At 37.8% G+C, this 72,089-nt stretch overlaps 3 protein-coding genes across 3 annotated transcripts; 2 read left to right on the top strand and 1 right to left on the bottom strand.

Annotated features, from left to right (window-relative positions):
• Nucleotides 1-18,551: 18,551 nt before the first annotated feature.
• LOC126607344 (protein DOWN-REGULATED IN DIF1 11-like) lies at nt 18,552-19,292 on the top strand. The gene has a single exon (XM_050274895.1). It carries the CDS (start codon nt 18,652-18,654, stop codon nt 19,192-19,194), a length of 543 nt encoding a protein of 180 aa, XP_050130852.1. The 5' UTR covers nt 18,552-18,651; the 3' UTR covers nt 19,195-19,292.
• A 915-nt stretch (nt 19,293-20,207) lies between these two features.
• LOC126607343 (autophagy-related protein 18b) lies at nt 20,208-26,412 on the bottom strand. The gene is made up of 11 exons (XM_050274893.1): nt 26,221-26,412; nt 26,053-26,126; nt 25,869-25,942; nt 25,684-25,793; nt 25,300-25,391; nt 25,084-25,196; nt 24,436-24,555; nt 23,096-23,241; nt 22,000-22,113; nt 21,008-21,073; nt 20,208-20,585 (listed from the first exon to the last, which is right to left on the bottom strand). The coding sequence occupies exons 1-11, from the start codon at nt 26,268-26,270 to the stop codon at nt 20,444-20,446; spliced, it is 1,101 nt and encodes a 366-aa protein (XP_050130850.1). The 5' UTR covers nt 26,271-26,412; the 3' UTR covers nt 20,208-20,443.
• Nucleotides 26,413-31,396: 4,984 nt separating this feature from the next.
• LOC126609270 (uncharacterized) lies at nt 31,397-31,945 on the top strand. The gene has a single exon (XM_050277230.1). It carries the CDS (start codon nt 31,397-31,399, stop codon nt 31,943-31,945), a length of 549 nt encoding a protein of 182 aa, XP_050133187.1.
• Nucleotides 31,946-72,089: the final 40,144 nt, after the last annotated feature.

Here is a 72,089-nt window from a genome sequence, read left to right as displayed (position 1 = left end):
TTTATGGAACCACCATCTGAAAACCCAAAAGAAAAATAATAAAAATATAAAGGTTTCTGATGGTGCACGACACCATGTAGAAAGAAATATATATATATATATATCATGTTATTGTTATTTATGCGAATGGTGTTAGATTAAAACACTTTCACAAGTTCTATTTACTTTAAAGTAATTTATTTACCATGGATGGTATTACCGTTTACTGTTTTCAGTTTTGATTTATGTGAATGATGCTGAATTAAAGCCCTTGTCACAAGCTTTATTTACTTAAATGCAATTTATTTACTATGACTGGAATTACCGCCTATTGCTTTAATTTATTTATTGTACTTATCTTTTGTTATGATGAGTATATAACATGGGCCCAAATTCCTTGAACATATCAGAACCTGCAGTTTCTTGATCCTCATCATATAAAATGATTGGACCCGAAGTTTCATCATACAAAAAGATTAAGCATAACATCCCTTGATCCTGAAGATCAGGACATGAAGTTCCTAGATGAGTACCGTAAATTTGAAGTGTCGTAGTGCCTCAACTTAATTGTAATAAAAGCCATAAGAGTCTCAGTCTACAGACTATTAAATAAGGACCAGAAGTTCCTTATATCCATACTCAAAATGGTTTAGCAGAAGCATTTATTAAGCGAATGAAATTGATTACCTGCGCTCTGCTCATGAAAACGAAATTGCCAGTTTTCTAGATGGGGACATGTAAACCTTACATGATGCATTATTAATTCGGTTGAGACATGTTACCAACCATCAATACTTCTCAGTACAACTCGTGTTTGGGAACTAGTCAAACATTATACTTTTACAAGTTTTTGGTTGTGTTATCTATGTGCCTATTGCACTACCACAACATACTGAAATGAGGCATCATCACAGATTAGGCATTGATGCTGAACATCATCTATCATTCAATATTTAGAACCCTTGACTGGGGATATATTTACCGTGTGCTTTGCGGACTGTCATTTTGATAAGACAATTTTCCCCCCGTTAGGGGGAGAAAACATCATTCCAGAAGAACAATGAGAAAATATCATTCCAAAAGAATGATGAGAAAAGACCGTTCCAGAAGAACGAAGAGAATTTGTCTTATTTTGATTCACAAAGCAATCAATATGAAAATGAAATAAGAATAATTGAATGATGCAACGAAAGTGATGAAATCATATATATTTGCTGCAAATGTGCCTACAAGAATTGATGTCCTTATTGAAAAAAAATAATAATAATGAGGTAGCAAATGATTTCTCTGTTGCATGCCTAAAGTGTGGCAAACCTTTAGACTCAAAAGTTTTAGTCATTTGAAAGAAGAAGAATATGGCACTACTAAACTATTGCATTCCCGAAGTATAACTGTTGCATGCCAGAAGTATGGCAGTCGCCGCATGGATATACGTCCCAGAAATGACAATCCGCAGACATGGGAATGTTGATGTCTCATGCATAAAGCATGATAGACATATAGGTTCCAATGACTCAACTCCCAAAAGTGGAGATTAAAATCCAAGCTCTATAACGCTCAAGATGAGGTTATGATCCGTATTCTCTAAATTATGACTATCCTGGAAGAGATAGTGTAATGCCCTTGAAGAGGCAATGGATATCCAAAAGAAATGAAAAGCTTTTATGCATGCGCATGCACATGAGAAAATGGGATCACGGATTGATGATAACCAATGGTAATTTTGATTTTTATAAGTAGCTACTAAATTCATCAATGAGCTATGTTAATATTGAGTCCTGTTTTTTTTTTTTTTTGTCAACAAAATTTATTGGCCAAAATGGAGAAAGGCAATTCCATTACAATTTTGTAAGAACGTGGAAAAATGGACCTATATACTTGAATACAATACAAATAGCCAAAAGAAGTTGAACCAAGGAGGTTACATTGGGCATTTGTAATACAGTGAAATACACTCACATGTTATGACACAAGGTTGTAAACAAGTTCATATGAATGGAGAATTATATACGAAGGGTTGTGAGTCACCCACATCATATCTCCATAAGTAAATCCCTCAAGTATACATGGGAGCAAATTGCTCTGTATAAATTCCAAAGGAAAATGTGTCATGAAGTGTAGGAAATACCTGAAGGATTCAAATTGCTTGAAGTAAGCCCCCGAACGGTAAAGCATAAAATATGTACTCAATACGAATAGATGGTATAAATTACCTTAGAGAGTACTATCATTATGATATTGTTGCAACATACTAAAATCTCTTGCAAGAGTCAATGATATTAAATTCAGACTCCTGAAGAGTCAAAAAAGATTTAAAGTGTTGAGAGAAATATTGTCTCGAGCTGCAGATCGAACAATCTACCAACACGAATCTTATCCATAGTGTTTATGATATTAAAAGAATCAATGGATTGAAGATTATGAGTTAAACACTCAAATAATGTCGACACTAAGAATGATCATTTATCTTCGTGAGGGTAAAGATAAATTGATATTTGGTCCAGAAGTACCACATCTTAGTGAAGTATATGCTTTATTGTATTTAGCACAATACATTGGATGAAATAAAGCTTATCTATTAATATCTCCGAGAAATTACAGATATGTGCATACACATGAATTAAAACAAACTAACAGGATGGAGCATTCACAAAGGTTGCTCATGTGAAGCCTCAGTGCTCGGCAGTACCCTAACAGGATGGAGCATTCACAAAGGTTGCTCATGTGAAGCCTCAATGCTTGGCAGTACCCTAGAAGGAGGAGGCACTGGACATTGATCATGTGGCACTCTAGTACTTGGCAAAACCCCAGAAGGGGAAGGCATCAGTTGCGTTTGGAATCTAGCAACGAACCTCTGGTGATCACTTTGAATCCGACTTTCAGATTCTTGCAACTGGTCAAGCTTTCTTTTCATGCCCGTCGAGTAATTATTTGCAAGCACGTGTAACACTCTATTCTCATGCTTAAGCCTTGTGATCTCTTGTTTAAGATTTGCCACCTCAACCATCAATGATTCAACTTGGTGAGTTTGAGCAAGTAGGTGTTAGCCCATATTGGATACATAACCCGCACATTGAACATTGAGAGCCAAGGAGTCTTGAATGACCGACTCATAAGATCATTTTGAAAGGATTCTGTTATCTTTTGGAGTGAGAAGATTCCTAGCTATCATAGTAACGGTTATGTTATTCTTCATCACAGAGTTCCCAACCGTAAGAGGACCATTAGAAGATAAAAAGGATAGGCGCCATATATTATCCTGACGCTGCTTGTCTGTATCACTCCTAAGACTCAAATCTAAGCAAATATTAGATGGGCAAGCCATTTCAGAAATGATGAAGAAAAAAAGAGGTCAAATAAAATTTCAGAAGTGAAAGAAGGGGAAAATTTCTACTGGCACCGCTCTTCGAATTTTAAAAGCCAGATTTTCCTGAATAAAGTTTGTTGGCATTTTTCAGACGCAATCTTAGCTTTTTCTGATATCGCGTGCAACTTTGTCAAAGATCTCTGACAAAGTTGAAAACGCGTAAATCTTACTATTCCAACTACAACACTGTTGCCGACAAGTGTGGATGACAAAGCCACATCCACACCACTACTTGCTATTGGGGAAATCTCTATATATGTCGACCTCCGTTCTCCATAACAAGGCAAACCTGCAAGAATACCTAACTCTTCCTTATCTCCGAGAATGCATCTTCAACAAAGCATCGCAAAATACTCAGTTTTCTTCCCCTCCGAGAATACCTTTTCAAAACAAGTTACACCAGAGCAAGAGTATCTCAGATCATCATGGATGAGAGCAAAAGTATCTCATATCATGCAATCTCCCTGCCCTTTCCTTTGTCGTTGTTCTTACCTGCGAAGAAAAGGATAAAGAAAGCAATATGTCGGAACCTCCACTCAAACTCCTGGCAAGTAACCGACTGCATGGAACCTTTCCTGATTGCTTACCTAGTATTGCTCTCAAGTAGCCCTCTTTAATTATTGTTGGAGCTAGGTCTTCAGTCACCAAGAAGTGATGAACCATCCAAATGCAAGGGTTGCATTCCACTCCTGCATCAGTGGACAAATCCTAGAAGAGAAGATGCCACACATGCATGGGGGAAAACCAGGGAAAATACCACTGATGCAAGGGGAACAAGTAAGGCAAGTGAAAATGATATATTGAAGCATGTGGAGACAAGCGAAACGAACACGTGCTAATTCATCCCTGACGAAGCCGAAGATCACTTGCCACGTGAAGCTCCTCATAGTCCAATTCCAATTTCAAGATCAAGCCTCGAAGGCCTTTGAAGAAATCACAAGTCTGATTCAAGATCAAGTGTCCACCACCCTTGAATCAAATTCTGCTCCAGATAAAAGGAGTAAATTCAAACCTTTGATGCAAGTCTAGCAGAAAGCCCTTCAGCCCAGTTCAAGAACAAGCTTGTGGAAAGTTAACAACAAGTAAAGCACCTTTTTTGGCAATTTTTTTTGCTAAGAGACTGAAGCAGAATGATCAACGATCATCCTAAATGATTTGAGACTAGGGGGAGATACTCATTAGAGGGAGCATCCAAAATAGATCAAGATTTAAATGAGTCAATCGAAGACTTGTGGCCATCCAAGGGGAGTGTTGTGAATAATATGTGGATGGCCCACATGAATAGTCTGTTACTATTTATGCACAGTATTTTCACTATTCATTTGTGGAAATTTTGTAAAGTGAATAGTGTTGCTACAATAACCTTTCCTATAAAATGAAAGCATGTGAAGAAGAGAGGAAGAGGTGAGAGACTTACGAAAGAGGAAGAAAGAAAAGAGAGGAAGATGAAGAGAGAAAAGAGAGGAAGAGGAGAAGAAGAGAGAGTTATCTTTGTACTCTTATTATTTCAGATTATAATGAAAGCATCATTACTGCCCCTAGGATGTACTCCAGTTACATTGACTGTAGAGGAACCTCATAAATTTTGTGTCTTGTTTATTTATTCCACTACACACACTGTCGATTTTACAACACTTTATAGGATTTAGGTTTGGTGTGATTTTTAAAAGGCTTAATTTTAGTTATGATCCCCGCTCGATTGTGATTATACTTTGTTCACTAAAACTCAAAAGTTTACTCCTTGTAACTCAATATTCGTTACACTTTGTCTTGCTTCTATTTATTCCGTCTAAAACTATTAAACATGGAGTAAATAAACTTTATAATAAATTTTTTTGTTGGTTAAACATCGAGTTTATTGGAGTAAATTGGCGACTTTTGAGTTTCACGGAGCAAAGTGAGACCAAAACCGAGCTCCAATGGCCGTGGAATAAATAAGCTTTTTAAAATGAGCTATGAAGTTTCAATTTTTCATATTCAAACTAAGGTGTTAAAATTGTATCAATTTGTGCTTTTGATTTGATCGGTTGTAAGATAATTCATTACTTTGGTGACTTGGTGAGCTTGAGTCCTTTATACGGTCTAATGTGTAAGTCACGTTTGCACCACATAGACAAAAAAACTCAACAAATAGATGATTAGAAATTCAAAGAGACAAGATATGTATATGGATACAATTCATAGCCTACGGGTGCAATGTGAGAAAATTAGAACATGGTGACCCATTTTGAAAGTTATATCAACCATGAAGGGTGTAAATGTAGTTAGCCCCTTGGTTTTTGAGGAATGCTATCTATCTTTTCCTTTTGCCTTTCCCTAACAACATTTCCCACTCATCGTTTGACATGTGTATTCCATTAATAAGTTAGGAAAGTAGCTAGCATTCCTCTTGGTTTATGTCAATGTTTTTTAAACATAAATTGAACCCTAAACAAAAAACATGAATGTTAAAGGAAAAAACAATAGATGAACAAGTATATATTAAATGTCATGGTCATATAACTCAAATCCCTACGACCATAACCGTACCAATAATAATTAAGGCAGAATCAAGAAACTGTTATCCTTAATTTTCTAAATGATCAATAAAGAAATTCAAACTGATTCAAACATACATATTAACCCAATATTTTACCAGAAGAAAATACCTCAAATCGCAACCGGAATATCTGACCACCTCGACCAACAACATGGAAAGTTTTGGAAGCATGTTTATGATGGCGGGGTTGGTGTTATCGGCAATCATCGTCATGTCATTGGAGGGGCTTTCATCTCCATTTAGAGATATTGATATAAATTATGATGATCGTTATGACTTATAACACTGCCACGAAGGGATCAAGTGAGGGTAATTACCCTCTAATGGCCAAAGCAAAGAAACATAACACCACCGCGATATTTAATGTACCCATGATTAAATCTGGATTATTCTGGGCATCTTACAGTGACATGTTGTGGATACGCCCCTGATTCTGTTGTCGTTCACCACGACCTCTGTTGGCATGAACACCACGTCTCTGCCTTTCTTGACCCGACTGCCTCGAAGATCCTGCATTATTAGCAGCAATCTCTCCCTGCTGAGGTTGTCCTCCTTGGTACCACTAAAATCCTCCGGCTAAATATGGCTAATAAGGCATAGATCATCCCTGATACTGAGGGTATCCACTTTGATACTGAGGATCCTGGGAGTACTGCTGCTGTCCTGAGGTGTAAGGAGCGGTGTCTCCTTGATAATGATAAGCACCTTCTCGCTCAGTCTGAGTACAACCACCAGATCCTGAAGCTTGCTGGGTCGGTGTAGGTGGTGGGAAGGAAGGCTGCTAGGGTCTCTGCTGACTCTGAGGGCATTGAGCAGCCCTATGACCCATCTAACCACAAGTGAAGCATCCACTGCTGCCTCTCCTACACTCCCCAAAATGCCTAATATTATATCTGTGGCATAAGGGAGGACCAGATCCACCTGAACCACCAAAATCTCTTTACCTCTGGAACCTAGGGCCTCCAGTAAATCTTCCACCTCTCCTTTGCATATTAGTACTCAATCCCCCGCTAGAAGAGTTGGAACTGTCACCATTCCTTATAAAATTCTGAGTCTTGCGGGGTCCCTAAAATGCTTGCCCTTTTCCTTTGTCGTCTCGTCTTTGGCCCCCATTCTTTCCTTCCTCATCCTCACTTCAATTCTCAGTAGAATCTCATAAAACTCCTGGTAAGTGGCACAGTGAGTCGATGTCGCTATGGAACGCCATTTCTTCTTAGCACCTAATCTGAAACGGCAGAGCATATCAACCAGGTTAGCAGCAACCTTCAGATCATATCTCGAGCGATCAGTAAACATCCTGTAATACTTATTAGCTGACATCTTTCCTTGCTTCAAATGAGTAAACTCATGTTTCTTACGATCAATATACTCAGGAGGAATGAACCTTTTTCGAAACAGCTTTTTAAATACTCCCAGTTTGCAATCTCTGATAGGGTCAGCTAGTAAGACTCCTGTCTCCACCAGGATGCAGGCTGCTCTCCCAAAAACCAAGTAGTCGTCTCGACCCACCTATCAGGAGGAAGATTCCCCTGACTCTGCATCACTAGAAAGGTATTCTCAATATGATTAAGCCATTTTTCGGCCCCCTCATGACCTTCATTTCCAATGAAGTGAGTCAACTTCAGGTTATAAACTGTCTCAAGAGTGTCCTCTGGGGAGTACGGAATGCAGACTGAATGGCAGATACTATAGCTTCCCCTAATTGAGCAATATCGGGGAAACTAGGTTCAACTGATTGATGGGGCTCTCTACGAGGCGGCATAGTTCTGACATAAGACATCACAAGGATTATAATATTCAAGAATTATACAAGACTGCTAAACCTAAGCTCTGATACCAAACTGACGCACCCCGACCGAGTTCAAGGTATGCTGGCCATCACGTGAGAGTGACGTAGCCATGTGCACAGTGCGGAAGCAATAAAGAAAGGAAATATACAAATAATTAAAAACCGAATTACTAGAGTGCATTACTAAATAGGAAGTGATAGGAGTTAGTTACAAAAGTAAACACTCCCAATCAGAGCATAATAAGTCTAGGTGCAGTCCAGTAGGACAAGCACTAGTTATACAGTACCAAGAATGTCCTACTATTATTTAGATAGGTCAGAACTGCCGACGTCTTCAAGCCACCAACAACAAGCTTACTTAAAACCTGGAGGGGCGCAAAACATGTATAATTTTTCCCAGAATGAAGATATAAGATTATACATAAATATATATATATATATATATATATATATATATATATATATGAAATCATATCAATTCAATTCATATAATCATTTTCATATATATACCATGCCAAGATATAATAGAATAAGTAATTCAGGTAAGAATAATTTCATAGAAATATAACATGTGAGCCAGAACCCCTACGGTAGTCTGTACGATTGAATTCATAGCTCAACAGTCACTCTAGCCGGAGTCACTACTATGACCTCTACGGAAATATACTGCACAAGAGTCGGAACCAAACAAAAAGGTCTATACAACAATAATGGGTGTAATATAATCATGCTCAGTACTACTCTCACATAATAGCTGGGCGATAAATAGCTAGTTACCTACGAGTCGGAACCATAGTAAAGGTCTGTACGACAAGACTGTGCACCTAAATTAGATCCAATATGAGCATATGGTGCGGGAGGTGACATAATAAACAGGCCTGTACCATAACTCTGACTAAATCACAATCACCCTAAGTGCAGTTTTATGAGCTCAACATTAATCAGTCACATATTACCTCATCGATGATTCACATAACCAAACACAACTTACATGAGCTTACCTGAGCGTCCATAGCACCATATTTATATATATAAAGCATCACATACCAATTCATGTATGAATTATAACTTATATGCATGGCATTAAGGCATACTATCATTTAAACACATTTTTCTGGGAAAATATCAAGTATATAATATTTACTGAAAACTAAAAGTCCACTCACTGATATGTCGAAGGGTCGTAGCCCCCGAGTTGCCCTTGGATACGCTCGTCCTAGGGATAAGTCTCACCTATACGCGAATTACCTATAAAAACGTTATTTTAAAGAACATAGACAAAACTAGCTAATAACTTCTCATACATAGCTCAAAATGGGTATATGAATATACCACAATGACCTACACAACTTCAGGAACATCCCTATATTTTTAGATTAATTTTTGGAAGCCTCACACGCCCCCACACGCCAACAATGACACGGCCAGACGCGCCCCCCACGCGCGGCCATGTGCCAGGCATACTGACGGCATCAATTAATGCCGTCAGGAATATTTTGAGAATATTCTGCTTGTTCCATAATAAAACTTAACAGCGTGACTTAATGCCATTAGAATATTCTGTTTACTTAATGGAATATTTGGTCTTCTTCTTCCTTCGAACTTCGGCGACCTTCGTCGTCGTCGTCGGAAAATTGGGAATTTTTCAACACCTTATATCTCGGCCATTTTTAACCCAAAATGATGGAAACTTGAACCAAATGAAAGCTCTCAAAGAGTAGAATAACGTTATACTTGAGTTGGGTCCTAAAACCCACGAGATTTCGTCGGAGAAAGCTCGAATTTCCGGCCACCTCTGCAACTCTTTGTATTACGGCTTTCCAACGTCCAAATTTATCCAACAAACCACTCCGAGCCTCCTTAGGACCTCCTAAAGCTCCCTATGAGCTTAAAAACTCCTAAAAACCACGCATTAATTAGTGCATGCACAGTACTCAAGATTGGGGTTATGGTTTCTCGGGTTCTCAACGTCCAAATCACCTCAAAACTTCTCAAAAACTTAAATAAAGTTGTTTTTTAAGCATTAAAACAGGTTAAAACAACCACGATCAAAGTCAAGGTACTGTACCTCACACCGGAGCTTCTAGTTCCTCGAGTTCCTGTGAACTTCTCCTCGAACTAAAGGTACCATTCGACTTGTGGAGTTACCAGGAAGACGATGGTGACTTTAAATCCCTCGATCTGTGAATGGTAGCTGGTGTTTGGGAGTTGTCCGTACGAAAAAGGGAGAGAGAGAGAGAGTCTGCGAGAGAAAGAGAGAGGGCACGGGAAGGAGAGAGAAGGTAGGTGTGTGTGTGTGTGTGGGGTCCAAAAGCCACCAATCAAAACTATGAAAAGTCTTAGTTCTAATTGGGTCACCAATCTAAAACAATTTAACCCAATAATAACTCACACACATTATTTAATGTCCGAGGGCAATTCCGTCATTCCACATCGTCAAAAATTATATATTTGGGACGAGCTGTGACACTATGGAGCTACAAAGAGGATCCTTATATACATACAAGGTACCATTGACTTTGGTATTATGTATGAAAGAAATGTCGAGCCAAAATTGTTTAGGTTCTGTCATAGACTCATAGTGATTGGGGAGTAGTAGTGTTGATGACTTATTACTTTTGAATGTACGAATTCTGTAGAAAAGCTAGTACCGCACTCCCTGCAGGTAATATAAAGAGAGTGAAGAACAAATGATCATCCAAACAAACAAATGACTTAGTCCGACTCAAGGAACATCAAAATTTTGGTGAAATAAATGTTCACCATCACATTAAAATTTTGACATGTCATGGCTTACATGACATGCCCCGTGTGTCTTACAAATCATATACATGACATTTGACTCATCAAGGCCGAACAAGTCATCATGAGTGACATGCATTGACATTTGGCGAAAATTAATCAAGGAATTATTTTTAATTAATTTTAAATTAATTTATTTAAATTTAAAATAAATGATTCCTACTTCAAGCATTGGATCCCTGTCTCAGTTAAGAGGAGTCATGGAAAGAATAGGTTCAAAATGCCACATCAGAGGAGATTGGCCAAATTAAGGATGAAATGTGATTGATTTATTTGATTTTATCAAATGAGATTATTTGATTAGGTCATGGATAATGTGATGAAGTCAAACCACGAACCAAGCCCAAATCAAGTCTTGGTTCTTTCGTCAATTAATCAAGTCCAAAATCAAGATCAAATCAAGCCTCAAAAAAGACTTGAAGAGTATAAATACAAGACTCCAAGATAAAGAAAGACTTTTCTTGAAGAACCTTCAACCACCACTACAGTACCAGTTTCTCCATCGCCACAAACCAAATCCTTATGGTATTGGTGGATTCGAGATAAGTCATTATGACCCTCAGATCAACACCTCTACACATACATTATACACCTTAACCTTCGGATCAAATCTTTGTACACGTGTTTTGTTTTATTTGTTGCAGGGAATTCGTGTTTACAAATGGATTCATCTACTTAAGAGAGCTTCTCAGTGTGCAGCAGTAAAGTGTTAAGTGGGAAGGGTTGATGTTAATACTTTGCTATATTAACTAAATGAGGATCCTTTCTAGATCCTCTTTGTAAGGATCCCAGGAATCCTTTAATTGTGTTCATTCATTGTACATCGTGCAGTCAGAAATTATTTTAATTTTTTTAATTTAAAATTGAACACAAACAGTACGTGATGAAAACTGACTGCACGATGTACAATGAGGGGACACGATTAAAGAATTCCTGGAATTCTCACAAAAAGAATTTGGAGATGATCCTTATCTGTATTAACTAAGTCCTATTTGGTAATTTGCTTTTCTTTACCTTGAGATCTATGGCCACATGTATGACTCAAATTATTTGTAAATTGTTGCTCAATGGTCTTACGGAGTCGTCCTAAGTACTAGAAAAATATTTCAAAAGTGAATTAATTAATTAGAAAAGCATCTTTTGCGTTTAGGCTCTCTCTTTGCTCTCTGTTTTTATTCTTCTCTGTCGTAAGTTGCTTCTTTGACACCTTCATTATTTCTCAACCTTTATGTCTAGATTGATTAGGATGAAAGATAGGCTGAATACCAATATCTAATAGTGGTCACTGACAGAAAATTAAAACTTTATGACACATTTTTTAATCATCTCAAACTTGAAGAGTGTAAAGTGTAGTTTGTAACTTTTTTTAACAAACGATATTATCTACATTCATGGGGTGAGAGAGTGAGCTAAGCCTCATAATGGATGAGTAATAATTTGGTTCAAATTTTCCTTTGACGAGAATTGAACCTAATACCTCTCACTTACAAACGAAGAGTGTAAATTGTAGTTAGCCTTTTTGTTTTATATCAATTTTATTTAGTCTTAAACAGAAACATGAATATTAAAAGGAAAAGAAATACTAAATGAACAACTTGTTATAAAATAAACCAAAAACCAATCAAGCAATAAACAAAACACAACGATTTCAAAGTTCCTCCAATATGGGAGTACCTCTCTAACAACGGAAGCTTTATTGATTACCAACAAATACAAGAGGACTCACAAACACTAAGTGTTCTTAAGCATACAAACTTATGCCTCTCAAAAACTCTCACACACAAAACTCTATCCCACATCCATCTATTTATACTAATAGATGTCATAGGTATACACAAAGTCCCTAGAATATAGGAAACCAAATCCTATACTAAAACCAAATACCAAACCAACTAGGAAACACAAATCCAAATATCTTGTGTCCAAGATATCATAATCCATTTTAGTTTGGGCATGTTTATTTAATGCCAAATCCAACAATCTCCACCTTGGCATGAAATCCATAACGAGGCATCAAACAACTTCCGTTGCTCCACCATATTGCAAGATCAAACTTGTTTCAACTGCACCAAATCCAAACAGTACTCAAACTTTGCTGCATTAACCATTTTGTCAACATATTAGTTGAATTATCTTTTGTAGCAACCCTTTTTAAATGAATCTCACCTTCAGCTACCACTTCTTTTACAAAATGATATCGTACATCAATGTGCTTAGTCCTAGTATGATATACTTGATATCTGGCCAAATAAATGGCACTTTGGCTGTCACGATATACATCCAACTTGTGTTGTTCTACACCTAAATCTCTTAACAACCTCAGAGTCCACATTGCTTATTTGATAGCTTCAGCGATTGCCATGTATTCTGCTTCTGTGGTTGATAGTGCCACTGTTGGTTGTAATATTGATCTCAAACATATAGGACCCTTTGCCACAGTAAACACATACCCATTCATCGATATTCTCTTGTCTAAGTCTCCAGCAAAGTCTGAGTCCACATATCCAACTGAGAACTTATCAATTCCTTCATCACATCTTTCAAAACAAATACCTTTGTCCCTTTATTCCATGTAAATACCTTAGTATCCACTTGGCAGCATTCCAATGCTCTCTTCCAAGATTATGTATGAATCTACTACCAATTCCAACTGCGTGTGCAATATCAGGATGAGTACACACCATAGCATACATTAATCCTCCAACCAAATTAGCATATGGAACACCATCCATCTTCATCTTTTCTTCATTAGTTTTGGGACATTGTTGACTGCTCAACTTGAAGTGAGCACCTAATGGAGTTCCTACAAGCTTAGTGTCTTTTGTTACTCCAAACTTTTGTAACAACTTCTCAAGATATTGTTTTTGAGAGAAACACACCAAACCTTTTTGTTTATCCCTTGTGATCTCCATTCCCAATATTTTCTTGGCTTCACCGAAATCCTTCATTCCAAACTCCTTTCTCATTTGCTCCTTTAACTTTTCAATCCTGAAATATTGCTTGAGGCTATGAGCATGTCATCCACATAGATTAACAAGTACACGAATGAACCATCTTTCAACTTCTTATGATAAACACAGTGATCATAGTGACTTCTTGTATAGTCTTGACCCTTCATAAACTTGTCAAATCTTAAATACCGCTGCCTGGGCGACTGCTTCAAACCATAAAGAGATTTTCTAAGCTTACAAACCAATCTTTCTCTGCCCTTCACTTGTTACCCCTCGGGTTGTCTCATATAAATCTTTCTTTGCCCTTCACTTGTTACCATGAAGGAATGCAGTCTTCACGTCTAGTTGTACCAATTCAAGGTTGAATTGTGCAACTAGGGCAGGCAATCGCCCCTTCTGAGCATATCCCCTTAACCACAAGAGAAAAAATCTCATTATAATCTATTCCCTCCTTCTGAGCATATCCTTTAGCCACTAGCCTAGCTTTAAATCTTACCAAGCTCTTGTCATCCACTTCATCCTTCTTTGCATAAACCTATTTGCAGCCAATTGCTTTCCTTCCTCTAGGCAGCTCCACCAATTCCCAAGTCTTATTCTTGTGAAGAGAGAACATCTCATCGTCCATTGCATCATGTCATTTATACTATTCTTCACAATTTACTGCTTCTTCAAAATTAGTGGGAATTTCAGCCTCAATTACTGGCAATGCATATACCATGTAAGCCATGCAATCTTTATATCCCGCAGGTAAGGATATGTCTCTTTTTCCCTTCCTCTTGGCCATGAAATCATCTTGTATCTTTAGTTCTTCTAATGGTGTTTCTTCTTCGTGATCACTTTCTTCATGTTCAAGTTAATAACCTTGTCTTTCTTCTTCCACAGCTTCCTTACTTGGCTGTGAATTCATAATTACTTGTTCCCCAAGCTCCACCATTTGAACATTTTTCGTCAATTTCATATGACTTTCATCAAATATCACATCTCTACTTACTATAATCTTGTTCAACACACCAAAGTCTAAAGCCTTTCACACCATTATTGAATCCCATAAAGATGACTTTCCTGGCTTATGGATCCACTTTGTTTTCCTTCACGTGAAAATAGGCATTGCATCCAAACACTTGTAGCTTATTGTAGTCTTGAGTCGGTTCTCCAAAACACACTTCAATGGGTGTTCTACCCTCTAATGTTGTTGATGGTAGTCGATTAAGCACATGACATGCATAGCTTAAAGCTTTTGCCCAAAATCTTTTTGGAAGCTTAGCTTGAGATAGCATGCAACAAACTTTCTCGAGCAAGGTCCTATTTAGTCTCTTTGCAATCCCATTCTACTGTGGAGGTATGTCTAACACCGAAATGCCGAGTAATCCCTTCCTTTTTACACACTTTGAAGAAAGGATCAGAGGTATATTCCCCTCCATTGTCACTTCTTAGTATCTTAATCTTCTTTCCAGCCTTGTTCTCCACCATGTTCTTCCATTCTAGGAAGATTTCAAGAACCTCGTCCTTTCGTTTCATCATATATATATCCATGAACTGTGAGTAGTCATCAATAAAAGTTACAAACCATCTTTTTCCACCTAAAGAAGCATTCCTTGCAAGCCCCCAAACATCAGAGTGAACATAGTCCAAAATCCCCTTCGTTTGATTAACAACTAAGCCAAATTTCACCTTTGTTTGTTTGCTAAGAACACATGTGCTCACATAACTCTATCCTTCCAGTTTTTTTCTCCTTTTAAACACCCTTACTTGATCAATCCTTGCAATGCTTTTTATCCTACATGTCCCAACCTCATGCGCCATAATGCAGACAAGTCACTTTTATCACTTTGCACTTCATCAGCTACCATAGCCACTCCATTTTCAATATAAAGTAAGCCAATCCGAGGCCTTTTCATTATGACAAGTGCTCCATTAGCAACTTTGAGCACGTTGTCATCGGAGTAAAACTTGTAGCCTTGTGACTCAAAAGTGCTTAGTGAGATCAAAATTTTCTTTGGATTTGGGGCGTACCTTACACCATGCATTTCTCGAATCACACCAACATAATGCTTGATCCTGATGCTTCAAATTCCTTGAGTTGTACATGGGTTATCATCTCCCATATACATAGTTCCATTTATAACTTTGAAGCTTGAAAACCAATGCCTTTGAGAAGTCATGTGATGGGTACAACCTGTGTCGAGCACCCACTCTTTCATATAATCCACAGTGCTCGATGCAGTTTGGGCATAGACAAATTCCTCATCCTCGACTTTAACCCTATTTGCTTCTGAGTTATCCTTATTCTTTCTAGTCTTTTCTTTGATTTTAGGGCAGTCCTTCTTCCAGTGTCTTTTTCATGACAAAAATCACACTCATCTTTGTCCAAAAACTTCCTATTCTTTTGAGACTCCTCTAGTACGAGACTTACTATTTTTCCTGTACGAACCTTTCTTTTCTTTCGATCTCCCTCTCACCATCAAAGCTTTAGAGTTATTCCTTTCTTGCTTGTCAAGGTGTCTCACCTCATGTTTCATAAGAGCACTTGAGATTTCATCATACTTAATTGTCTCCCTGCCATAAATCCAAGTAGTCATGAAAGGCTTGTAGGATTCAAGCAATGGGTTCATCAGGATCAAGGCCTTGTCTTCATGTTTGATTATGTTTTCAAGATTTGCCAGTTCAGCTAGAAGCTTGTGAAACTCTTATAGATGGCCAATCATCTTCATGCCCTCTTTGTACTGGAACCTGTACAACTTGCTCTTGAGAGGCAGTCGATTCTCTGCACTCTTCTTCATATATTTTGTTTCCAATGCAGCCCACAATTCTTTCACAGAAGTTATGTTCATCACACCATACTTTTGTTGCTTTCCCACGCTTAATCGAATTGTAGAACATGCATAAGCATTCAATCTTTCCCATTCTTCTTTTTTTCATCAAAAACGACATGTCTCCTAACACAACAACCAAACCTTGTTGTATCAAGACATCTCAAACCTCACATTGCCACATAGCAAAGTTGTTCGTTCCATCAAATTTCTCAATTTCAAACCTAGCACTTTGAACCGTCAACTTGGTTCCACTAGTGCCATAATTTTCTTTGACATCATCACCACTGGTAGAATCACCAGTCTTCATCATTGCTGATAACTCATATATTTCAGACATTTAAACCATCCATTTTTAGTCTCCTTGTGATATTTTTGAGTTGAACTTGTTGCATTTTACCCTCTTTTGTGTTAGTGTGCACCTAATCGTATTTTGGAGCTCAGTTGAGGATAGATAAGGCAAAATAGTACTAAGAGTGGAGAATTGAATAAGGATGTTGATGTAGACAAAGAATTAAAAGTGGAAACTGAATATGGTGATGAATATGGCTCTTTATAAGACTAATAACAACAAAAAAATGTAGGAATTAAATGCCCAATTACTGGGATGTATTGGCAATCTGTAACAGCTCTTTAACATTATAAAACCGAGCCTTCCAGCCATTTTCACGTACACCTTTCATTCTGAGCGAATTTCACAACTCCAGTCACTATTTTTCTCTCTTTTCATCCACACTCAAAACTCCACCCATTATATACACTCCAACATCACCAAAGACTCATCTCGACAAGCTGTTCTTGGAAAAGTTCAACATTAGAATTGCTTTAAGGGTTTCCTCTCTCTTTGATTTATTTTCACTCATGTTGTGTATTTCCAATTTCATCTATGTGAACATGATGTGTAACTAAATTCATAGCTAGGGATTTTGATGTAGCATTGCACAATTGATCCATGTTTTTATGTTAAAATATTCAATTCATCAATCTATCTCTTGTTTCATTCACTGAATCTTTTGTTAAATTTGTTTGTTAACTTTAATGATTGATCACCATTAGGATTTCTTACAGATCATTTGATCACGATTATAGTGAACATATACTTAATCTTGGTAGACATGTGAATGAATGAAGAGAATGCTATGTAAACATCCTGCCATGTATTTTCATTGGTTCTTTAACGTTTTCTTCCATGATTAAGACTCTTAATTTGGAACCAAAGTTGAACATCCCAATTAGGTTGTAGATTAGGAGAATTTGATCAAAACCACACATCGTGATCAAAATCCTTGGACCCATCCTGGAAACTGGTTGGTAATTGAATACTGTTTAACTTTATAAACATGGAATTGGTTTTGTAATGGTGAACTCAAAATCCTTGGACCCATCCTCATCGTTTCTCAATTAATATATAATTTGCTATTACATTTTTCTTGCATTTTTAGTTATTCTCATTAACAACACAAAACCTACATTCAATTTGTTATTTTCATTGTTTAGTTAGGGTTCTTTCAAGGCTAGTAATTTATAGAGGTCTAATCAGTCTTTGTGGTTCGACATCCTTATTTGTGCCACTATACTAACCATATATTGCGCTCGGAAGGAACACAACAATTGCTTGATGGTCACAACCCATGTAAGAACCTAAGCTCTAATACCACTTGTTATAAACTAAACCAAAACCCAATCATGCAATAAACAAAACACAACGATTTCAGAGTTAGGAGTACAGTGTACCTCTCTAACAACAGAAGCTTTATTGATTACCAACAAATACAAAAGAACTCACAAACACAAAGTGTTCTCAAGTATACAAACTTATGCCTCTCAAAAACTCTCACACAAAACTCTATCCTACATCCATCTATTTATACTAATAGATGTCATAGGTTTACACAAAGTCCCTAGAATATAGGAAACCAAATCCTATACTAAAACCAAATCCCAAACCAACTAGGAAACACAAATCCAAATATTTTGCGTCCAAAATATCATAATCCTTTTTAGTTTAGGCATGTTGATTTAATGCCAAATCCAACACTAGTATAAATTAAAAGGAAAACTAACGAAAAGTTCTAAAAAAATTTAGTTTTAATTAAAAAAAAAAAGACAAATAAAGTTATAAGTGAATAGTAACAGGAAAGGTAAAATTTTGGTTTTTCGTTAAAAATAAACAGTACCATAAGTGTTTCGTTAAAATTCTCAGAGTCATAACTCAAAATCCCTACAACCATAACCGTACCAAGAATAATTAAGGCAGAATAAGAAAACTATTATCATTAATTTGTCAATTAATCAATAAAGAAACACAAACCGATTCAAACATTATATATATATATATATATATTGGTCCAGTATTTCCAAGAAGAAAATACATTGAATCAGAATCGGAATATCTGACCACCTCAACCAACAGCATGGCAAGCTTTGGAAACGCGTTTGTGATGCCGGGGTTGGTGTTAGCAGCAATCATCGTCGTGTCATCGGCGAGACTTTCATCTGCATCTGAAGACGTTTATGGAAATTATGCTGATCGTGATGAACCATCATCAGTAGGCCCTAGCCCTAATCCTAGCCCTAGCCCTAGCCCTAGCACCACAGAAGATATCAGCAGCAGCAGCAGCAGCAATTTCCCAGATGTGCTGCCGCCGGAGCCCTCCCAGGGATACTACAGGCATTTGAGGAAATGGGCAGACGAAATAAGCCCTCTGTGCGCTGAACAGATCTTTGAGGGTATGTTCTACAGCAACGAAGAACTGACTGAGGATTGTTGCGCAAACCTTTTGCATGTGGGATACGAATGTCACCGGGTGTTGGTTAAGCTAATCCTCCTAGAACCGACGTTCAAAGGCAAAGCTTCCGAGGCATTGCACAAGAGTTTCCAAATATGGAGCAAGTGTGTCGTAGTCGTTCATCAAGCCGACTCACCTTCCCCTACTGCTGCCGCTGTTTCTAATTAAATTTCTTGTTTTCTTGCACTTGAATCTACATGAACATGACGATGATTTAGTCAGCTAATATAGGACTTATCTGAATTCAAAAAAGTAAGCTATACTAAAATAATTAATTAATTACATTATCTTTTACTTCTTAAGGAATAATAAGGACTTGTCTATGAATAAGGAATAATATCGCTTGTTAAAAAAAATAAGGACATGTCTTTGAATGTCATGGATGGTTTCCTAGAGAAATCCTTATATAAGAAGTTGTTCATTCATTGCCTATTGAGAAATAGACATAGAGATGGAATAAAGGACATATGGAGAAGGATGGGACCTTTTCTCGAAAAACTTTGGATCCAGAGAAGAGTTGAAGATGGTGCAACATCAAATCCCATTTCTCGTGTTTTTTGGCTTAACAAGTGCGAGATTTGTTTTGCGTTTGCCTCTTCAAAAGTTCATTTAGAAGTAAAACAAAGAAACTAAATTTCACACTTGTTTTCTCTTTCTGCATAGGCACATGTTAATGGAGAGGAGTATACTAGGGAATCAAGTAGGGGTGTGAAAACCGTTTCCCTCCCGTTCTATAGGAGATTAATAAAGTTCAACCCCTTTTATCCTCCTCTCTCCAATGCTCCACATTACCGTTCCATCCGTCCACCCATGTCATAAGAAAGACCAACCCAAGTCAAAAATCAACGTCGGTTCGATCTCAGACTCAACGTACTCTAAATTTTAATGTTAACACTCTTAACCAAATCAGTTGAAAGTTCAAGGGTTGAGCAGTTCTTCGATCTGGCCTTCCAAACCCTCAGGTAGGACGAACTGGTAGAGGTTGAGACTGAAGGACCACCAGAGGCGGTCTTTGAGGGACTTTGGTTATTTCTGATGGCTCTGGCACCTGCTTCCGTTTATCTTTGCTAACATTTTGTACTTTACATTTAGCTTACTAGATGTATTTTTAAGTCTTTGGATTGCGTAGGTCGTCTCTTTCTATGTTCCGTTGATTATTCGCCACATGTTAAGTCATACAATTTGTGAGCCAAATAATTTTCTTGTATTGGAAAGCTGTTCCACTCACTCGAGCTATTCACATATACACAAGTTGCCATGTACTCATGTTATTGGGGTCAACAAGAATCAAACACGACTATGATTTGCCATATACTAACCTACTAATTCCGTGTCGGAATTAATTTGTGTTACCGAGTTGTATTACATGATCCTTCAAGGCTAGTCAACTAGGCCTTGAAGCATACTAACTTTTTCATCATGAGCTGGTGGAATCATCTGTGATGACAGCAAGTAGCTTGAACTCGCGCTCCAAGCTCCACACGAACTCATTCTGACTGTTGACACTTAAGTTGTACTCCTGGAAGTACCCATTGTAGCTTATGATGGAAATAGTTGCCCTGAAAATTAAAATCCAATAGAAAGGCATTCAAACCTAAACAACGAAACGATTACACGAGAGAACTACCTTAACTAGTATTCAAAACTCGACTGGACGAAGGTGCCAACAATTTTGTTCCCCATGAGTGAATATTGGCAGAGTTTTTACTTGAAACTCTCAGGGAAATGGCACCTCAAATTTCTAAATCATTCGTGGAAATCTGGTAGTAATTCATGGCCCAATGATAATGTTTTGCAATACCATCCTCTGCATTGGGTACGTGAAATACTTTGTACATTTATTTACTAAGAACTCTATTCAACTGGCTAATTCAGTACCCAAAGTAGTAGAAAAGTATAGAAAGGAGAGGGAGACGACTGAATCACAAATAAAAGACTTCAAATATATAAGACTACATACAGACAAGAACCAGTAACTAACCTACAAGCCACAATTTCTGAAGTTGATGTATCAGCAACCTTATCTACCTTTCGTATCACTGCATAGCTGTTAAAAAGTTGATGAAATAAGTAAAACTAAACTGATTTTGTAAATTATTACTACAGTGAAGACAATTCGCCAAAGGTTATGGGCTTTCTTAGAGAAGGCGGGATAATATCATACTAGATATCTGGGTTACCAAATGTCCAAATCTGATGTACGGTCTACAATGTAAATTGAATCCATGGGAAATTGAAGAGCAAGGAAACATAAATGGAATCTAAAAGAAATCGATTCCATCGCTTAGCTGGAAATTTATAAGTCCATAGCAATACCACAATATTCACAATGTAATACGGATTCTTACAAAAAGAAAATTCTCTTGATTAGATGGGCAGTTGATAATTCTATATCAATCACACATATCGCTGCTTCTTAAATCTCTATATGTAAATTTTGGTGTCCCTTATACCCGAAAATTTTGAGGCTCACGTTGTGCATCACAAAGTCTATGTTTTTTAAAATTTACCCTCAAAAATAAAAGAATCACCATTAACAAAACTATTAAGGTTCACATAGTGCAACACACCCTCTATATCCAACTCTGGAGTTGAAATATTTGATATAACAAATTAATCGTCTACAGAATTCAAAATAATGAATAAAAGACAAGGCTGGACAGAGACCAAGGTGTATTGCACCAGACTCAGTTCGGGGCCTTCGGGCAAGGTCTGATGGGAGCACCTTTATCATATTTTATAGTTATGCTTTAGTTTCTTAGATTTAGGCTGCACTTAGCTTTATGCCAATTTGGGAAACTAGAAATGCAAAATACTTTCCCTACAAGTGGAATAAAGAAAATTTCAATTGACTATTTTAAATCTAAGCAACAATGCTGGTGCCATGCTGTTAGCAGACTTGCGGTAAAAATATACTATGGATACAGTATAAAACATAATATGGATTCAGTGTGTAAGTTACAAGTGGTCCACCTTTTGACTCCTGCCGGTGCAGCATTATGAAGTACATCATGATGTGCCGGATCTAATGCATCAGTCACAGAGTCAGGTATAATTGATCCAAGAAAACTCCCTGATCTTTTGCTTCTGTGAAGAGAGTGAAAATACGATCATATAACTTTGCACATGTAAATGAAAAGGATCGGCAAGTAATCTCTAATATTGGAAAAGTAATTAGACATGTATTTCATGAAAGAATTTTGTACGTCTACAAATTTATAGAGCTTACCTTTTCAAGGTTCTTACCAATAAAAGAAAAAGTCGCTGTGATATTTAATGCATAGTTTACATCTACAAGGAATTACATTTGGTTGATATGTGATGCTGAAAGTTGATGACAGATTAATCAATACCATGAAGCAGGATAGGCATCTTTAGATACAAAATTTTGAATTTCAAGTACATATTCCTCTTTTTTTAATAACTTTTCTGTCTAGTTTTTCTTTCCTCCTTTTTTTAATAAGTTTTTTGCACTCTTTTTTATTCAATTCAATATGAAGATTGAACAGCAAGAATAATACATCAAATCAAATAAGCATTAAAGGATTTGGCAGAACATGATTATAGTAATACAGCTTTTCCTTTCCCTTTTATGTCAATTGCACAACGTAGCAGAAAATAAATACCATTGAGAAAAAAAAAATAATAAGCAAATGTTACTGAAGACCCATCAAGCTTTAGTTGTCTTCAGACATGAGAAAAGTGAAATCACATAAATTAGACAAAGAACAAAGGAAAGAAATCTGCTACAAATGATGAGGTAAAGAGAAAGAAAAGACAACAAATAAGTGGAAAATGAAAGATAAAAGGACTGGAAATATAAATAACAAAAAGAGAGACTTTTTAGGATATATATACAAGATTATGGCTGTGTAATATCATAGGAAAAAAGTAACTTATATTCAAAACCCATAAGCTATAAGGAACCAATACTTAGCATGCTATAACATTAGCCATTCACATCTATTAAGACTTAATAAAGCACGTGCACAATCAGCACAATCAGTTTGGTAGTATTATTAGCAGTTTGTGTTGTCTCCAAACGGGAAAGTTCAGTTGTCGTTCTCACCTTTGATAAATGGAGAACCCCAGAGAAAAGGCATGAACAGAACCTGAAGAACTTGTTCCCACAAGAATATCTGGCAGTTGCATAGATGGCCCAAATGACAAAGAAAATATAGTTGATGGATATGTCCCTCTTCGAAAGCTATACGACTGCCAAAGAAGGATCGGTTAGACGTGCATTTTACTTGTAAGAAATTACAGGCAATTAGAGGTACTGCCACGACTTGGCTCAGTGGCTGTAGCTTATTACGAGTTAGGGAAAAAGATGATGCCTATCACGACAATTCTTATGCACTACATAAATATAGATATGCGTGTGGGTGTAAGCTGATCGCATTGTTCTGAAAAGCCAAGAGCAAGTGATTCTGACCTCAAGAGACAGCAGACTTTCCTTTTCTCTTAAATTATGCAAGGGTTGTTGAAATCAAAGTTCTTAGTAGGATTCAAAATCACACACTTTTTAAAGTTCGATGTTTCTATAAACAAATGGGAAAAGGAAACTACCAAAACTATGGTTTATGCAAAAAGAAAAAAAAAATCCATCAAACTAAAATGGTACTGTACCCTCAAGCAAAGGTTCTCCACCTGCCTTTGCAGCTGGTAATACTTTCTAGCATTCTAGAATTGACAAAGCCCTGAAGCGAATTCCCTCTACTTAAAAAACAAAAAATAAAAATAAAAAAACAAAAACAAAAAGGAAAGGAAGCTTAATGGAAATTTTGTTTTTGGGCGTAAATCCTAAGGGACTTCACCACAAGGGTTTAAATCTGAATTTTTTTTTTTTACCACAGGGCCTCCCTTCCGAATACCCTATCACCACAAGGACCATTTATCCAATTAGGCCAAATAGGAAATACATTATTTTCCTATTTCCTTATAGAATAGGAAACTTAATTAGAAAATAGGCATGTAAACCGCACCCTATTCTTATAAATTGGGTGCGGCAAGACCAGAAAAAAGGGAGAAAAAGGCCAAAGACAGCCAAGAGAAAGAAGAGGGATTAGATTTAGGGTTTGCAAAAGTACTGTATGCTCTATCATTAATTAAGAAGCCGTGATTTCTCTACCCAGAGAAATTAGAACTGGGCGTAGGCAAAAGTTCTGTCGAACTAGTATAAATCTTGTGTCTTTCCAGTCATTCTCTAATTTGCTAAGTTTAGTCTATTGCCAGATACATCAAAGAGCAACATCTAGAGAAGAGTGCAATTTTGAGGCTGACTACAGAAAGAAAGTTTGCCAAACTTGAATTTGTTGAAGCACAATACATATGATCCATATAATCATATTAACTAAGCCCGAATGGCGGTGCCAATAACAATCCTCTTCATATTTTGCTATTCTTTACCTTAGTTGCTTCTGAGACTAGATGGACTCTGATAATGGTTCCCTGTTCAGATGCTGTTGCTATGTACATTCCATTGGAAGAAAGGGCAATTGCAGCAAGTGGGGATCGATGCGCATCTATCTGTAAATAAGTTCCAAGGATACAAATAATATGAATTAGGAAATGGAAAGAGAAAAAACATTTTCAGCATATATAATAATAAACTTATTAAAGGCAAAATTGTTCGTTAATGTTTGATATGTAAATTCCAATTCACAAAAGTGGTTTTTAAATATGCCCACAAGTTTTCAAAATGAAGCTGCAAAACATCCTGATTTGAGGATTTCAACAAAGCATAAATGCATTTAAATAATCATACTGCATGCAATTTGCATGAATAAGTTTTTAAATTCTTCGGGATTAAAAGAGAAATATTTTGATCTTGAGTGTGCTGATGAAACAGAACCATGAAAATGACCAGCAAGATAGAAGAAAAGACAAAGTCATTCAATCTTTCTCATTACTCGAAAAAAAAAAAGAATACTCACAATTCATGCTGGAAATCATTATTCCGCGAGTATAATTAAGTTAGGTAACAAAATGAAGTGTTGTGATATAAACTTTATCATCTTTCTGTTATGTACGAGAGAGAATATCTTATGCCATAACCTCACAATGTAAATGCAGGTCCATGACATTGTACAACAACACAGATCCCTTCGAGATGCTAGCAGGAAGAGCCAAAAAGCACCCTTCCAAACTTGGTGAGAATGCACAAAGCCCTGATAAAAACACAATGATGTTATAACAATAAGCACAATGATTGTTGGTAGAACAGAATATAAACCGAGTACAGGTACAAAAAGAAATATGACCCAATTTCACCTTTTATATTTGGTATAGTATCAATAGTGTCCAAGATTGCGAGACTATTTATGTCATATACGTATGTTTTGTCCTGTAAAATGACAACAAGTCTGCACTTTCCAAGAAGGCATACAAAATTCATCAACAACAAAGGAGAAAGAATTGGAGTCCAATTAATGTATTAACATGATACTCCTGAAAAAACATGATACTTATGAAAAAACCACCTCACATAATACAGAACCCCGATGCCAAATATGCCAATTGTCTTTGTTATCATATCTAGACTAAAAACTTATGGTTTTTTTTAACAAATAAAAGGATACAATTCGCTGAAAACGAAGATTACGATAGCAAAGCCAAATTGATGGATCACTCATCATTATACAATGTGCAGGTTACCTCTTCTTATTCATGCGAACAGCAAGTATGGAAGTTAAGAAATTTAATTCTCGAAGAGCAGTTGCAGTTGTGGTATTGAACAAACAGAGGCGGCGGGGCGATAGGGATGGCTGGGGGCAGTCATACTGTGAGCAAATATTTGATGGTCGAATGGAAAGAGTAAATAACTAGATTGTGCAGCGTACCTCTTCACCAGCTCCAACAATGGCAAGAAGACTAGAGCTAAAAAGCATTTCTACTATAACGAAAGCTCCAATAGCTATAAGCAAACCACAAAAAAGAAACTTAATTAACCAAACAGCTGTACGATTTTCCTTACAAATTAACAACCGACAGAAAAGAAAAAGAAAAAGAAATTGAAAAACTTGCCTCGCTCATAGCAGAGTCTGCCAGTACTGGAATCGAATATTTTGAAGCCGCCCCTTGTGCCGATTGCAAAGCAACTGACGGATTCCAACGGATTACAAATTTTATTAACCACAAGAAAAAAAATCAGAAAAAATCAGGAAATGTGAATTGAATTGAATTTTGTTTCACCTGGTGTCTTGGTTGAAGGAAGCGCAATAAATTGGGTAAGGAGAGGCCATGTCGTTACCTTCTCCCTTGTTCCTTTGGAAATTTTAATGTAATTTTGCAATTACAGAAAGAAAACAAGGGGGAGAGGAAGAAAGATACCGGAAAAATTGCAAGGGGAATTTAGAGACCCGGACGAAGGCTGGGGTTCCCACTTAAATCATGTTGGGTAGGATATGGGCCATTCCTACTCCTTCCACCCCGTCAAGCCTAACAAAATCACAAACCGACCTCGGGTGCTCCTACTATGCGGCCCAAAATCCAACGGTTGGGATCGGCCTAGCTCATCAATAGAATCGGGTCTTGTTTGGGATAAAACTTGAACTTTGGGTTAAAAAGGGGTTAGCCCAAAAGAAAGCCCAAAGGAAGGTTCAGAAGAAGGAAAAGTCCAAAGCCCAGCCGAAGCCCAGAAGAAAGAAGGAGCTTGTTTCCCGACCAAGTGCAGATCATTCAAACCACCTGCTCACCTACCTAGAGGTCAAGTGGTGTAGAGCAGCCAGCTAATCAGCCCAAAAGTACTTTACAATGGCAGTACAAGTAAAAAGTTGATGAGTCATTGCCCTTCAGATGCATTCGGGCAAAATCAATATTGCAGACAGCCAAGCCAAATCGTCTATAAAAGGAGGAAGAAAAATCAGAGACAAGGACACTCAATCAAACAAACAAATACAAGCACAAACTCTGCTCAAACCAGATTTGCCTTCACGAAGCTGTAGTCAGCCCCCAAGCCTTCATCCCTTTCGAGATCAACCTTCACCAGAAAACCTTTGTAAAAGCTCTGCTACCCTGTTTAAATCTTGCTGTAGTATCGATTCCCTCATATAAACTCATCTTCCAATCTCCCCTTCTAGCATTCGAACCCTTTGTAAATCACAAAGAGAGGAAGTTGCAAGACGATCAGCCTTGCCCGACAAGGTGAAACCTTGCCCGACCTCCTTTGTTTTTGTCTTTCATTCATATATCTAGTAATATGATGTATATTTCCATCTGCATCCAAGTTATTTCTAGCCAGTTTTTGATTAAAAGACTTCTAAGTTCTAACCATTCGGGCAAACAAGATTGATCAATTAAAAGTCCTTGGTCTCAAGGCATAAAAAGAACCCTATGTGGACTTAACCCATCCACGACAATCCTTGATAACAAGAAGTCCGAAGTTACTTGGGGCACAAGTAATTAGCTTATTCTCTAGTTTTACTTCTGTTATATCATGATTGTTACAGAACGCTGGAGTATAGAATTAACTCTGATAGGAAGCCTCAAGGCCTATAACTAAGGCCTGACAAAGGCACCTATCTGAATTCATTCTGCTCTGTGGGCTTGGGCAATTAAAGTATAACGGTTGTGATACTTCTGCAATAATGAAACAACCAATATATGTTCCAGTATTTGGTTAGTTTTGACGGGAAGCCTCAAGGCCTACACTTAAGGCCCCACAAAGGCACATTTCATAACTAACTTGGTCTCTCGGACATATATATACAATAAAACTTAACATCGATTTTACATCTGTCATGCTAAAGATGGTAGTGGCACGCCTGGGTACTTAAAGTTAATTTTGATTATGAGCCTCAAGGCCTACACCTAAGGCCCCACAAAGGCACATTTCAGAATTAACTCTGTCCTTCTCTTACAGCCCGCCAATAAGCAGAAGCCCGATAGACAACATCAACCGGCGCCAACCTCTCGGGGAGCTGTGTGCTCGTTGGCCAGGCAACGTGCTCGTTGGATATTCCTTAAGACGAACAGGTCTTTAGGTAAAACTCGGTGTGATTTTATATTTCGTTTGGAAAGAGAGAGAGTTGAGCTGGGGAAGAGGAGGAGCCTAGAACCCTTGTCGTTGTTGGCGTCGTCCTTGTTGTCGTTGATAGTTCGTGGCGCTGCAGCGCTGCGTATTTAGTAGATGCCTCTACTCTGTGTTTCCTTCTTTTGAGATTGAGCTTAAAGTTCTAGACTCTAAAATTCGAGTTAAGTTAAATTTATATCATCTTTTTTATTTCGTGAAATTAAATTCAATCATGTTGGGTTGTTATAACTTAAGGTTATTTGGGTGGAAATTGAGATTATATATGGTGAAATTCTTGTTGGGTTGTGATTACTCTGGTTGTGTTGTGTAACTTTGAGGCTGATTTTGATTCGATCATGTTTTGGCTGTTATAACTGGATACCGTGAAAATTCTAAAATTCGATTTTAGTTATGCATTGGTAAAACTTTGGTGGGTTGTGATAAGTTATGTTATATTTGGGTAGCTTTGAAGTAGCAAGTTGTTGATTGGATTCTAATGGGGGATAGCAGAGAAGTAGACGAAAATATTAAAGAAAGTGAGGATGTAGATGCAGAAGATGAATTTGGTGCAGGGAAGGCTGAATTTGTTGGTACCAAATGTAAACGACGAGTTGAAACCCAAAGTGAATATGAAGTTTGATTCATTTGAGGAAGCTACTTGTTTTTCAATAAATATGCACTCACAATTGGGTTTGAGATGAAGGAAAATATTTGAAAATCTAAGTTCATTAAGCAACATAATGCATGCATTTAACAATTAAATGGTGGAAACATGCTTGTAAGCACTTTAAAACAAAAGCCATAAACTTTAAAGAATGGTGAACTAGGGCTGAACTAAAAAACAAAGTGAGTTGAGAAACTTATATACTTTTGAAGCACCTTTTTTCTTAGCAAGTGATATTCACCTATGTGAGGGAGTTCTTTCCTTTGTCTCCTTGCTCCTTGGCACCATGGATGTGGATGTGGATGGAAGAACCTTGCTCCTTGACTCCATATCTTCTTGGATTTGGATGGAAGAATGAATTCTCCAAAAGCTTCCAAAGTTGGTGGCCTCTAAGTTCCGACACCAAAGGATAGATTGAGGGAAGAAGATGAATGATGTAGGAGGAGGAAGATACTAATGTCCCCCTTCTACATGGTTGGCCTTCTAGAGAGAAAAGATACGAGAATTGTGTATGATGTCGAATATTGTGAAAGGACTTTAATGTCCTTTATGTTGAACCAACTGGAAAAATTTCAAACCAAATTCACCTGATCTTCTAAAGTGTTGTGTGGAACTGCAGTGATTTTGGAACGTCGGGCCGAAGATGGCAAACACTGCACAACTTTGACTGGGTTTCAAACGGGAAGGAAGTTTTTGAACCAGAAGAAGGAAATTGTCTACAAATTTTTTGAAATCGTTCGCAAGAGAGAGAGAGAGAAAGAGAGTTTTGGGGGAATAAGGCAACAATTTTAAGAGTGGTAATTATTTTTAGGAAGAGGGAGAGTTTAATTGGAAAAAATTTAACCCTTGTCAAATACCATTTTTATTTAATGATAGGTCATTTGACCCTGAGCTTATTTTGATTGATTTGTTGTCGGCCGCTCAGATTTGATTCAACGGACCATATTTGGTCTGCACTTTAAAAACTGCGTTTAAAAGACAAGAACTATTTCATTCCGAATTAAGACATAATAATCTTCACAATTCTAGAATGAATCAATGGGTAAATTGGTTAAGGGTTTGGTGTTTGATGTTGTTATGGGGTCCATTTTGGTTGTTTTAAAAAGAGTTGTGATTTGGAATTGTATACGGGTGTTGTTGCCCACTACAACAATTGCTTGAGTGCTTTGACTAGTGACCACTCAAGTGATGTTATGTACCTAGTTATTAGTTGGATCATTTGTTAGAATCTGCTAGAAACTGTTATTTGATAGTTAAATGTTGGAATTGCTTGATTGCTCGTTCACTTGCTTGGATTGCTTGTTCGCTTGGATTGTTTGTTTACTCATTTGCTTGGTCCTTCAAATTGTTCGCTTGCTTGGTTGCTTGTTTTGTCCGCATAACGAAACTTGCCTTATCCACCTAACGAAACTTTTCGTGTGGTATCTGCATAGGGGAGCTTGTCTTGTTGTGTTTGCCTAACGGTGCATCCTCAATTTCTAGTTGGCAACCTCGTGACATGTACCGCCATAAGTTATGATGATGGTATTGAAAAACTATTTATATATTTTATTGTTGGATTGGGGTCTATCCTATTAAAATTAGATATTCGTTTCTTTGCCTATTGAGGTTGAATTTTCTATATATATGTTACTTTGTAACTCTATAGAATATTAAGTCTAGCAAGATGTAGTCTTACGAGTTATGCAGTTGTCTCGGCAAATTTATAGTGTATTGTTCCTTTTGATGAATAAAGTATTATTCGTAGTTTATATTTCCTTTGTTCATAGCGTACTATGATTTTCAATTGTATTTAGATCTTTTGCAGAAGTTTCAATTTTCAAGGTCAATAAATAGTACCATTAGTATATAATATATTAAATATTTTAGCAAAGCTGCAGGAAGTTCAAAATGATACTTTACTGATCTCCAAAATCAAACGGAAATTTCTAAATCGTGTGTAGCTCGTGATTAGGAAAAGAAAGAAAAACAACAACACAAGACATGTGTTTATAGGCACGTGCGCCATGCAAGAGTAATAAAGTGAAACAATCAACATGGATAAATACATTTAGACCATCTCCAACCCTTGGCCTAAAACCTAAAATTTTTAGCCCACAAAATTTAGATTTTAACCTAAAAACAGTTTTTTCGCTCCAACCCTTCTGGCATAAAATTTTAGCCCCAGATTATTAAAGAATGAATTTAGGCTAATTTTTTTTTAAAATTAACTTCAAAAAAAAAATTGTGTAGACTATCCTAAATTAATTTTATGAACATTTTTACCTAAAATTATTTAAATTCCGATAAATATTGAAAAGTCAATGAATCGATACATGAAACTCATGAAACACTATGGAAGAATATGAAAATCATGATAGAGATGTATAAACACAAAATTTATGAATCACACAAGACACACAGAACATATATGAAGGACATACAAAACACATACAAAACACATGATAGAGATGTATAACACACCAAACATGCGAAACACATGACACACACGAAACACATACCAAATCCATACAAAACACATGAAACGCATGAAACACAAACCTTCAATCATCCTTTATATAAGTATAGGTTGAATATCTAACCAACACACACATATTCAACAATCTTCCAACTTTCATGGTGTTTTTCTCCTCCTCAAAATCATCAATATCTCATCAATGAGTGATAGAAGAAGGCGTAGCTTGGCAATGTAGATGGCACAATACCAAGCAAGCCTTGCGACTGTGGATGCAAAAATGAACAACGAAGAACCCGAATTTACAAACTCACTTATGCAATATGAGCACCATGCCGAATCTAGCTATCGTGGTTCTGTCATGGGGCGTTCATTTGTGCAGCATGATAGAGAAGAGTGTCATGATCGGATGATGAAAGATTATTTCATCGAACGTTCGAGATATCCTCCTCATGATTTTCTGAGGTGGTATCAGATGAGGAGAGAGCTTTTTGAAAGCATCTTGAACGCAGTTGTCCATCATGACCACTACTTTGCAAGGAAGATAAATGTCGTAGGCCGACAAAGTCTGTCACCTCATCAGAAGCTCATATCTGTATTTCGGATGTTAGTTAATGGGTGCTCTACAGACGCAACTGACAAATATTGTCAACTTGCGGATAATACTACTATTGAAAACCTCAAGCGCTTCTGTAAGGCAATTGAAGCCATATATGGGGCCATATACCTCCGCAAGCCTAATCGTGAAGACTTGAAGAGGTTTCTAAGCAATGGAGGTACAAGGTAAATGGTAATAGGCATGAGCTAGGTTACTACTTAATTGATGGTATTTATCCTAGTTGGTCTATCTTTGTGAAAAGTTATTCTCATCCTTATATTGCGAAGAAGAAATTATTTTCTTAGAAACAAGAATCTTATAGAAAGCATGTGGAGGGAACGTTCGAGACATACTAACCCCCTGTTTTGAAAACTCATATATAATACTACATATAGTAAGTTTTTCGAAACCTCTACATGCCATGAAAACATTTGTAAAACATGTGTATGTAAAAACCATACTCAATCACGGTGCCATCATCGCCCGAAGGTAAATCCATAAACCTCATCAATATTGTACTCTCTAGGGATATCATAGTCACCCGAAGACAATACCTGTCCATCACTCGAAGGTGAAGCTGTACGACACTGGGTTACACTAGTAAAGAAAACCATGGTTACCCGAAAGTGAAGTTGTACGACACTGGGTTACACCAATAAAGAAAACCATGGTCCATCACCAGAAGATGAAGCTGTACGACTCCGGGTTACATCAGAGAAAAGGATATATAACATCACGCACCGACACTAGCCCCGTGCTATTGAAGCTGGGGGTATAACATCAATATCATCAACTCTTCATTTGCCCGAAGGCAGTACCTGTCCATCACCCAAGGTGAAGTTGTACGACATTGGGTTACGCCAGTGAAGAATACCATGGTCCATCACCCGAAGGTGAAGATGTATGACTTCAGGTTATGTCAGAGAGGAGGTATGTTTATACCATCTTTAGGGCCTCGTATTTAGACCTCGTATAAATACTCGAGGGACTTAAATGTAATTATGAAATAAAGGAAGGGGCAAATATGTAATAAGTGATGAGTCCTTATTCTATAAAAAGACCCCTCACCCTCATAATTAGGGGAGGCCAATTCCTAGGCCCTCTCACCCCCTCTCAAAGCTCTCACTCCCTCAGATAAATACATAATCAATGTGAACGTAGCCCAAACCTTGGGGTGAACCACGATACATCTTGTGTTCTTTACTTTCTTGCAGATTCAAGGTCGGATTTACGTTGTTCCAAGACCTCCGGTTTTGTGCATCAATATTTGGCACCGTCTGTGGGAATTGATATGAAAAGTTATGTCGATTCTCTCTCAATTTTTCACCTTCACTGTGGATCTGGAAAATTGGCAAGAAAAATCCAGAGTTCTCCCAGAAATTTAGACACCCGCAGAAGCCAACTCTCTCTCTCCCCAATACAGATCCATTCACCAACTTCATCCCAAGGGTCTTTCATATATATCAACCTCTCTCCAACTTTGACCTTAATTAGCTCAATCAGTCCAACATGGCTTTCTCTGACGGACTCCTACTTCATATCTCATGAATCATCATTCTCATTTCCCTCGCCTACAAGCTCTACCAAAGGCCCATATTCAAGCTCCCGCCTGGCCCATGTGAATAGCCGATCGTCGGCAACCTCTGTAACATTAAGCCCGTGAGTTTCCGCTGCTACGTCGAGTGGGCCCAGGAATACGGCCCTATCATATCGATGTGGAAGAGGTCCACGTTGAACGTGGTGGTGTCGAGCTCGGAGCTGGCCAAGGAGGTGCTCAAGGAGCACGACCAGAAGATGGAGGACCTGCATCGGAGCAGATCGGCTGCGAAGTTCAGCAAGGACGGTCAGGATGTTGTTTGGGCTGACTACAGGCCCCACTACGTCAAGGTCAGGAAGGTCTGCACTCTAGAGCTCTTCTCTCCCAAGAGGAAGGTTTGCACTCCATTTTTGACGTTTGCGTTTTTGCGAAGCTGCACCTCCAAGCTCAAAGTAGCAGCTTCAAGCTTTTCTACTTTCACGCCCTCAAGCTTTTAAACCTACCTGATAACTCGATGATCTGAAGATTATGAGTCCTACCATCTCGACTCCTCCGCCCTATCATGACAGCCCAGTTCTTCGTCAGCTTTGAATCCGTCGTCATCGACGGCCGCGACTCAAGATGCCTCAACCCAGATTCTCAACGACGACGACGCATCGGCCATGGAGCTCAACTCAAAGACTCAGAAAAGTGATGGTTTGCGGGTCGGGTCAAGCAAGACTGAGAAGGACGAGGAAGACTACCTCGTTGGGTTGACCCGCCAAACGGTTCGCTCCACCCTTGGCGACGAGTTCAGTCCAGCGTCGGTAACAATTGGGCGAAAGGACATTATACCGAATAACATCATGAGCCATGAGCTCTCATTTGCTAGAGCATATGGGTGACCCTGCAAAAGCGAAAATAAAGGGAGCAGACAAAGAATTATTCGACAAAAAGAAAAGAAAGCAGAAAAGAAAAGACAAAAGAAAAGCAAATCAGAAGAAAAGTAGTGAGAAACAGAAACAAAAGCAAAAGCAAAGCAGAAAAGAAAGGAGAAAGCAAAAGAGAAAGCAAAAGCAAGGAATAAACATCCCACTAGAATGATGTGATTTACTTTTCTGGTTTTTGTATGATGTAATTTATTTTTCTTACCTTTCAGAGACATCTGTATAAACCCTGTTAGAGGGTAATAATAATTATAAAAAAAAACGGCAAAGCCCAAAATAAATGGGCTGGAATGTTGTGTGGAGAGCGAAGGCCCATATCCCTAAAAGACCCAGGCCCTCTATTATCACCAACTAGGTGACCAAAAGTACACCCAGTAGTCCAAAAATTATTTGGCAACCTGCCGCTATTAGCACCAACCCGGTGATCAAAAGTACGCCCAGTACTCTAAAATTATTCGGCAACCTGCCACTATTACCACCAACCAGGTGATGAAATGTACAACCCGTACTCTAATATCATTTGGCAACTAGCCATTCATGCCACCAACCAGGTGATGAAATGTACAACCTGTACTCTCCTTCATGCCACCAACCAGGTGATCAAAAGTACGCCCAATACTTCAAATCATACATGAGCATTACTCATGTCAATCATACATAAACATTCATGAGCATTATCATGTTAATCATATATAAACATTCATGAGCATCACTCATCTAATCATACATAAACATTCATGAGCATCACTCATGTCAACATCCATGAGCATCACTCATGTCAACATCCATGAGCATCACTCATGTCAATCAACATAAACATTCATGAGCATCACTCATGTCAATCAGCTTTAAAAGCTTCATTTACAAAAGGTCCAGCTTCAAAAGCTTCATTTACAAAGCCCCAGCTTCGAAAGCTTCATTTACAGAACTCTAGCTTCAAAGCTTCACTTGCAAAGCTTTACCTACAAAGCTTCAATGCAAGGTATACAAATACCACCTCCGAACAACCGCCACTTCGGCCCATACATGGATTCAATTTGAAGTCTCCAGCCAACAGACTTTATTGGCTGAAGACTTGGGGGACTACATTATGTACCATATATTGGGCCTTAACTAGGCCTCATGAAAATACTTGGGGGACTTAGCCGATTATCTATGTACTGAGGAGCGAACCCTTATTCAATAAAAGGGACTCCCTCACTTTCATTAAAGAGCATCAACTCTAGCCCGTATTTATGTATTGAGGAGCGAGCTCTTATTTTATAAAAGGGACTCCCTTACCATCATTAGAGAGCATCACCGCCTATTGAGCAACCACCTGTCCACAAGCATCAACTCTAGCCCATATTTATGTATTGAGGAACTAGCCCTTATTCTACAAAAGGGACTCCCCCACCTTCGGTAGAGAGTATCGTCGCCAACCGAGCAACCGCCTCGCCACGAGCATCACTCCTAACCCATTATTTATGTACTGAGGAGTGAGCCTTTATTTTATAAAAGGGACTCCCTCACCATCATTAGAGAGCATCAACTCTAGCCCATCATTCATGTATTGAGGAACGAGCCCTTATTTTATAAAAGGGACTCCCTCACTGTCAAACGCCACAAGCCGAGCCAACCAAGACAACATAAGCCACAAGCCTCCCAGCCTCCCAGCATGTGCTACTTCTAGTTGAGCATCATTTCAGATTGAGCACTGCCTCATATCGGAAATCAGTTAAAGACAACATCTAGTTACTTCGGCCCACACATGGATTGAATTTCAAGTTTCCAGCCAAAAGACTCTCTTGACTGAAGACTTGGGGGACTACTGTTTATACCATATTTAGGGCCTCGTATTTAGACCTCGTATAAATACTCGGGGGACTTAAATGTAATTATGTAATAAAGGAAGGGGCAAATATGTAATAAGTGAGGAGTCCTTATTCTATAAAAGGACCCCTCACCCTCATAATTAGGGGAGGCCAATTCCTAGGCCCTCTACCCCCTCTCAAAGCTCTCACTCTTAGAGCTCTCTTTTCCTCAGATAAATACATAATCAGTGTGGACGTAGCCCAAACCTTGGGGTGAACCACGATACATCTTGTGTTATTTACATTCCATGCAGATTCATGGTCGGATTTACGTTGTTCCAAGACCTCCGGTTTTGTGCATCAACAAGGTATATACATAAATCTCCTTCAGTGTGTCCTATGGCCAAAGACATCTGCATACTCGTGTTGTGTGGATGTGCTGTATGATAACCCGCTAGATAAGCACCGAAAACATACCTTAAAACTCATATCCAAATCCGAAGGTCAAAAGCTCAAGTCTCGTTTCATAAATCCATATATCGCACAATCATAAATCCATAAAAATAAATCATGTTCAAAAGCCATAAAAATTCATATACGAGAATCCAATAGTTTATATCATTTAGTAAAACTTAATTTCGATAAATCATAAATACTTCATAAAAGCAATTCAAATCAATCATAAGTATATAAATTCATAAAACATAATAGAAAAACATATTCTAACTCATAAGATATAAAATGCATGCAAGCCTAATAATTTATAAAACATGCAATTTAAGAAGGGGTCCACTCACAAGTAGGGTGGATTGGATCACTTCCAACTGATGCACCTAAACATAAATGAAGACCATTTAATAAAACTCTGCTAAAATGGTGGAATTTTTTAGGAAAATGGATAGTAGATTCAGATTCGGCACATAAAAAAACCCAAAGAAAGACCTCGGGTTCCCCTACACGCCACTCCACGCATCACCATAGGGCGAGGGCCCGAAAGGCCATGATCCGAGTTGGGTCGCCAGAAAAGTAGTCGATGCCACCGTGGATGGCGACAGAGCACAGTACCTTCGACAGATGTGCATGTGCTCCATGCACTGGTGACCACACGCGAAGGTGGACTGGGTTTCTGGATTGGGCCGATTCTCAATTTGGGTTTTGGGCTTTAGTTTAGGCCCAAAGGATTGGGCCTGGGCTAATAGGTGGATGGGTTAGTTATGGAGTTGGGTTTAGGCCGAATAAGATTGGGTTGGGCTGCTTCGGGCTGGGTCTGGCTTGTTAAACTAGTAGGTCACCGGACCCAGCGAAGAAGAAGGCCGAAATTCGGCCGAGAATTTTCTCAACTTCGTTTTGAGGTCAGAACTCAACCAAAAACAATGATTTAAAATCCAAAATAAAGCTAGAAACATGGGGAACGAGTTCGTACCAAAATGGGGCCGATTTATCGTCGACATTGGTTGGAAATCCTCTGCAAACCCGTAGTACTCGCAGGAAAAACTAGGAAAGGTTTCCTTCGAGTATTTTATGTCCAAAACCATCCCCAAATGTCTCAAAAACTACTTAATCACCTTACTAAACCTGATCTAGGAATATTTAGGGGTGAGATTGACTTACCTCGTAGGAAAATCACGTTCACAATGATTGTGCATAGTGCCAAGAATGAGAGAGAGTGAGATCGGGGTGGTGAGGGAGAAAGGGGAGTGTCAAGTGGTGAGAATGGTGTGTTTGTGATGGTGGTGGTCTGTGTGTATGTATGTAGGTGTGTGTGTGAGTTCACCGGAAATGAGAGAAGAGAGTAAAGACGAGAGAGACGAAAGAAAGAGAGAGGAGTATTCTAGAGTGAGAGAGAGTTCACGGGAGGGGGAGGAAAAAAGTATCAGAAAAAGGGGGAAAGGAACGCCATGTGTCAGCCATGTAAAGGTCCAAAGGGGAGAAATATCTTCACTTGTGAAATTACTGAAATGCCTTTGTCGTTCAAAAATCGTAGAAGCTTCGTTTTAACTCCGAATTCGATTCTGATCACCCCTACGCGTTCGTATCAACGAGAACTATGAAAATAAAATAAACAAAAAAAGTTAATACATCAAGGGACAAAAGTCAAAGAAGGTCAACCTTTCCGTCATTAAGGGTATTTTCGTAATTTTAACTAATTAAATGAAATTTTGGAAACGGGTCATTATAACAGCTTTATGAAATGTGGTTAATGTTTTCTCTATGGAGATATTGATACGGGAATTTACATGTAAGTTCCCGAAGAATTACATGGATTGGTTCAAATATTTCCAAACCACGAAACACCCTCTCAACTCATTTGAGGTGTTCACTTTATCGATTAAAGCAATCCAACGAATGTGGTATTCCTGTCAAAGTGATTATTTGAACAGTCAAAGATATGAATTATGCCTTAGCGTGGTAAACTATGAAGTCTTATTCTGAATTGTTAGAGTTATAGTTTATGTCGTTGATGAAGGAAATTTTGTGAAAAACATGTTCATTTGAACAACATCTATGGCATGCAATTAACATTTAAAGGCGGAATCATGCTTGTATGCACTCAAAACAAAACATTACCCATGAAATTTAAACCCTTGGAATTATTTCCCCTTCTTCATTTGACTTCTCCTTTGACTACAATAGTCATGGTCCCTAAACTCCCACTATCTCTCTTGAAACTTATTTCAATTGTGTTATACACATCAAACGATTTGGAGAGCGTGTGGTTATTGTTCACTATATAGTTTACAATAAACTTAGTGAACCATTTGGATAGGGACACAAAGGTGAAGTCCTTGCCTAGTTTCCGTCTCTAGAAGTGGTTTAACACTTCAATCACTCAATGATTCAAAATCATCATAAGTCCATGTTGATGGACTATTTTTGTCAACCAACCATTATGTTCTAAACATAATTACAAACTTTCAAGAGTTGTTCAAGGCAACTCTCATTTCTTCATACAACAATTTGTAAGTGAAGAATCATGGCACACAAAGTGTCCATGTCCTTATGCTTACTTCTTAAGTTCCTTGTTCATGTAACAAAGAAACGAGCACTAATGTATGCGTTAGCTAAGGGTTGTTCAAGGAAACTCTTATTTCTTCATACAACAATTTGTAATTGAAGATTTATGACATTAAAAGTGTTATCCTCTTTATGATAGACTTATCTAACATGTTCTTCCAATGATACATTATCAATAGGAAGATTGTGAGGATGAGATTACTTAGGTACATATACAAGCCATTATAGACAATCTATGGGATTGTAGTACCAAGTCCGGAAACTAAAGCTTTCAGCTTTTCTTCGTCAAGTTTTTGGATAGCGTTTGCAAATATATTGGTAAACAAATACATAACGAATATAAATTGATTTTAAGCCATTTGATCCGGGTCTTTAAATCAAATAGCACCAGCCACTATTTTTGGCAAATTCCATATCCCTCATCGGAATTCGAGAGTTTTGGAGGAAACTCTTAGTAGGGTATGGGAGACTCATCATTACCAAGCCCACCTCACAATGATATGATGTTGGCTAGCATCAATAATAATGAGAGAGTACGCTTACTCATTTGCATCTCTTGCAAGTACCCATCTTATTTGGCCTATAGAGAATGAAGCCTCACAATGATATGATGTTGGCTCCATTGCACTTAGTTAAGTCATTCCCACCATGCAAGTTCGAGTAGGGGTTCAAGAACAACCTCACAATGATATGATGTTGGTCATTCTCGTTGCCTACCTTCACAACATCATGTATGCATATAGAACTCCTCCTGAGTGTAAGCACGCACTTTGTACTCCCCCATGATAGGGTGAAGTTGGTGTACGAGTCACAAACGATCGGAGCCTACCACGGTGGAAGGCCACGAAAGAGTGTTCAAAGCACTCTCACGCTTATCAACTTAATAATGATTTGGTTGAGGGTTTTAGGTCTCATCACATATAAACATACATTTTAATCTTATTAAAACAATTTGGTCCTATTACAACTATTGGTCCATATGATTGATTTAGTAGTATATGATACTCCCACTATGCTTGTAAAACGGTTTTTAAAGCAAGAGTATATGGTACTACTAACATAAGGTTTGCATTCATTGATGGATTATATAGTTGCCTTAGGGCCTTAGGATGACTATGAACCTTTGATTAGATCCAACACGAGCCTAGTGTTGAATCTCGGTCTAGGGATGGTGATTGATTTTAGTTACACGTTTAATCATATTAAGGCGTGTTTTTCCTATTGGGCGTTGGACCCAACTACTCCAATTTCATGCATATCAAATAAAACAAGAAAGGAGTACTTCAAAGTAAAGAAGAGCTTATGCTCTTTTACAACATTTGATCAAAACAAAATACTTTAAAGTAAAGAAGAGCTTATGCTCTTTTACAACATTTGATCATATCAAATTACAACCAAAATCTAATCTACACATTCCCATGGTTCAAACAAATTTGAGACGGCCTTTCACGTAGCTCAATTATCATAGGCTTAGGTTCATAATCACCCTTTCTTTAATTAATTAACGCTTTAACTAATTAAACTTGAATGCAACATTTTCATTTGGTTTTTGTTTCCATAGAATTGATTTAAATGGAGCTAAATGAAATGAAAATCCAATTCTCATTTAAAGATACAAAACTATTTTGTTCTCAACTAATTTAGGCCAAATGCAATAACCACAACTTTTTGGGCTATGTTGCAAAACACAAACTTTTGAGGTCACTTTGTAAGAACACAAAAGTCCACTACTTCATGTAATTACAACTAGAACCCAAAAATTTCATCAAATACAAAAACTTCATTAAAGGAGCAAAACAATTTGTCCTTTAGTGTTTTTGGGCCTTTACGTAAAAACGTAAACTTTTAGGTCAAAGTACAAATACACAAAAGTATCAAAACTTTATGTAATTGCATAAAAGTCCCAAAAGTACCCTATTTTAATAGGGTGGCCGGTTGGTGAGAGTGAAAAAGGAGGGGGGAAAAGGTTTTGGTGAAAAATTCAAAATTTGAAAGTGTTTTGTGCAAGTGGATAGGTAGGTGAGGAAAAGTTGATTGGGATGGGTTGTAAGAAAAATATTTTGTCAAACAATAAAGGCATAAATCATCCATCACCAATCATCCATCACCAATCAATAATAAACCAAAACTTTATTCAAAGCAGCAAACATATTGAATCAAAACACCAAAACTTTTTGTTCTGGGTAAGAACATCAAGAACATTGAAGAACACACATGAAAACTCATAAGAGCTCCATGAATGTTTTCACTCAATAAAATTCAAAATTTCACTACTCAAAAAGGGGTTAACATCCTAGGGTACTTAGGGGTTCCAAAAGTCACCTTAAAACACTTTTAACAAGACAAACAAGAACCCAAAAAACCACCCTTTGGATTTGGCCGAATTTCCCCAAAAACATGGCACCAAATTTTAGCTCCAAAATTCATGCTCATATGAACTACATCTACAACATTTGAGATGGCAAATTTTCTAACAAAATTTACATTCAAAGAAGCAAGAATAAAGCTTGTAACAATTACAACATTCAAATCAAAGACTATGAACTACAAAACCCAAAAGGATTCACCAACTACTAGACCTAGGCTCTTGATACCACTTGAAGGAAATTTTGTGAAAAACATGTTCATGTAAGCAACATCTATGGCATTCAATTAACATTTAAAGGCGGAATCATGCTTGTATGCACTCAAAACAAAACATTACCCATGAAATTCAAAGCCTAGTAGAAAGGTGAACCAAGACTCAACTCAAGAACAAAGTGAGTTGAGAGATTTTATACCTTTGTTGATTCCTCTTTGCATAAGCAAAGGCTAATCACCCAAGGAGAGGGCATTCATTCCTTGCTTCTTAGATCCATGGGATTTCTTGGATGGGGATTGTTGAAAGGATTCTCCAAGTTCCCAAAATTGAGAACCTCTAATTTTTCCACACCAAGGAATGACTTGAAGAAGAGATGAGTGACCTTGGAGGATGAGAGATTGCTAGCTAATCTCCTCCAAGGGGGCCGACCTCTTAGAGAGAAAGGAAGAGACATTGTGTTCTCATCTTTTCTATAAAAGAAACCCTAATGAAGAAAAGGCTATAAAGTCATATTTATACCTACCTTCATTGGAGTGGCAAACTTGTAATAAGTCCAAAACCCACTCCTTCATCAATATGGCCGGCCATAGTGTGTTATTGTGCTGTTTGGGCCTTTGTGAATATTTAGTCATTAAGTTGTCATACAACTTAAGTCAATGGGCTTGACGTTCGAAGCCCATTGGGCCTTGAGGCCCAAAACTAACCCGAGGTCTTTAACGAACTTTATTCGTTTGATTAATTAACATATTAATTAATCCTTGCCACAAATAATTAAACCATTTAATTATCCTTACTCATCTCTGTTGTTTCTTCAATCTCTACCTTACACGGTGTACGATCCATTAGGTTCCTTTTAGCGAGGCAGTGGGCGATTAGAACTCTTTTAAATCGATTGTGAATTGAAACTTACTTTCAATTCTCCCTTTAGTGATTATACACGTTTAGGGCTTCCACAAACCATGAGTGACACCTAGTAGTATATCATGGTTACCCAAGCTAATCAGAAGAGGTGGAGAACCTATTCAGTTTAGGATTACAATGCAATAAATTCTTTCTCTAATACAATACTCTTGACCACATTGTTTGGTTTGATAGTTTATTCATGTCTACTATCCAATGTGATTCTCTTACTTATATGATTACCTTGAATGTGATTTGGAATGCCTTCCTAAATTTCATTCATACTCTGGCCAGAGATTTTTAGTCATATCATAGAGTATTCTCCCTCAAACGGTTTGAAGGTTAGAGATCCCTTGTTGCACATTCACTTGCCTCCATGGCTAAGTGGCTTAACCCCAACTATGTCATGGACACCGTCTGACAGAGTGACTTTGACATAGTCAAAGATCAAGGACCTAACCACAAGACAACTATGATGCCTCAGGTCAAATGACTACTTTGCATTATCCCAACCATGAGTTCTCATGTGACATGAGTATGAGAACTCCTCGTTGACCGTGTTTAGTGGACTCATTCCCTATTGAGCACTTACATGCTTGTCTTGGTGTCAATCACACCAATGACTTGAGACCAGTCACTCTCCCTGAGAGAAGACACATCACGTGAAGGAAAATTTTATGAAAACATGTTCATTTGAGCAACATCATATAGCATGCAATTAACAATTAAAGGCGGAATCATGCTTGCATGCACTTGAAAACAAAACATCAACCATGAAATTCAAAGCCTAGTAGATTGGTGAACCAAGACTCAACTCAAATCAAAGTGAGTTGAGAATTTATACCTTTGTAGATTCCTCTTTGCATAAGCAAAGGCTAATCACCCAAGGAGAGGGCCTTCATTCCTTGCTTCTTAGATCCATGGATTTGGATGGAAGAATAGATTCTCCAAGTTCCCAAAATTGAGAACCTCTAAGTTTCCACACCAAGGATGGATTGATGAAGAAATGAGTGACCTAGAGGAAGCAAGATTGCTAGTTAATTTCCTCTAGGGTGGCCGGCCTCTTTAGAGAGAAAAGAGAGCCTTGTGTTCTCATCTTTTCTCAAAAAGAAAACCCCTTAATGAATTTAGGCTATAAAGTCCTTTATATAGTCCCTTCAAATAAGTGACCTAAAGAACCAAAAAGCCATTCTTCTAACATGGCCGGCCACAAGGGTTTTATTGGGCTTTTGGGCCTTTGTGAATTAAGTTGTCATACAACTTAAGTCAATGGGCTTGACGTTCGAAACCCATTGGGCCTTGAGGCACAAAACTAACCCGTGGTATTTTAACGAACTTATTCGTTTGATTAATTAACATATTAATTAATCCTTGCCATAAATAATTAAACCATTTAATTATTCTTACTCATCTCCGTTGTTTCTTCAATCTTTATCTTACACGGTGTACGATCCATTAGGTTCCTTTTAGCGAGGCAGTGGGCGATTAGAACTCTTTCAAACCGATTGTGAATTGAAACTTACTTTCAATTCTCCCTTTAGTGATTATACACGTTTAGGGCTTCCACAAACCATGAGTGACACCTAGCAGCATATCATGGTTACCCAAGCTAATCAGAAGAGGTGGAGAACCTATTCAGTTTAGGATTACAAATGCAATATGGTCTTTCTCTAATACAATACTCTTGACCACATTGTTTGGTTTGATAGTTTATTCATGTCTACTATCCAATGTGATTCGTTTTCTTATATGATTACCTTGAATGTGATTTGGAACGCCTTCCTAAATCTCATTCATACTCTGATTAGAGATTTTCAATCATATCATAGAGTATTCTCCCCCAAACGGTTTGAAGGTTAGAGATCCCTTGTTGCGGAATCAATTGTCTTCATGGCTAAGTGGCTTAACCCCAACGATGCCGTGGACACCCGCGGATGGGGTGACTTTGACATAATCAAAGATCAAGGACTTAACCACAAGACAACTGTGATGCCTCAGGTCAAAGGACTACTTTGCATTATCCCAACCATGAGTTCTCATGTGACATGAATATGAGAACTCTTCGTTGATCGTGTTCAGTGAACTCATTCTCTATTGAGCACCTACGTACTTGTCTTGATGTCACATACACCAATGACTCGAGACTAGTCACTCTCCCTGAGAGAAGACACAACACGTACTGATCTTAACGGACTGTCAATGCCCAATTGGCAATCCTATGATCAGGAACGTTTAGGATGTGTCTACAAAAGAATGGTCTCATGAATCTAACTTCTTTAGATTGCATTCTCCCAATCACATATTCCTTGGACTTATCGTTTAAGCATATAACATTTATATGAGATGGGTCAAACAATAATCTTTGCCCTTTATATTTAAACTACATTAGTTTAACATGTGAAATGTCCGTAAAGTATCATCATATGATTGGTTTTAGGGCACATTTCCAACAATCTCCCACTTGCACTAGAGCCAATCAGCTTGGTCATCAATGATGATACCTCTTATGTAGTCATTTCATAAATTACTGAGTAGTAGGCCTAGACAATGGATATCTATATGTTATCCATAGAAGCAACCTTGAGAATAACGACGTCACCATTATACATGATTCTTAATCATGTGGTTCAGTCTCTCATTTGAGTTCGGATCGTGATGAGACCTTGATTCCCTGGCTTGAGCTATCGCCCCATTAGTGTCATACACTTTCTGGTTGGAACCAAATAGAGAGTTCATAAATGAACTTTCCCATCCAAACAACATTGTTGTAAACTTCTATATGGCAATATATTTTGCATTCATAATGGAACACACTAAAGTCATTACTTTAATGTTTCCATCCAAATATCTCTTTAGTCATAATAAAGAGATATCCGTTTATCTCTTCATTCATAATGAAGAAACATCCAATGATGGATTAGATTCATAATCTAATACATTTACGCTTCCATTACGTTACTCTAATTCTTCCTCGATCTTTGAAGAATTTATCCTTTAGTATTTCTTAAATACTTAAGGACTCACTTGACAGTTACCATGGTTCTGATCCTGGGCTTGTACTGATATCGTCTTGTACCTTTCGAGGTACAACTCATATCAATGTTTTTTTTCATACAATATGAAATACATAAATCACCTTTCTGCTTACGCATTTATTTCTTTGGGAGTCAAAGAGTACGTTCTCTGTGAGAAGAGCAACTTCTTAGTCTCACTAGAGTTGTCCTTTTGATTGAAGTTCATCATCATATGAGAAACTTCTTATCATCTTTTGTCTATATTTAGGGCTTGATATAATCCAATTATATCCTAAAATCTATCAATATAGATTTCCATCCCATGTATATAGACTATGTCTCCCATATACATTCTATCGTTATAGAATGTTTAAAGTCATAATTTTAACGAAGAAGTATTCTTTTCATTTCCAAAATTAATACATCATATATATTTAAATTTTAGGAACATGATTAACTCCCATATACATTCTATCGTTATAGAATGTTTAAAGTCATAACTTTAACGAAGAAGTATTCTTTTCATTTCCAAAATTAATATATCATATATATTTAAATTTTAGGAACATGATTAACTCCCACTAATCTTTTGTAAACCTAGTAAACAAAAGATTCATTTACATCTTTATGAGAAATCAAACGATTTGATCCTTTTCTCATAAGATGTTTATAGCTCCTACTAGCTTGTTAAGATTCATGATGGATGGATCTCTACAACTTACATGTCTTGTGATTTATTGTTTTAGACATATATTATCAAGACTATCTTAATAATGGTTTTGGAAACCCATATAATGTCCAAACATTGAATCACCATTTAGTTGTAGCTAGCAATCTTCGAATTAATTGAAACCAAGACTATCTCAAAGATGGTTTCTTCAAAGTCAACCATTCTCTTTGATTGTAGTCACCTTAAGCTACCAATTAGCTTATGAAGGTTTCATTATTTCGGGTCAAATGGTACTTTACCATTTCCTTGAGTATATATCATATATACACTCAATGTAGTCATAAGGATTTTCATTCTTATATCTTTCGAATTAAGAGGTGCAACTCTATGACATAGTCATAAAGTTCAAACCATTCAACTGAGACGGTTTATAAATCCTCGACTACCTTGGAGCTTTTGGTATAGGAACTAGATTGTTTATATTTGTTGATTACTTTCTTGTCTCTTAAAGAACCCATTCTTTGAGTTCTATCTCTCGTTCATTTGCTCTTAGGTAAATCACATTGTAGGATTACAATGAACTACCCAACAAAACAACATTTGTTAGTTGGTTTATAGAAGTGATATCCAAAAGTTAATTTAAGGATATCCCACAAGATTGTTATCAAACAAATATTGCTTATTAGCACACAACCTCAAATCTTAACCTCAAATCTTAACATGCTTAAGATTTGTCTTTCTTTCCAACTACATCTTATGGAGTCATGAAAATTTTGGAAGATCTTCTAATTGACAATCATATTCTCTTAGAAGTATATATCCTATATATGGGTTATAGATAACATCTAACGAACTAAATCTTATTCGAGTTCGTTCTTCTCCTAATGGAGAAATTCATTATCTTATGATGCTATTTTCCTTGATATCTTTCAAGGAAGCTCATCTAAAGTGTTACTTTTCCTTGGATCAAATCTAAGGAGGTAAATACTTTAGACGTCTTACTCATCAACTTACATTTCTTGAATTCTTTGAAACATTTTGCAAAGTATTCGGACTTGTGTTTATTCATAATAAACTATAGTCCAACCGAGAGTGATCTTCGGTGAATGTCATCCAACATGAGTAGTATTATGTTGTGGACAAGTGCCACTAACATCTAAGTGAATTAACCTCAACAACTTTGTGATTCTTTCTTCTTTCCAAAAGAATAAAGATTCGAACATTTCGCCTCTATACAATTTTAACAAGAAGGTATTGGATCCGGATCTAACGATCCAAAGCATCCATCTATGACCAACTCATAATTTATGTTTTTAGAGGTATCACAACTTGATGTGAAAAATAAGTTAACACACAAAATTAAACCCTCTTTTTATCAAATGTAGTAAAGTATGTAAGTAGGAATCGTTTTAGGCCGGGGATTAGGAGGGATTGCTAAACACTTGAAAACTGACTTAAAAACATAAAAACAAAATTTAAAACACTAAACTAGACTCAAAGAATGCAAAACTATACTTTAAAACACTTAAACAAACATAAAACTCAAAACAGCAACCTAATGACTCAAAACTGCCTAAAAACCACTTTCTGGGCAGTTTTGAGAACCTAACAAGAACTTGGACGAAGTTGGATGAAAACTTGAATCAAAACACTTAGAAACACAAATCAAAACACTTTCTAACTAATCTAAGACTTCAAAATAAAGGGGGATTTGTTTTGGACGAAAATTGAAAACAAAACAGAAACTTTAAAACAAAACAGATTGTAAAACGTTTTTGGATGAAAAGGATGGATAAAAGGCTAGTTAGGAGGTTCTTCTCCACACATGACACACTTGCAAACAAAATGATTTTCAGTTGTTCTTTCAATAAATTATGAAACTCAACACCCCAAGTTAATTAGATACGCTTAAATTAACCTTCAAGTTCTCCTTAAGTTAATGAATTGGATGGAAAAGCGCATACAACAATTCAAAGCATTCCTCAAAGGTTCCTTACGTGATGAGCACAATAAAGATACAATCAAGAATCATGAAGCACAATGAGAACTATAAGTGTTGAGGAGGCATTCGTTACTATGATGAGCATGAAACTAGTGCCAAGAATTCATTCAACGCGATCGTTTTCAAGCGACCTTCACTACTTGTGATTATAAGATTGTAATTATTAGGTGAAACTCCCTCATAATCTAGCATCATATTCATGCATGAAAACTAAGCGTGCACTCTCAATCAACATACACAAATAAGTTATCAATCAAGTAGATGAACGAATTGAATCCGCAACTTATGAAATAACAACTGAATGTAATCAAATCATATTGCAAGCATGTACATGGTTTCGAATCACCCCCCAACTAAGGGGGTTTAGTTCCTCATTCTTGCAATACAAAGATACATAAAATTAGACATTAAAATCAAAGGAAAGAAAACACCTAAAATGCTCCAACTTGGAAAGCAAGTGCATCAATGGATCTCCCTTCCTCCTTGTTGCGGCATGAAGCTTGTGGACAGATTTTTGGGTGGATTTATGGTGTAGAATGGATGGGGAATGATATGGAGGGGTTTAGGGTGAGTGTGGAAGAGTGTTTGATGGTTGGAAGGTGGTGGAGAACTAGGCAAAGAGGGTGGAAGAAGGTGGAGTGGCTGTTATGTTTTCTAGGCACTCAAATGGTGTTTTTGGGGTGTTTTGCTTCCTAGGGTGTGTATGGACGAATTTCTGTGATAAAATGATGAATATGGGGGATTGTTCTTTGGCCAAGGGGTGTAAACATGTATTTATAGGCCCCAAAAACCTTAGAAAATCAGGTTAGGCTAGGGATGAAATGCATGGCAAGTTGGTGTGTGTGGTGTGCAATGGTCCAAGGGTGAAAATGAAGTGATGATGCAAAGTGTGAAGGGTAAAATGGAGTGGTGTTGCAGCTAGGGAGCATGAATGATTGTGTACATTGCATAGAGATGGAAAGGGAGGTGAAATGTGTCAACAAATGGGTCAAAGGTGCAACAACATGTGTGACACATGCCATTGGATTCCAAATGTGAATGATGGAGCATCAATTGGTGCATGTAATGGATGTAAAGATTGTCTAAAATCTAATGGGTGAAGGGAACAAGAGGTATCAAGCAATTGAGTGAAATAATTAAATGAATTAAAGCATGAAATCAGAAATTATGTAGGGGACAAGAGTGATCAAGCATGGCATGGGAATCCAAAGGGAATTCTATGTGTTTTGCATGGCAAGGAGTGTGCAACTTGGAGTGACATTTTTGGGCTGAATTCTTTATCTTTTGGACACTAATTCTTCACATTCTTGGCCTCTTTAGTTCTCAAATTCGTCCATCCACTTTGGCCCATGCATTTGCTATCCATTCCAAGCCCGAAACATGCTCCAAAGGCCTCCAAAATGCATCTTCTTGCATACTTTGTACTTAGAGTCTTTCACTTTGCATGTGGGCTTCTTTGCATGTGTATGAGTTGTCATTGTTTATCCTTGCAATTACACACACACACTTGCACACACATATGCCCAAAACGTCCATCCTCATGCATGCAATCCATTTGAGCCCAATATTGATCCAACATGCACCAAAATGCACTTTTCTTGCCAAGGTTGTTATTAAGACCTACAAACAAATGAAAATGGCTTTAAACACTAAAATAACTAAAGAAACACAACGTAAACGCACAAGAACAAGCCAATTAAGTCGCATAAATATGCTCCTATCAAATTCCCCCACACTTAGCTTTTGCTAGTCCTCGAGCAAAACAAAGAAATAAAACGAAACAAAACAAATAAAACACAACCTAAACCTTCCAACATTTGCCTCAGGGATTTCCAATGCACATGACATGTTAAAAATCATTATCCCCACAGATTTGAGTCATCTTTACACTTAAGCACATACTTAATCATAGTCACCACTTACTAGTTCACAATTAATCAATTAAAACAATGTTTTTGATGTAGTAACATGCCTTAGAGAATTCACTCAATTCCTTACAAGATATGCACTCAATTTTCACTCAGATTTTCCAACTACACACCCTATACTAGTTATATGTGAGAAGATTGATGTAGATATGAAAACGAATGCTCACATATATGTATCACAAAGAAAGCAATTTCTGGAGTTAATAAGCATGTTTAGATATGATCTCATGAATGGAATGCTATTACTTAGACGCGAGAACCAGTGACACCATATGCTCATACCAAATTCAAACTCCACAAATTGAAACACATAACACTCAAGATTGAAGTCAAAGGTTGTAACGGGCTTGGGGTGTTGGCTAACAAATGAAGGATAGGGATAACAAACGTTCTTAAAGCAATAGCAAGAAAAGTAATGAAATGGAAACTTAGAATTCACTTAGATTGCAGTAATCAACTTTTAAACAAGAAGGGAAGATTCAAGCAATATTTAGGGCCGAATTCAATGTTTTGGACCCTTTCTTCAACAAGCAACACTTTAAAACTCTTTTTCACATATTTTTCAACTCCTTTTCTCTTCACAGCTCTTCTTCTTTTCATTCTATTTTTCACGAATATTTCTTTTCTACTCGTGCCTTATGAATGATTTTGGCATACACACACACAAGAATCACTTCCCCCACACTTGTTTTCTACCATACATTAATCAAAAGGAATTCAATTTGACTCATACTTTACTATGCTTCAAGAACAAGGGTATGGATGGTCCTAAACTAGGCTAGGTAAGGATAATGTGGTTTAACAAAGAATGTAGGCTATCAAGGCTCAATGGGGTTAACTTAAACATATAACGATATGGGATACATGGCAGTTTGGCTTTGGTGGTGGTAACTACACAACTTCATCTTGAATATGTGTTATGCAAATCAATAGCATGCTTTGAATGAAATAGGCATGAGTTCTAGCATTTGGAACTAAATGATGAAACGCCTTCTAAGTAATAACCAAGCAAAGAATAATGAGATCATGCAACGACTTTAGAAAACAATAATGCACAGATTTTAACTCTCCAAATAAACATTTAGGCTCAATTCTCACAAGGTTGTAGCGTTAGTTTGAGTTCTTTCCTTCAAGCATGTTACAAAAAACTAATTTTTTTCTTTTATGATTACATGTGATTTCATAAGTTATAACCACAATCACGCATAAATAAAGAGTAAATCAAACTTTCATCCATGTTTATAACTCTCTTTAACAGTCATGCAATTACAAACTGAATCCTCATCATTGTGTTGGAAGGTACCCTAAGACACAAATAAGCGCACAAAAACAACTCTTTTTTTGGATTTTCAAAAACAATTTTTCAAATTTTTATGAATTTTCGGATTTTTATGTCAAAACACACTGAAACACTCCAAAACAGCTTAAAAATACTTAAAACAACAAGGAACAACACTAGAAGTAATGGGTGATAAATTTCTACGAATTTCATGCAAAACAATGGTTACTCCCCCCCACACTTAAATCAAACATTGTCCTCAATGTTTCAAGCATATACTCACACCAAAAACAAGCAAATAACAAACGACAAATAAACATGACAAATATGGCAAAGTAAAAACCAGACAGAGTAGAGTTTAAGAATGCAAATCTGGTTTTGGAGATAGTTGATCTTGTTGACTTTCCACAGCTTTGAACTTGAACTGGATTGGAATTGTACGGCGAAGCTTTGCTATTTGGTGAAGTTGCAGTTCCTTATTTGTTCTCCAAGCAGATGTGGCAGCCGGTGGATGGATGAATAGTACAAATTACGCGCTTTCTGACAAAGCTGCCCGTAATTTCCGCAAAGCTGCAAGTTGCATGTGACGAGTGACGACACGTCTGGACAAATTGATCTTTTGAAATCCGGGGTTCGGCTCGTGGTTTCTGAGCATGCCCATTTTTTTGAGAAATGAAACGCCTCTTTTGAGAAAAGAATCAGGCTTTTGAGAAAGGAGCCTCGACTCTTCGATTTGCGAGAGGACGCTTCTTCGATTTCTGAGGAGCGCCTCTTTGATTTCTTCTTTTTATAGAGGCGTTAATTTTGTTCCACAACACACTTGAGCTCCCTCCTGTAAACACTCCCTTCTTGCACTTCCGAAATCTTAATCTGTCTGATCTCTTCTTTCTCCAAAACCTCTGAAAAATGTCTGGCCCTTCTGATCGTCGTTTTGATTTGAACCTTGGTGAAGGTGCAGCCCCACCTTCTCCAGACAACGTATGGCGCCTGTCCTTCATATCCCCTACTGGTCCTCTTACCGTTGGGGATTCGATGATGAAAAATGACATGACCGCTGCGGTGGTGGCCCGGAACCTTGTCACCCCCAGAGATAACAGACTGCTCGCTAGACGGTCTGATGAATTGGCGGTTAAGGAGTCTCTGGCTCTTAGCGTGCAGTGTGCGGGTTCTGTGTCCAACATGGCCCAATGCCTATTTGCTCGAACCCGTCACGTTGAATCGTTGGTGGCTGAAATACAGAGTCTCAAAGAGGAGATTAGAGGACTCAAGCATGAAAATAAACAATTGCACAAGCTTGCACACAGTTATGCCATAAACATGAAGAGGAAAATTGACCAGCTGCAGGAAACTGATGGTCAGATTTTACTTGATCACCGGAGGTTTGTGGGTTTGTTCCAACAGCATCTGCCTTCGTCTTCTGGGGCGGCACCGCGTAGTGAAGCTCCAACTGATCAACCTCCGATACCTCATCCTTCCGTGGCCCCACCGACTGCTGAGACTCCGCCGACTACTGCAACTCCGCCGACTACTACGACCTTTCCCAAGCAGCCTTTGTGAAGGCTCCCTCTTGTATTATGCTATGTTTCTTTATTTCCCAGTTTGCTGTTCATTTCCACGAAGTTTAATGTTAAAATCCTTTGCATATTTGTTAATGTTTCAATAGCACGTACTGATCTTAACGAACTGTCAATGCCCAATTGGCAATCCTATGATCAGGAATTTTTAGGATGTGTATACGAAAGAGAATGGTCTCATGAATTTAACTTCTTTAAATTACATTCTCCTAATTACATATTCCTTGGACTTATCGTTGAAGCATATAACATTTATATGAGACGGCTTAAAACAATAATCTTTGCCCTTGATATTAAACTAGATTAGTTTAACATGTGAAATGTCCGTAAAGTATCATCATATGATTGTTTTAGGGCACATTTCCAACAGTTGACATGAATCTCACTAAGACTCTAGAAGAGTTTGAGAAAACTGCCTTGCACCTGAAGACAGAATTTGAGATAAAGGATCTTGGGAAAACTAGTTTATGCCTTGACCTGAAGTAAGTTCAAGTGTTGTTCTGATAGTACTTTGGTCTACTAGTCGAATTACACCCTGAAGGTGTTGCGTTTGAGTAAACCTATGATCTTCCATACACTATATGCAAATGAGACCCTCGAAGAGGTTTTGGAATTTGAAATTCCATATTTGAGTTCAATTTTGCACTTCGTTGTACTTAGCTCATTGTATTAGATAGGACATCTCATTCTATGTTGATCTGTTGGTAAAGATGTAGCACCACGCCTACACGCAACCACTGAATTGGTATTAAAGATGTTTTTCAACTACCCTGAAAGGTACTTCGGATTTGGGCTAATCCCAATGCATCTCGAGAGGATCTAACCCCCCTAATCCTTGGAAAGATGCTAGCCTTTTTTGTTATGTTAACGCAGGTTAATTATGAAACCCGCACAAGGTAAATCCCTGAATGGTTATGTCTTTACCGTTAAGGATATCGCATTATCTTGGAGGTCCACGATATAACCTTAGTTGCGAAATCTTCAAATTATTCCAAGACTCACCTTACTTCACTACGCCACACGTGAGACATGGTTAGAAGTTCTTGTTTAGCATATTCGAAGTACTTGCTGTTTTCATCCATTGTTGAGTCCCGACGATGATTCATGAAGACTATGCCGCATGTTCCGACCAAGACATGATACATCAACGAAGTTACATCCAAAACATATTGCGTCTACATCTACATCAGCAAAGCATTAGGAGATTGAAGTCATGCAAGCCGATCCCAAACAACCTTACCGGCCTCTACACGAGGTCACTGCCGAAGTCAACCTTCTAGAAGATTGTTTCAGGAATTGGTATGCCTAACTATTCATATGCAAATGCTTGTAGTTCTCGTTTGGAAGTTCTGCCAAACTCAGGGGGAGTATCCAGAAGTATACTTACTTGATTTTAATGTACTATTTTGCCCTATGATTAAGAACACTTTTCCCATTGGATTTTTGCTACCTATCTAGGTTTTGAGGAGGCATCCATCCTGGGCTGATCATACCCCTGTGAGCTTTTCTATTTGTGTCTAGAAGGCGTATAGTTTTGACTTAATGAAACTTCTTACTTTTCTCCTTAGTCTATGATTTTTTCTCCCACCTTGGGTTTTACCCTAGCGAGGTTTTGTGAGTATTACCTTTTATGCATTCTTCCATTGTTTTGAGACTCACATTCGCTCATTGTGCTAATGACTTCATCAACTGTACTTACTTCATCGCTAAAGACCTGATGCGCCATTTGTTTGAGTATTTACACATTCAATGGTTGCAGTCCTATTAGATTAGGAATGTGATTGTGTAAATCCTAACATATCTAGGATATCCTTATGGGATTCTACCATATCTCTTAGACTAGATATTATGCTATTAGAGTTGTAATCCTATTAGGGTAATGAATTAAGCTTCCCTACTACTATAAATAAAGGCACAATGGGGAATAATAGAACACACCTCATAATTACACATCTCTCTCTTCTCTCTTTATGTGTCGCACCTTCTCTCTCTATGACCTCCATAATTGTTCAGTAAATTATGCCTACAACAAAGATGATATTTATCACAATTTAGTAAAAAATAATTAAAAAAATTGGCATGGATAATCATAGAGAAATGACTCACAAAATTGAACTTAGATCAAATTTACTCTTTTTAAAAAGAAAAATAGAATTAATAAATAAAACTCTCTATCTCCCTCTATTTTTTTTCCTTTTCTAAGTGACATCACCATTTCCATCCCCACGGGCCACAGACGCAACCGGATCTCTTTTTTCCGATGTCTTCAATCCAATCCTTGTCCTTAAATGCTGGCCACTCTACCATAACCACCCACGGCAACCCCTACTTTTACTTCCACCCAAGTTCCTTGACCTCTAATTTTTCCGATAAAGATGTGTGTGAGAGAAACATAAGAGAAATAAAGGCTACTGGGTTTGATGCAGAAGAGATGGAGGTGATTTTGCAGATTTGTTTATGGGTAGTCTTTGGCTGCATATGGTGGAGACAAAAGAGAAACAGTGGGTAGAGAGACTAAAGTGGCTCAATAAAAAAATACCAAAGTTAAAGGCACGCCCCAAAAACGGGCACATAACAGTGCCACGCTCTATTAGTAACGTAATATTATAGTGTTAAATTCCAACACTATAGCACTACATTCCCAATAGAACATAAGGCTATTTAAGGTGAAGTAAAATAATTCATTTTTAAGCAGTACGGAAGTGGAAATCCTTTTGGTAAAACGAAGAATAAAAGGCAACGGAATTTAGATAAATGTTTTGCATCAAAGACAAAGTTTACAACTTACAACAAAACCAAAGAGTTTAAAGTAAGTAAACATACTAAACCAACTCTTAAGTATGATTTGGAAAGTACATAACGCTAAGTTTAGCTACAAAAGATTCCTTCAAGAAGAAGGGAATCAAGCATATGTACAAACAAAACTATGGAAAGTCAGTGAGCGACTAAGAAGTTGACAAGTAACAAACCACGATTGTCCCGACTTTAGTCCAGATCGTTTATTTGTAGGTGCACCAGCCCTGTAATAATTGCTCCCCTTCAGGGAATCCACCCCAGCTAGGTTTGAAATTAGTATACGACACTACATATACTAAAGGAAAATGATTGATGCACAACAAAAGCTTTCGTTTTGAAATTAGATTGTATGCTCACACAATTTCCTTTTAAAAAGAAAATAAGGATCCTAATAAATTGCTACATGACTGATGACCGGTCCAATGACCAACTACCCCCTTACTTTGACCAACTTTGAATGAATATACTTATGGTACCATGTAGCGAGAGTTTCCTTTAATGCTCTACCCTTAGATATCCCAGTACCTATCCTAGAAAGGTAGTGGTACTAATCCCTTTGTAGCAGCCCCTCCGGAGGTTTAGGGGATCGAAACCCAAGGTGGTCGCTATGCCCCCCTTCACTCTCAAGTCATCAATTAATTTGTAGCATAAAACAACATGCATATCATGATATAAAATAAAATCATTTTTCCTCATGGTTCTCTTATAGAAAAATATATGCAGCTTTCACAGGCAATTCGTATATTTACGTATACGTACATTAACAAAATTCCATAACTAGGGTAAGTGAGGATTCCTCTACCTGCTCTTCAAGTCAAGCAAGCAATATTCCTTACCAATACCTCGATAAACGTAAGCACCGCGAGTAATTGCAGTCCCTAGTTCAACAATTACAATATGTCACTATATGTCCATATATAATGACTCAACTTTATTCCCATAACAACAATTATATCCAGTAGGGACCTCTACTTAACCAGAATAAAAATTCTGTATTTGAACTTTTTATTATTTCAAATAGGTTCCCCAAACTATTGATAATTGCACTTTGACCCCTGAACTTTCGGTAATTTACAAAATTACCCAAACTGAAACTATTTTCGCAGTTCAGTCCCTGGTATGAAACCAGTGGCTTTGAGGTATATTTTCCCAGAAATTCAACATATCTTTCAAGCCAAAACTTAATCCATCAATAGTACAACTCACTTCTTCCATACAAACGTCCTTTAAAGAAACAAATTGATGAATTTCGAATCAAACATCATATTCCTCTATATCTCATTCATATGAAATTTGTACAAAATCCCAGCAATCTGATAATGTGTAAATCTTTACCTTAATGTCTCAAAAATCGTTCTCCAATCATCAAATAGGCTTCAAAGCCCTCAAATCGTGCAAGAACAAGCTTGAAATTGGAGATTTGAGTCTAATTAGTCACAAATCCCAATCTGAACGAATTATTCAAATTTAAGTAATAATCCTCAAAATTTACCTTTGAACATTGGGTTCGATTCACTTAGCATGTAGGCGAAAACCGTTCCTCAATCGGATTCCCGGATTGAAAGTTACGAATTTCGAAAGATTAATGGAAAATTTTCTTCTCTGCCTTGTGCTTCAGGTTGTATGAGGAAGAAGAAACTGACTTTGTTCTCATATATATATATATAGGTGCAAATGCACTGCTTCCTTTAGTTAGGGTCCAATGGCAACTCACCAAGTGTTAAATTAAGAAGGAAGATTTGATCTTCCTTTTCTATATTCCTTTTTCTTTGGGTCCAATCCCAACTTACCAGGCAATAACATGGTGAACTTAGATGATGACCAACGTCCATTTTGCTGGAATTGTTGGCGACTACCACGAGTAAAAACCAGCTATTCTTTGTTTCCATGTGTCAAAGTCAACCATTCTTTGGTTGACACATGGTGTTCTCCAATCTACCATTTTTAAAGTTCCACTATAAATTCGTTCGAGCTCTGAAAAATAATTCAAACAAAATGCTACAAACTCGTGGTCTCGCCTACTTTCAACTTATCATATCAAAATAACCATTGATCTCATGTAAAATTATCACCCATTTCAAAGGAACTAAAAAATGTAAAATTCGAAGACACTTCAAAAATCGTAACAACATTTGCTAAGGACTTTAAAAATTCAGGGTGACACACCCCGACCTAGGAAGGTCGAAGCATGATGGCCATCACCTTGAGGTGACGTAACCATAAGGGTAAGTGATGCAAAAAGTGAATAATTTCAAGACTAATTGAAACAAATTATACTAAGTACTGAAAGAGAGCGCAATCGTGGGAAGAACCTACTACAATTATTCAGAGCGTAATAGATAGTGAGACTACAAAAGAGTAGTCAAAGTACTACAGTACACTTATTACATAACAGTGATAAGTTCGTACGTCTAAACAGAAGAGAATGTCAGAACTGCCGAGATTCCTTGAGTGCCACAAAGAGTACAGCTATCTAGGTCCTGGAGAGGTGAAAAACAAAGTTCAGTGGGTCAGCAAAACAATGCTTATACAAAATCCTTTATTTTCGAATATACTAACTCCTCGCCGTAAAACAAGTATAGTTTCCTTAAAACATACTACGTAGGTATGTAAACGATAAATTAACAACATTATAATAGTATTATAACAAGAAATATGCCAAGTCATGATGTATCAAATGCCACAATAATATAATCATGTGATAATCAAGTATAGATAAGTGCTCATCTATCTAGGCTGACACACGAGTTCGAACAGATAATTTCTGATACGAACAAGACTAGGTGTAATCAATATGCTCTAGTACTACGATCACATGAAGGCTGGTGCAGGAGCACGGTCACATACAAGTCGAATTGCCTAATGCAATCTACCCGACAGGACTGGCACCTAACTTGGATTCAAGGAGAGCGAACGGTGCAATGTGAACATACACGTGAAGGACTGGCCCTAGCCCTGGGGCAAGTACTAACACCAATGCAGCAAGATGAGCATGTACAAATATATATGAATGTCATGACAGTAATATCTCAACCATATAGCAACATTGATAGGAGCATATTTATGCGACTTAGTTAGCTTGTTTTCTTGCATTTTCATAGTTTGTTTATGTTTATTATAGTGTTTTAAGCTATTTTCGTGGGTTTGTAGGTTCATATGACAAAGTTGGCAAGAAAGTGCATTTTGGAGCATTTTGAGGCAGTTTTGAGCACCAAATGGATAACTTATGAATGGAGCAAGATGGATGGACGAATTTGAAGTTCAAGAGGCTAGGAATGTGCTGAAATGAGTGAAGAAATAAATCCAAGTCAAGGAAGATAAGAAATCAGCTCAAAAGAAGGAACATTATCCAAAACCTTATCCAACCTTATCTTATCTTATCCTATCCTAATCCTATCCTAATTTAATTCCAGCTGCAGAGGGGATTTATTTTCAGATTAGGACACATTAAAATTGGTTTCTAGAAGCCCTTATCCACTCCTACAAAGGTGCCACACCTTATCCCTTGTTTTTCTAGAAATCAGCCACAAAACAACCTTTGTAGAAGGCCTTATCCCTTGTCCTACAAAAGTGACGCCCCAAACCTTTCTAGAACTTCTAGAAACCTGATTATACCTTTCCCCCTTGGTTTTTAAAAGCCTTAGCCTTTTCCTTCAAGGATTGTGTGTTATTATCCTATACAAATTAGGCTTTTAAATCCTTTTCCTTTGCTACATAGGGGCTGCGAATTTCAGCCTATAAATACCATCCTTTGCTGCACCATTTAGGCACCACCCTCTACCATATTTTCACTACACCATTCACCCAAACATCCCTCTTGTGCCGTGAGTTTTCAAAGGAGAAGGAAGGAGACTCTTGGAGCCGTGCATGCCATTCAAGGAGCTTGGATTGTTGGAGCGTTTCTAGGTGTTTTCTATCTTTATGTCAATGTTTAAATTTATTTATCTTTGTTTATTTGTGAACATGAGGAACTAATTTCTTTATAGTTAGAGGGGAATTCAAAGCCATGATCATATGTTTTATATGACTTGATTTCCTCCAGTTATGATTTCATAAATCGTGAATGTGGTTTACTTATCTATTTGATTGATAACATGTTTATGTATGTTGATTGAGGGTCGACACTTAGTTTGCATGCATGAATTTGATGCTGGAGTATAAGGGAATTTCACCTAATCGTTATTAACTTATATTCATAAGTAGTAAAAGTCGCTAGTCACGATTGTGTTAAGTAAATCCTTGGCAAGAGTAACATGCGTATTCCATAGTTATGAATGCCTCGTCAAAGCTTATGATTTCCATTGAACTTAATGATCTTTGATATGTGTCTCTATCATGCGTATTCCATAGTTAGGGTCCTTGATAAGAATAATTTGGTTGTAATGCGTATTCCATTCAATTCAATGAATCTAGGGAAATCTGAGAATTAATTGGTGCAATCTAGTTAATTTGGGGCATTGTCATTCATGGTTTGTTGAAAGAGAAACTGGAAATCGAGTCGTATGCATATGTTTCATGTGTGGAGAAGGAACCCTCTAACTAGCCTTTCACCATTCTATTTCATCAATTTCGTGAGTCTTTAAGTTTGTTAACAAAGTTTATGTTTTAAAAGTTCAATTTCGTCAAAATCAAACCCCTTGCTTTTAAGTCTTGTTTTTAGAGTCAAAACTTGTTTCCTTTAAGTCTTTTGAGTCTTTGAAGTTCTATTTTCGTCCAAATCACTTGTTAGGTCTAGAATTGAGTCTTTTTTATTGTTATTTGTTGTTTTGAGTGTTTTAAGTTAGTTTTGAGTCTATAGAGTCTAGTTTAGTGTTTTTGAGTCTTATTTGTGTTGATTAGCATCCCTAGTTAATCCCCGGTCTAGAACGATCCCTACTTGCATCATTACTACAATTGTCATCAATAGGGTTTAATTTGTGTGTCAAGTTAATTTTCACATCAAACATTTATCACAATTATATCGCAGTTATCAATTATTTGGCAATATACGTAAAGTGATGAATTTATGCAATTCTGGAAACTATAAATACGTACATATATAAAAATAAATTGCCCACTCACAAGTACGTCGCTGGTTCATAGTGCCCGAGCCTAGCTTGGCCTCGAACGTCCTCGAGATACGTTTCCCCTATATCTGAAATAACTAATTTCGAATTAATTAAAGCACATATACGTAAACCTAAGTAAAACCCCCATAGTTTGCTCAAACCTAGGGTTTAAATATACCATCGTGACCTACTCGACGTCACGAACATCATCATATTTTTAGAATAAATTATGGACCTTTCACGCGCCAGCAATGGCATGGCCAGACGCGCTCCCAGATGCAGGCCAGTGTCGTCAGCTAGCCTGAAGCCGTCAGGAATATTCCATGGAATATTCCATTAGATATTAATAGCGATACCTGATGTCGTTAGGAATATTCCGTCAACTCTGACAGAATATTTCATCACCTTCACCGATTGTCCTCACTGTCGCCGTCGTCCGCTACCGCCTGCAACTTGATTTTCGTCGGATTTCTGGGAAAATTTCAAATTAACATAACTTTTTCATTTCTCATCCATTTTTAACCCACTTTATATGGATTTCAGACTAATGAAGTGTAGAATGGCGTTATACTCATTTGAAGCCCAAAAAGTGGACGTAGCTGGTCGGAAATCACCTCAAAAGTTCCGGCCAAACTGGAACTCTTCGAAACTCGATTGTTTCAACGTGGCTTCTTCACCAAAGTTTCACTAGGGATCTCGGGGAGTTTAATTGAAGCCTTCAAAATTCCTAAAAGCTCGCAACTCGATCCTATACACGATGAACTCAACGCACTGAGTTTGGACCTCACGAGTTCGACGTCGAAAACTCGTCCATTCCGGGTTTCAAGAACATGGTTGAGTTCGTGAAGATGAGAGGAGTACAACGGTGTGGTTTTTGGGCTTGATTTGTGAGGTTTAGGGTTCATTCAAGGAGTTTGCAGAGAGGGAGAGTATACAGAAGAGAGAGAGATAGTCATTTTTTCTTTTTTTTTTTGATTGGTTGCTACAAAAGGGGAGTGGATAGGATTGGTGGATGACATGAAGGGGAGCATGGGATGGGCTAAATAGAAGGCTAAGGATAGAGTTTTAGATTTTGTACAGAAAAGGGAATTGAAATCTATCTGTAACAGTGTTTCTACACTGATAGAAATTCTCGTACACTCGTAACAACATGTAAAATTTCAATGAGATAACGAGAAATAAAATAAAAGCGATATAAATACGTCCATGTCACTTGCCAATAAGGGCATAACCGTCAATACACATACTCGGGGAGAAATTACATAGGAAAATTCGGGACGGGTCGTCACAATCTACCCCCTTATAAAAATTTCGTCCCCAAAATTTCATCCTTTATTACAGATCAAAACCATAAAACAGATGTGGGTACATATCTCGCATGCGTTCTTTTATCTCCTAAGTAGCTTCCTCAATTGAGTGGTTCCTCCATAAAACTTTCACCATCCGCACGCTCTTGTTCCTAAGAACCTTATCCTTCCAATCAAGGATAGTCAGTGGAACCTCATCATAGGTTAAATCTGGATTGATCTCTAGCGGTTGAGGAGGGATCACGTGTGACGGATCAGAGACGTAACTCTGTAGCATCGATACATGAAACACATTGTGCACTCTTGCCAACTCTGGTGGCAAAGCAAGTCGATAAACAACTTCGCCAACTCGTTCAACTATCTGGTATGGTCCGATGTACCTAGGGCTAAGTTTCCTTTTCTTTCCAAACTACACAACTCCTTTCCACGGCGATAATTTCAAGAATACCCAATCACCAACCTTATAAACTCTGTCGGCAATACTCTTCTGCCGATCAGGTTAGCCTTTATCACCTGAATGTTCTATGTCATTTCATCCACAATCTCCAAGCCCACCAAAACTCATTCACCGACCTCGGACCAACAAAATGGAGTACGACATGGTTTCCCATACAACACTTCAAATGGTGCCATACCAATACTAGAATGGATGCTATTGTTGTACGCGAACTCTATCAACAGTAAGTGCTTGTGCCAAGCGTCTCTAAACTGTAAAACTGAAGATCTGAACATATCTTCCAATGTCTGGATAGTTCTCTCTTACTACCCATTGGTTTGAGGATGATAGGCGGTGTTGTAGAGTAATCTCGATCCCAAAGTTCTTGAAAAGCTACCCAGAACTTTGAAGTAAATCGGGGGTCCCGGTCAGAAATGATACTCAGTGGAACTCCGTGGTACTTAATCACTTCAGAGATGAACCGTTCGGCCAACTGACTTAATGAGTAATTCTCACGAACGGGTATGAAGTGTGCTGACTTGGTAAGTCGATCAACTATCACCCAGATACCATCATAACCATTTCACGTACGAGGTCATTTGTACATGAAATCCATCGTAATATCTTCCCATTTCCATTGGGGTATCGGGAGTGGCTGTAGCAATCCAAATGGCTTTTTCCTTTCCGCCTTAATTTGCTGGCAAACTGCACAACGACTAACATACTCTGCAATTTCTCTTTTCATACCTGGCCAATAATAGAAGTGTCAGATGGTATGATACATCTTGGTACTCTCTAGATGCATCGCATAAGCAGAAATATGCGCTTTATCCTATATGTCTCTCTTTAGTTCCTCAACATTCGGTACATACATCCGCTCACCTTGCATAAGCATGCCATCAGGATCTCTAATCCTCAGGTCTTTCTTTTTCCCATCTGACACATCCTGAATCAATTCCTGAGATTCTGTATCGTTCCTTTGGGATTCGAGAACACAATCTAGCAGAACTAGTCTGACCTGAAAATTGGCAATTAGGGCATCTTGTCGCCCTGCTTTCAATGCTACTCCAGTGGATCTTAGACCAGTCAAAAGAGGAATGCAACTTGCATAAAGAGCATTAAGTTGGCCATGAGACTTCCTACTAAGAGCAACAGCTACCGAATTGGCACGACCTGGGTGATACTTAATGATGCAATCATAATCATTGAGCAACTCTACCCACCTCCGTTGCCGGAGATTAAGATTTGGCTGAGTCAAGATATACTTAAGGCTCTTATGATTAGTGAAGATCTTACACTTTTCCCTATAAAGATAGTGCCTCCAGATTTTCAAAGAGAAAATGATCGCTGTCAGCTCGAGATCATGAGTAGGATAGTTCTTCTCATGAAGCTTTAACTGTTGCGATGCATAAGCAATCACCTTATCATGCTGCATTAACACACATCCAAGACTATTAAGAGACGCATCACTGTAGATCTCGAAGTTTCCACCATCATCGGGGAAGTGCTAAGACAGGTGCATGAGTGAGAAGGTATTTCAACTGCTGGAAACTCTGTTCACACTCGTTGCTCGACACAAATGGAACATCTTTTCTAGTCAATTTTGTCAGAGGTAGTGCTATGGTTGAAAAGTCTTTCACGAAGCGTCGATAATAGCCAGCAAGACCAAGAAAGCTTCGAAGTTCCGTAATTGTCAAAGGTTGTTCCCAATTCTCCACGGTTGCTACTTTCTGAGGATCCACAAGCACACCCTGAGTTAATACCACGTGCCCTAAGACTGACACTTGATCCAACCAAAACTGAGATTTGCTAAACTTAGCATACAACTGATTTGCCCTTAGCGTCTTTAGAACCAAACGCAGATGCCTGGCATGATTAATTTCATTCTTCGAATACACCAAAATGTCATCTATGAAAACAATGACGAACCTGTCGAGGTATGGATGAAATACTCGATTCATCAGGTTCATGAATGCCGCTGGTGCATTAGTCAATCCAAATGGCATCACAAGAAACTCGTAATGACCATATCGAGTTCTGAAAGCTATCTTCGGAACGTCACCATTTCTGATCTTCAATTGGTAGTAACCAGACCTTAGGTCAATTTTCAAGAACACACAAGCACCTTTAAGCTGGTCAATGAGATCATCAATATGAGGTAATGAATAATGGTTTTTAATCGTCACCCAATTCAACTGCCTATAGTCGATGCATAACCTCAAAGTTCCATCTTCTTCCTTGCAGACAGAATTGAAGCTCTCCATAGAGAATGAAGGAAAAATTTTGTCCTAGCCAAGAACAAGTAAGAACATTTGAATACATATGCATACTATTAACACTTTAAAGTAGGCATGTATTCAAAAACAATTCATAAAACCCATGACTTTCAAAGCCTAGTATATGGTGAACCAATAAACTCTTTAACAACATTAAAGAGAAGTAAAGATTTAGAGTTTCTTTACCCTTGAAGCTCATCCTTGTTTACACAAGGGATTCACCCAAGTGGAGGGCCTTCAAGTCACATCCTAGCTCCTTGGATATTGCTTGTGATTTCCTTCTCCTTTTGTGCTCCTTTGGACTTTGTGGATGTAAGGAAAGGATCTCCAAAACACCAAAAGTTTGGTGTCTCTAAGTCTCCACACCAAGGGTTAAGTGTGAAGATGAAATGGATGACTTAGGGAAGAAGAGATTGCTAGATTAATCTCCCTAAGTGGCCGGCCTCTTTAGAGAAATAGAGAGAAAGTGTTTCACCTCATTTCACCAAGAAAAACCCTAATGAGAAATAAAGCTATAAAGTTCCTTTTATACTTCATTTCAAGTGAGTGGCAAACTTGTAATTAATCCAAGCTTGCCCATTCACCCTAATGGCCGGCCATATTAATGTTAGTGGGCTATTTGCCCATTTTGTTTTAGTTGTCATACAACTTAAACATAATGGGTCTTTTGGACCAAAACGTTTTTGGGCCCCGAAACCCAAAACCAACATATAAGCCCAATACGAACCTTTCGTAAAATTAATTAACTAATTAACTAATCTTGACCATTATTCAATTAAACCATTTAATTGCATATCCATTTCATTTAATTTCTTCGCTATCACCCTTACTCGGTGTACGATCCATTAGGTTCCAATTAGCGAGGTAGTGGGCGATTGTTACTCTTAACGATCGATTGTGAATTGAAACCACATTTCAATTCTCCCTTTTATGATTAGTGTTGCCTAATCATTAGGGCTTCCACAAACCATGAGTGACACCTAGCAGTATGTCATGGTTACCCAAGCTAAGTAGAATTGGTTGGAGAACCTATCCAGTTACAACTACAATGCAATACGGTCCTTCTCTAATACAATACTCTTAATCACATTGTTTGAATGATAGTTTGTTTCATGTCTACTATCCAATGCGATACTTCTCTATATGATTCCCTTGAATATGATTTGGAACAAACTTCCTAAGTCATATTCATTTGCTTTGGCCAAAAACTTTAGAATCATATCTTAGAGTATTCTCCTTCCACCATGGAAGGTTAGAGATCCCTTGTTGTGCATTCATATGCCTACACGACTAGATAGCTTGACCCCAACAATGCCGTGGAAACTTCGATGGAATGCCGTTGACATGATCAAAGATCAAGGACCTAACCATTAGACATCTATGATGCCTCAGGTCAAAGGACTACTTTGCATATTGCAACTTTCGAGTTCTTACATGACATGTATGTTCGAACTCCTTTTTGATCGTTGTTCAGTGTACTCGATTACTCTTTCGAGCACCTATGTGTTTGTCTTAGTGTCTAACACCAAATGACTTGAGACTAGTCATACTCAAGCTTGAGTCAACATAACACATACTAACCTTAGCGGATTGTCAATGCCCAATTGGCAATCCTATGGCTAGGAACGTTTTAGGAATGAACATAAGAGAATGGTCTCGATAATCTAACTCACTTAGATCACTTGTCTCTTAGATCAAATACATCCCTTGGATTCCCTTATTGCTTAAACACATGATACAATAAATAGTGATTAACAATAAGTTTTGCCCTTCATTAAACATATAAAAGTTTAATACATTAAGTATTCCAAAAGCTATTACATCAAATGAGTGGCTTTGTGGGCATACTTCCAACAATCTCCCACTTGCACTCAAAGCCACTTTCCCATGTATCTAATACCCATCTTTTCCATATGACGGTCAAGCTGGATTTGAGACATTGGCTTTGTCAGTGGATCTGCTACGTTATCAGCTGAAGCAACTTTGAGGATGTTGACTTTCCCCTCGGCAGCATATCTTCTAATGATATTAAAGCGCCTGTCAAAATGCTTGTTCTTTTGATGTGCCCTGGGTTCCTTGGCTTGAGCTATCACCCCACTATTATCACAGTACAAAGTTACTGGTGATGTAATGGTTGGAACCACTCCAAGTTCAGTAATGAACTTCTTCATCCAGAACGCTTCTTTGCCGGCTTCAGCTGCAGCGACATATTCAGCCTCTGTTATGGAATCAGCAATTATACTCTGTTTCTTGCTCTTCCAACTGACAGCCCCACCATTCAGAGTGAATACATATCCGGAGTTGGAACTTCTATCATCGACGTCAGATTGGAAATCTGCGTCTGTATAGGCTTCCACTCGCAACTCTGCTGCTCCTCCATATACGAGGAACATGTCCTTAGTTCTTCTTAAGTACTTAAGGACCGTCTTGACAGCTGCCTAGTGTTTTGGTCCTGAGTTAGATTGATATCGACTAGTAATGCTCACAGCATATGCGATATCAGGCCTTGTGCATATCATGGCATACATGAGACTCCCTATGGCGGAAGCATAAGGAATCATATTCATTTGCTGTATCTCTTCAGGAGTCTTAGGTTCCATGGACTTAGAAAGGTGAATTCCATGTCTCACAGGAAGAAAACCTTTCTTAGATTATTCCATCTGGAACCTACTTAGCACCTTATCAATGTACATAGATTGGGATAATCCAATTAATTTTCTGGATCTATCACGATAGAGTTTTATCCCAAGTACATAAGATGCATCTCCTAAATCTTTCATGTGGAAGGTTTTGGACAACCACACTTTTACAGAAGAAAGTACTGCAGTGTCATTCCCGAATAGTAATATGTCATCTACATATAACACTAGGAATACAACTGCATCCCCAACGACCTTTTGATAAACACAATTGTCGTCTTCGTTTTGAGTAAAACCAAACGATTTGATTTCAGTATCAAAACGAATGTTCCAGCTCCTAGAGGCTTGCTTAAGTCCATAAATGGACCTTTGAAGCTTGCATACTTTAGTCTTTTCAGACTTGGACACGAAACCTTCGGGTTAAGCCATGTAAAGCTCTTCCACTAGGTAGCCATTCAGAAAGGCCGTCTTCACATCCATTTGCCAGATTTCATAATCATGGTACGCAGCTATAGCAAGCAAAATCCGAATGGACTTAATCATGGCTACAGGAGAGAAGGTTTCTTCATAGTCAATCCCTTCTCGTTGCCTGTAACCCTTGGCTACTAATCTAGCCTTATAAGTCTCCACGTTCCCATCAACGCCTATCTTCCTCTTGAAGACCCATTTGTTTCCAACAGGTACAATACCTTCTGGAGGGTCTACAATAGTCCAGACCTGATTTTGATACATGGAATCCATCTCGGATTTCATGGCCTCTTGCCATCTCTTTGAATCAATGTCGGACATTGCTTCAGTGTAGTCCCTAGGGTCCTCCTTTGTGTCATTGCCACCTAGAAGGTGCAATTCCGCAAATTCATTGTCTAAGCCATACCTCTTAGGTGGCTTACTAACCCGTTCAGATCTACGTGGAGCTAGGGGTTCAGGAACAGGGTTGTCAACTTGTCGAGTGCTGGTTTGTGGTTCATCATTAATCTCATTAATTTCCTTCAATTCTATCCTGCTAGTTCTATTAAGAACGAATTCATCCTCCATGAATATAGCAGTTCTGGTGACAAAGACTTTCTAGTCGTCAGGGTGATAGAATTTGTATCCATAGGTTTGTTTAGGATACCCCACAAAATAGCATTTAACTGATCTCGCTTCAAGCTTTCCAGCATCTTGTTTCTTAACGTATGCTGGACAACCCCAAATCTTAAGATGTTTAACACTTGGCTTCTTCCCATACCATATCTCGTATGGTGTTTGTGGAACAGATTTAGAAGGCACTGCATTCAGCAAATAAGCTGCTGTGTGTAGTGCATATCCCCAGAATGATATTGGTAGATCAGCGGAACTCATCATAGAACGAACCATGTTCATCAAGGTTCGGTTTCTCCTCTCAGAAACTCTGTTATGTTGAGGAGTCCCTGGTGGAGTCCACTGTGATACAATTCCACACTCTTTGAGATAATCTAGGAATTCATTACTCAGATATTCACCCCTTCGATCCGATCTTAGGATCTTTATCTGTTTCCCAGTTTGCTTCTCAACTTCATTCTTGAATTCCTTGAACCTTTCAAAGGATTCTGACTTGTACTTCATAAGATACACATAGCCAAACCGAGAGTGATCGTCGGTGAATGTGATATAGTAGGAGAAGCCTCCTCTAGACGTAGTAGACATAGGTCCACATACGTCAGTGTGGATTAACCCTAGAATTTCAGTGGCACGCTCTCCTTTTCCAGTAAATGGAGATTTGGTCATCTTCCCTTTCAAGCAACATTCACAAGTACCCATCTGGTCATTACCTAATGGGCGGATATATCCGTCTTTCGACATCTTGCGAATCTTATCAAGGTTCACATGTCCAAGTTTAAGATGCCACATCTTTTCTTGGTTAACTTCTTCTCTAGCCCTTTTGGGTTTTAAGGTATTCCTGCTTGCAATACAGTGCATCCCACTATTCATCTCTAGGTGAAAAAGTCCTTCTATCATATTACCATGAGAGATAATACGACCATTCAAGTATAAAGTGCAACTCATTTTGTCAAACAATACTGAGTGCCCATCTCGTAAAAGCTTAGAGATAGAAATCAAATTCTTTATACATGAAGGAAAATATAAACAATTTTTAAGTTCCAGGACTTCCCCAGAGGGTAGGTTAAGCATGTAGGTGCCTATTACTTTTGCAGAGATTTTAGTCCCGTTCCCAACTCGCACAACCATCTCCCCATTGCACAGTGATCTGCTCCCTGCTAGTCCTTGCAACGTATTGCAGATATGTTGACTAGCGCCTGAATCAAATATCCAGGAATTGGAGTTCACTGTAAAAGCACTCTCTATGACAAAAATAGTCTCTTCAAAAGTTCGTGTCATAAGGCTCGCAATGCGCACCCTGTATTTCTTCTTCCAACGTTCATCCTTTCCACAATGAAAGCATGTTCCTTTGGATTTCTTTGCCTTCTTCTTATGCAACCTTTTCCTTGTGTTTGCATTCTCACTCCCACTGTCCCTTTTGAAACCTTTTTCAAATTTACAGCACATGTCAATCATCTCGTTTAAAGCATGATCGAATCTATTCACTTTATAGTTTACAATAAACTTAGTGAAATCATCCGAGAGAGATGTAAGGAAAAAGTCTTGGGCCATTTTCCCATTGATGGAAGTTCCTAAACTTTTAAGATCTTTAAATATCTTTTCCATCTTTTGTCCATGTTTATGGACCGATGTCCCCTTTGCCATTTTGGCATTCATTAGACTACAAACATTTGAGAATCGTACATTACTAGTCTCAATGTCATGCATCTTATGCAAACTTTCAACCATGGCACAAGAAGTATCCATGTGCTAATGTAGCTTCATAAGCTCCTCACTAAGTGAAGTGAGGATTAAGCATTTGGCTTGTAGGTCATCCTCATAGTGTCTAACATATTTTTGACACTCCTCCTTTGAAGCTAGTTTCGTAGGAGGTAAATGAGGAGAGGATTGCTTAAGCACATACAATATGTCTTTCACCTTTGAGACATTCTCAATGTGGCGATACCAAGCAAGGAAACGTTGGCCCTTAAGGCCCTTTTTGTCAAGTATAATGGTGGGTATAATTTCAGGCATGTCGTTAACTACATAACATAATAGAAATCGTATTAGATTGTTTGTTTTAAAACTATTTGATTGGGTCTTTGAATCAAATAGTACCACCCACTATTTTTGGCAAATTCCACATCCCTCAATAGAATTCGAGAGTTATATTGAACTCTTAGCAGGGTATGGGAGACTCACCATTACCAAGCCCACCTCAGAATTATATCATGTTGGTTAGCAAAAATAATGATGAGAGAATAACGCTTTATTCATTTACAACTCTTGTAATTACCCATTTTGTTTGGCCTCTAGAGAATGGTTGCCTCAGAATTATATCATGTTGGCACCATTGCACTTAGTTAAGTCATTCTCACCATGCTTAGTTTATGTAGGGGTTCAAGCACAACCTCAGAATTATATCATGTTGGTCATACTCGTTGCCTACACTCACCTCATCATATGTTTATGGATCCTCCTGGATGTAAGCACATACTTTGAACTTCCCCATTATAGGGTGAAGCCGGTGCATGAGTCACAAACGATTGGAGCCCACCACGGTGGAAGGCCTACGAAGAGATGTTCAAAACATCTCTCGCTTATCAACTTAATATTCGTTTGTCGAGGGAGTAGTTTTAGGCTACATCAAAAACATTTTAATCATATTAAAAGAACATGGGCCTATCACAACTATTGGTCCAAGTTAATATGAATTTAGTAGTTTATAATACTCCCACTATTTCGAAGAAATAAGTGAGACTATATGGAACTACTAACGAATGCATTGCATCCTCATATGGACTATATAGTCATATTAGGTCTTAGGATGATTATGAACCGATTAATTTGATCCAACACGAGCCTTGTGTTGGACCTTGGGTTTAAGGTAGATAGTTGTTGATTTTAGTTACGCGTTTAATCCAATTAAACCGTTATTTCCTATTGGGCGTTGGACCCAACTATTCCATTTTGCATACAATTAAACAAAAGGAATACATGAAATAATAAGAAGGGCTTATGCCCTTTTACAACACAAATGATGGACTTATGTCCATTTACAACAAATTGAATTAATCAAATTACATTCAAATCTACTCTACCAAACCCAAACATTCATAATGTAAAGCGGCCAATCACATAGCTCAATTATCAAGGCCTTTGGTTCATAATCTTTGGTTCATAATCACCCTTTTCTCAATTAATCACATTAACTAAGAAAGCAACTTAAACAATTGGTTTTTGGATCCATAGAATTGATTTAAATGGAACTAAATGAAATGAAAATCCAATTCTCATTAAAGAGACAAAACAATTTTGTTCTCATCCTTTTGGGCCAAAAGGAAACTATGACCACAACAATTGGGCCATAATGCAAATACAAAAACTTTTGGGGTCACTTTGTAAAAACACAATAGTCCACAACTTCATGTAATTACAACTAGATCCCAAAATTTTATTAATGTAAAAACATCATTAAAGGATCAAAACAATTCGTCCTTTAGCGTTTTAGGGCCTTAACGTAAAAACGTAAACTTTTGGGCCAAAGTGCAAA

The sequence above is a fragment of the Malus sylvestris genome, chromosome 16 (genome assembly GCF_916048215.2).
Source record: "Malus sylvestris chromosome 16, drMalSylv7.2, whole genome shotgun sequence".
Classification (NCBI taxonomy): Eukaryota; Viridiplantae; Streptophyta; class Magnoliopsida; order Rosales; family Rosaceae; genus Malus; species Malus sylvestris.
This window is presented reverse-complemented; position numbering and strand designations above follow the sequence as displayed.

What these genes read in the sequence shown, in the direction of transcription:
- LOC126607344 (XM_050274895.1), top strand. Translation starts at nt 18,652, where the DNA reads ATGGCAAGCTTTGGAAACGCGTTTGTGATGCCGGGGTTGGTGTTAGCA.
- LOC126607343 (XM_050274893.1), bottom strand. Translation starts at nt 26,270, where the DNA reads ATGGCCTCTCCTTACCCAATTTATTGCGCTTCCTTCAACCAAGACACC. An exon ending in TCCTTCAACCAAGACACCAG is followed by an intron (nt 26,127 to 26,220) that starts GTGAAACAAAAT and finishes GGAATCCGTCAG; the next exon opens with TTGCTTTGCAATCGGCACAA. An exon ending in TACTATACCAAATATAAAAG is followed by an intron (nt 25,197 to 25,299) that starts GTGAAATTGGGT and finishes TGTTTTTATCAG; the next exon opens with GGCTTTGTGCATTCTCACCA.
- LOC126609270 (XM_050277230.1), top strand. Translation starts at nt 31,397, where the DNA reads ATGGCACAATACCAAGCAAGCCTTGCGACTGTGGATGCAAAAATGAAC.